At 36.4% G+C, this 67,603-nt stretch overlaps 8 protein-coding genes and 1 long non-coding RNA gene across 30 annotated transcripts; 1 reads left to right on the plus strand and 8 right to left on the minus strand.

Annotated features, from left to right (window-relative positions):
* Positions 1 to 308: 308 nt before the first annotated feature.
* On the minus strand, positions 309 to 2,414 carry LOC104770808 (serine/threonine-protein kinase STY13-like). Of its 11 annotated transcripts, none has more exons than XM_010495262.3 (8): positions 1,877 to 2,381; positions 1,678 to 1,740; positions 1,561 to 1,579; positions 1,399 to 1,465; positions 1,137 to 1,263; positions 972 to 1,000; positions 726 to 858; positions 309 to 655 (listed from the first exon to the last, which is right to left on the minus strand). In XM_010495262.3, the coding sequence occupies exons 1-8, from the start codon at positions 1,895 to 1,897 to the stop codon at positions 521 to 523; spliced, it is 594 nt and encodes a 197-aa protein (XP_010493564.2). In that variant the 5' UTR covers positions 1,898 to 2,381; the 3' UTR covers positions 309 to 520. The 11 variants fall into 11 exon arrangements, 9 of the variants coding, with proteins under 9 accessions (XP_010493564.2, XP_019097208.2, XP_087362712.1 ...); XM_019241663.2 differs by having other exon boundaries at positions 726 to 861; XR_015594016.1 differs by lacking the exon at positions 972 to 1,000.
* Positions 2,415 to 2,740: 326 nt separating this feature from the next.
* Positions 2,741 to 3,783, minus strand: LOC147918847 (uncharacterized). The gene is made up of 3 exons (XR_015594018.1): positions 3,615 to 3,783; positions 3,289 to 3,361; positions 2,741 to 3,193 (listed from the first exon to the last, which is right to left on the minus strand). It is a non-coding gene; the product is annotated as an uncharacterized LOC147918847 (long non-coding RNA).
* A 632-nt stretch (positions 3,784 to 4,415) lies between these two features.
* LOC104770812 (GDSL esterase/lipase At4g10955-like) lies at positions 4,416 to 6,667 on the plus strand. Its single transcript, XM_010495264.2, has 4 exons — positions 4,416 to 4,553; positions 4,721 to 4,831; positions 5,049 to 5,691; positions 6,231 to 6,667. Exons 2-4 carry the CDS (start codon positions 4,728 to 4,730, stop codon positions 6,585 to 6,587), a joined length of 1,104 nt encoding a protein of 367 aa, XP_010493566.1. The 5' UTR covers positions 4,416 to 4,553; positions 4,721 to 4,727; the 3' UTR covers positions 6,588 to 6,667.
* A 158-nt stretch (positions 6,668 to 6,825) lies between these two features.
* On the minus strand, positions 6,826 to 10,379 carry LOC104770813 (phosphatidylinositol 4-kinase gamma 3). 2 transcript variants are annotated; one of them, XM_010495265.3, is made up of 3 exons: positions 9,910 to 10,379; positions 7,493 to 9,146; positions 6,826 to 7,373 (listed from the first exon to the last, which is right to left on the minus strand). In XM_010495265.3, the coding sequence occupies exons 2-3, from the start codon at positions 8,831 to 8,833 to the stop codon at positions 7,002 to 7,004; spliced, it is 1,713 nt and encodes a 570-aa protein (XP_010493567.3). In that variant the 5' UTR covers positions 8,834 to 9,146; positions 9,910 to 10,379; the 3' UTR covers positions 6,826 to 7,001. The 2 variants fall into 2 exon arrangements, with proteins under 2 accessions (XP_010493567.3, XP_087361805.1); XM_087505679.1 differs by lacking the exon at positions 9,910 to 10,379 and adding an exon at positions 9,344 to 9,416.
* Positions 10,380 to 10,763: 384 nt separating this feature from the next.
* Positions 10,764 to 14,610, minus strand: LOC104770814 (uncharacterized). 2 transcript variants are annotated; one of them, XM_010495267.3, is made up of 6 exons: positions 14,415 to 14,610; positions 13,638 to 14,031; positions 12,880 to 13,077; positions 12,761 to 12,790; positions 11,548 to 12,654; positions 10,764 to 11,459 (listed from the first exon to the last, which is right to left on the minus strand). In XM_010495267.3, exons 2-6 carry the CDS (start codon positions 13,992 to 13,994, stop codon positions 10,902 to 10,904), a joined length of 2,250 nt encoding a protein of 749 aa, XP_010493569.2. In that variant the 5' UTR covers positions 13,995 to 14,031; positions 14,415 to 14,610; the 3' UTR covers positions 10,764 to 10,901. The 2 variants fall into 2 exon arrangements, with proteins under 2 accessions (XP_010493569.2, XP_010493570.2); XM_010495268.3 differs by having other exon boundaries at positions 13,612 to 14,031; positions 14,415 to 14,603.
* A 10,783-nt stretch (positions 14,611 to 25,393) lies between these two features.
* LOC147918848 (calcineurin B-like protein 4) lies at positions 25,394 to 30,508 on the minus strand. Of its 2 annotated transcripts, none has more exons than XM_087506207.1 (9): positions 30,166 to 30,508; positions 27,020 to 27,166; positions 26,811 to 26,893; positions 26,656 to 26,715; positions 26,448 to 26,556; positions 26,286 to 26,338; positions 26,087 to 26,167; positions 25,848 to 25,960; positions 25,394 to 25,699 (listed from the first exon to the last, which is right to left on the minus strand). In XM_087506207.1, the coding sequence occupies exons 2-9, from the start codon at positions 27,108 to 27,110 to the stop codon at positions 25,621 to 25,623; spliced, it is 669 nt and encodes a 222-aa protein (XP_087362333.1). In that variant the 5' UTR covers positions 27,111 to 27,166; positions 30,166 to 30,508; the 3' UTR covers positions 25,394 to 25,620. The 2 variants fall into 2 exon arrangements, with proteins under 2 accessions (XP_087362333.1, XP_087362334.1); XM_087506208.1 differs by having other exon boundaries at positions 26,656 to 26,728; positions 30,166 to 30,447.
* A 2,960-nt stretch (positions 30,509 to 33,468) lies between these two features.
* LOC104770816 (structural maintenance of chromosomes flexible hinge domain-containing protein GMI1-like) lies at positions 33,469 to 45,017 on the minus strand. 6 transcript variants are annotated; one of them, XM_087506657.1, is made up of 39 exons: positions 44,888 to 45,017; positions 44,218 to 44,550; positions 44,078 to 44,110; positions 43,904 to 43,990; positions 42,734 to 42,789; positions 42,576 to 42,659; positions 42,388 to 42,460; positions 42,247 to 42,302; positions 42,066 to 42,174; positions 41,914 to 41,982; positions 41,542 to 41,628; positions 41,401 to 41,451; positions 41,193 to 41,310; positions 40,766 to 40,821; positions 40,563 to 40,673; positions 40,322 to 40,400; positions 40,196 to 40,230; positions 40,046 to 40,121; positions 39,779 to 39,967; positions 39,416 to 39,574; positions 39,313 to 39,334; positions 39,103 to 39,217; positions 38,905 to 39,021; positions 38,467 to 38,796; positions 38,289 to 38,395; positions 38,013 to 38,187; positions 37,755 to 37,863; positions 37,358 to 37,452; positions 37,180 to 37,278; positions 36,971 to 37,037; positions 36,798 to 36,883; positions 36,382 to 36,663; positions 36,063 to 36,290; positions 35,804 to 35,918; positions 35,343 to 35,559; positions 35,214 to 35,247; positions 34,435 to 34,568; positions 34,012 to 34,335; positions 33,469 to 33,822 (listed from the first exon to the last, which is right to left on the minus strand). In XM_087506657.1, the coding sequence occupies exons 2-39, from the start codon at positions 44,548 to 44,550 to the stop codon at positions 33,600 to 33,602; spliced, it is 4,740 nt and encodes a 1,579-aa protein (XP_087362783.1). In that variant the 5' UTR covers positions 44,888 to 45,017; the 3' UTR covers positions 33,469 to 33,599. The 6 variants fall into 6 exon arrangements, 4 of the variants coding, with proteins under 4 accessions (XP_087362783.1, XP_087362782.1, XP_019097222.2 ...); XM_087506656.1 differs by lacking the exons at positions 33,469 to 33,822; positions 34,012 to 34,335; positions 34,435 to 34,568; ... (2 more) ...; positions 44,218 to 44,550; positions 44,888 to 45,017 and adding exons at positions 43,136 to 43,249; positions 43,322 to 43,640 and having other exon boundaries at positions 35,079 to 35,247; XR_015594115.1 differs by lacking the exons at positions 33,469 to 33,822; positions 34,012 to 34,335; positions 34,435 to 34,568; ... (2 more) ...; positions 44,218 to 44,550; positions 44,888 to 45,017 and adding an exon at positions 43,322 to 43,666 and having other exon boundaries at positions 35,079 to 35,247; positions 36,971 to 37,006.
* Positions 45,018 to 45,190: 173 nt separating this feature from the next.
* LOC109131186 (structural maintenance of chromosomes flexible hinge domain-containing protein GMI1) lies at positions 45,191 to 56,817 on the minus strand. 4 transcript variants are annotated; one of them, XM_087505020.1, is made up of 39 exons: positions 56,613 to 56,817; positions 56,227 to 56,276; positions 55,188 to 55,523; positions 55,063 to 55,095; positions 54,889 to 54,975; positions 54,448 to 54,503; positions 54,291 to 54,374; positions 54,055 to 54,127; positions 53,872 to 53,927; positions 53,671 to 53,779; positions 53,507 to 53,575; positions 52,930 to 53,016; positions 52,590 to 52,640; positions 52,305 to 52,425; positions 51,919 to 51,974; positions 51,713 to 51,841; positions 51,516 to 51,594; positions 51,396 to 51,430; positions 51,240 to 51,321; positions 50,977 to 51,159; positions 50,594 to 50,752; positions 50,476 to 50,497; positions 50,288 to 50,402; positions 50,063 to 50,179; positions 49,517 to 49,861; positions 49,256 to 49,359; positions 48,935 to 49,112; positions 48,650 to 48,758; positions 48,211 to 48,305; positions 48,031 to 48,129; positions 47,806 to 47,872; positions 47,629 to 47,714; positions 47,252 to 47,533; positions 46,915 to 47,127; positions 46,653 to 46,767; positions 46,309 to 46,525; positions 46,060 to 46,224; positions 45,652 to 45,972; positions 45,191 to 45,529 (listed from the first exon to the last, which is right to left on the minus strand). In XM_087505020.1, the coding sequence occupies exons 3-39, from the start codon at positions 55,521 to 55,523 to the stop codon at positions 45,331 to 45,333; spliced, it is 4,734 nt and encodes a 1,577-aa protein (XP_087361146.1). In that variant the 5' UTR covers positions 56,227 to 56,276; positions 56,613 to 56,817; the 3' UTR covers positions 45,191 to 45,330. The 4 variants fall into 4 exon arrangements, with proteins under 4 accessions (XP_087361146.1, XP_087361145.1, XP_087361148.1 ...); XM_087505019.1 differs by having other exon boundaries at positions 56,227 to 56,321; XM_087505022.1 differs by lacking the exon at positions 50,476 to 50,497 and having other exon boundaries at positions 50,288 to 50,414; positions 50,590 to 50,752.
* Positions 56,818 to 57,347: 530 nt separating this feature from the next.
* On the minus strand, positions 57,348 to 59,897 carry LOC104772526 (membrane protein of ER body 2-like). Its single transcript, XM_087504563.1, has 6 exons — positions 59,562 to 59,897; positions 58,818 to 59,420; positions 58,664 to 58,717; positions 58,306 to 58,485; positions 58,120 to 58,181; positions 57,348 to 58,023 (listed from the first exon to the last, which is right to left on the minus strand). Exons 1-6 carry the CDS (start codon positions 59,788 to 59,790, stop codon positions 57,559 to 57,561), a joined length of 1,593 nt encoding a protein of 530 aa, XP_087360689.1. The 5' UTR covers positions 59,791 to 59,897; the 3' UTR covers positions 57,348 to 57,558.
* Positions 59,898 to 67,603: the final 7,706 nt, after the last annotated feature.

Here is a 67,603-nt window from a genome sequence, read left to right on the forward strand (position 1 = left end):
AGAACATCAAGTATTATGATACAGAGGGAGTATTAATTACAACCACCAAAGCGGTGTCTCATTTACCAATAGCAAGCGAAATGAATACCGTGTAACGAGAGCTCGTGTGTGTCCAGTAATGAACCTTTCTTCAGCTATTCAAAAGGAAGGCGACGAGGTTTACGAAATCGAGGATTCCGAAACCACAAAAGACGAAGGCATCCTTACGATATTCAGTGTACATAGTTTTGTTTTCTTTATTTTTTTTTTAATATATAAAGCTTTTTAATATATATTTATGAAAAATATTAAGGGGTACACAAACTCTGTATACTAAGAAATATAAATTATTAAATCTGCAAAAGGATATAACCATATTTATTCTCATAAAGAGTACATACCATGTTAATTCACAATATGGTAAAAAAAGAGGGGTACAATGCTTTTCAAGCCAACGAATTTCTTGGACACCTAGTCGAGCTTCGAATGTCCTCGGTTAATGATACCATTGGCGTGTAAGCAGTCCAAGGCGCGGGAAATGTCAAGGGCAAAGGACAAAAGCAAGAGGGAGATGGAGCACCTGAGGACGGATGGTGGCAAGATATTTACGGAGGGACAACCTTGGGAGCAGCTCAGTCACTATCACCATGAGAGGGTCTTTGCAGGCTCCAATAAACTGCCAGAAATTCCCATTTCTTTTTGCGTTTAGAAAGAAAGAAAGAAATAGAAGAAACAGAGAGAGAGACCTTGACAAGATTAGGGTGTTGAACTCGGGACATCATATTGACTTCGCGGATGAAATGGCTGTCGAGGGAAGATTTCTCATCAGGTTTGGTGCCGCGGTGGACAACTTTGATAGCAACAATCTCGCTACCATACCTACTGGTTGGGAAAATTTATTAAAATTAATTAAATTGGAAGCAACTGAAGCAACTGAAGAAGAAGAAGAAGAAGATGATCGAGACACTACTTTGAAGCTCAAATTCATTTACCATAATTCTGTGACTACGAAAATAGCTCTCTGCGTGTGATGGCAAAGAAAGACCGTGCATGTGACACAAAGCAATAAACAGGAAAGATTGCATAATGTTCTTGAAAAGATAATTCAAAGATATGAGGAAAACGAGGAAACAAGATCAGCCCAGTGAAATTAAAACCTGTGAGAGTTGTGAGGGTGTTCGCTCTCCTTCAAATTCTTCCTTAGCAATAAGGGCCCAGCTGCCTTCACCATGTCGCTTCACAGCAGTAATGATCTCCTCATCCTCCTCAGATGACCATTTTTTTCTTCTCTTCCGAGGAGCCATACAAGCAAAAGAAAAACAGAACACAAATTATGAATGAAATTTATTTGTCTAAAAAAGCATACACAAGGCACAGTATCATCATAACTCAAAAACCAGCTCGAATTTTGGTTTTTACTGAAGCTTCTTAATCCCAGGGAAAGAGGGAAGTATCGAGATGAGAGCATCATTGTATCCTACAGGCTCTGTTCCATATGAGTAAACGAGAAAATAAAAAATCATTACACGAAGAAGACTTGGAATTGGCCACCGAGTTGTTCAATGTAGCACAGAATTTGACCTTCTTTCACTTGGTCTTTCTGTCAGATTAAACAAAAGCAAACAAGAGAGTAGTAATCAGTGGTTTTTTTTACCCCATAAAATCAAAACACTCTCTTTTGTTCAAGAAGATTGGTACCTCTTTACATGACGAAGGCATGCGTTTACCCTTTATAGTTTTGGATCTCCTGTAGAACGCTACCTGCGCATTACCACACCATTTAGATTGGGGACAACTTTCTGATTGAAACTCACATCTCCTTTTTTCATTTTTAACGGAGAAATAGCTTCCAATGAAAGCTCTGATATATTGCGTTTATGTTGTGTGGGTCTCTTACTTTTGGAGATTGGAGAATCATCAAACCCTGATCAGCAGCTGAGGATGCTGGTCTTGTGATAGCCAATGAAGTAGAAGGAGTTGATCCATTCGTAATGGGTTTGCCTCAAATTCACGTCTTGAGCAGAGAGATAGAGAGATTCAAAGAGTCTTTCCTCACAGATCAAGATTCAAAAAAATCAAAGAGCTGATGAAGAAGAAGAAGAAGAAGAAAGAAGAGAAATGAAAAATAGAAACAATTGAGAGAATAACAAATAGAAGCTTTTTTTTTTTGTTCTCAGTGATTTTGCCGGTGGATCTAAACCAAAAAAATAAAAATAAAAATAAGAGCAACTTTAGAAGAAAACGATCAACCATAAGAAAACAGTAACAATCAACCATAAGAAAACGAAATTCACGCCAAATAAAAACTAGATCTACAAATTGTTCTTTAGAGAGAAAGTGAACATTGAGCTCAGAGAATAATTGTCTAGCTCTGATAAATTTCTTTCTTTTGCCATGATTTTAGTCGAAAAAGATGAATCAAATTAGAAGGAATCAATCTTATATTCTTTTGCCAACCCAAATTTAAAAGAATCCAAAAAAAATTAGGAATGGATCCTTCAAGATTTTTGTGTTTTTTATTCTTAAAAATCAAAGACAGTTTTAAATGTAAATGGCATAAACCGTAATAAAATACACAACTCTGGCTTAGAAGTAATTTGCAAACTTTTATGTGTTATTTTAGTAAATCGACAATCTCAACGTGTTAGTATAGTAATAAACCTACTTTTATGTAATATTCTAAGTAATTTCTCTTTTAAAATGGTCAACATGGAAGGGTATTTTAAAAAAAGGTATGGAAAAAGGGGCATTTTTGAGAATATTGATTTAATGAATATTAATAAATTTATGTGATAAAGTATTTAAGAATAACACATTTGTTTTTTCCTCCTCACTGTCATCTTCAGGAACCTCAATACCTGCTTTTTCCATCTCTAGCTTCTGCCTTCGTAAATCATCTTTTTTCTTCTTTAGCTTCTGCTTTAATGAAATCCTTTTTTTCCTTCTCTAGCTTTCGCTTCAGCAGATCGACAGTGGTCAAAGCAGACTTGTATGGGTCCAACCTATCTCTCCTCGCCTTCTTTAGGTTGGAGTTTGTTATTTTCTTCGCTCTAGCTTTTTGACCCTTGCTAAGACCTGGAAACCATTTCCTTTCTGTCTCATCTGCTAAGTAGAATCTTGCAGGGATGAACTCTATCAGCTTATCAAAAAATCTAGTATATTCATGAGTCTTGAAATCCGTTTCACAATCAAGATTCTCCTTTTTCTTTGCCATCTATAACAATTGCCAAGATCAATCACAATCAGATTTTTTTTTTTTAAATGCCCTTTAAGAAAAATGACAACAGTTGGGTGGGGATCAAAACTTACATCAGTCCCACGAGTATTAGTCATTGCTCTCCACAGAGGAGATTAGCCAAAAAGTCGTAAACCTCAAGACAAACTGCAGCAATAACACAGTAGATATTAATCATTGCGAGTGAACACAAACAACATAATAAGTCTATTCCTGATTCTGAATCGTAGAAACAAATACAAGTTCAAGTTTCAATAAGCATATCAATTTAAGGATTCATCATAACCTTAGTCTTGAACAATTCTGACTCCAGAAGAAGTAGATAACTTAATAAAGAATAAGAACAAACCCATATGTAAAGGATAAGAATTTACGGAAGAAAACAGAAGAGAAAACTCACCGGTAGCGACGATGGCGAATCAACGGCGTTGAGAGAGAAGCAGAGAAATAGAGACGGAGAGAGGTTTGGTGAAAGAGCAGTGGTTAGGGGTTTGAATGGCTTTGTTATTTCCCAATTTCGTTAAGGGTATTTATATAAATGCCCCCAACGTTTCGGTTTAATGGGATTCGATTGAAATAAATAAAATGAAATATTTAAGAATAACACATTTGGCTTTTTTTTCAAAAACATAATGGAATATAGTTTTTTTTATTGTCTACATTTATTATTGATTGCAAATTATGAGAACAATTACATATGATTCTACCATGGGCAAATTCCTTCCGACTCTATTAGATTCACAGCAAACGGCAATAATTGCGCATCACTGGAGATTGTTTGTAAATTTGCCTCTATTAATCTGCATAATTAATAAATCGCATTATCCGAGACTCGAACTCAGACTTCCTGGTATAGAAGCATTAATGAATCCTAGACCAACCACTGGGTCAAGGAGGCTTCCACTAATGAAATATAGTTATAAATAATAAATTTAAATGAGACTAAATAGCTAAATGTATCTCGGCGACACATCAGCTTTTAATTTTTCAAGAGTGTGTTTCTCTATTAATATACAGGAGATTTTGTATTATTTTAGAAAAATATCTTATAGTTTTAGAAAATAAATATAATAATAATATTTTTAAAGAAAAAAATATCATTTAGCGGTAATTGAGAATATGTAAATAAAGTAATTGTTGATACACTTTTGCACGTTTCAATGTTTAAGAGATGGTCCCATTAATGTCTTCAGATCCTCAAAAAAAAACAATAAATAATACCCACAAATTAGAAGATGGCCATCTCTTCTCTACAAAACCTTTATAATTATAGTACTTCTTTCATCAAATTCATATCTTCTTTATTCTGATAGATCCTTCTGAGAATACAAAAAAACGGGTATTTTTTCTCTCTTAATTGATTTTCCGTTGTCTAATTCCTTTTTAGCATTGCTACACCAATTTTTACCATTATTGTTGGTCCTATTTTTTCTTGCATTCGTCAAAGAAAATGATTGATGATGATCAATTCAAGAACAATTGATAAATCTTCACAATTTGTTTTAGATAAAACATGGAAGAAGAAGAAGACGAGGTTATGGTGAAAGAGGGGCTAATGGCTTCTCAAAGAGAGATCTTCAGCATTTCTGGTCCAATCCATTTAACTTCCATTGATTGGTATTATATTTTCTTTTTCATCTCTTTCATTTCCAACCACATAATCATCTTCCTCAACAAACTCATCATCACTAATCAGCTTTTTTTTTTGCTAATTCAACGGTTTAGCCATAGTCAACTCTATTATAATTCTCTAATTTTTCATTTCTTCTAGAACAAGTTGTATTAAAATATTACATTCAAACCCAAAAAAAAGTCAACGTGTGTATTTTGATAGGAATAATTCTTACCATAGAACCTCGGTGGCATCATGTTTGGTACAAGCAGTGTACACACTGGAACGAGACAGACAACAAAACAGGATTGGTCTAAAGTCACAAGCCAACCACTGGTGGGAGTTTTTCAACTTCACTTTAGCCGAAACCCTAATCGACGACTCAGATGGATCCATATACGGGGCCGTTTTCGAATACAAACACTTCTTCTCTTACAATTACCATAACACCCATCATTCGAAACCACCTCCTCGTCACGTGATCGCATTCCGTGGCACGATCATGAAACGGCACTCTCGGTCACGTGACCTTAAGCTTGACCTGCGCTGCGTCCGGGACTGCCTCCAAGACAGCACTAGGTTCGTGCATGCGATTCAGGTGATTCAAAGTGCGGTGGCAAAAACTGGTAATGCAGCCGTGTGGCTAGCCGGACATTCTCTTGGAGCAGCTGTGGCGTTGCTTGCCGGGAAGATCATGACTAGGTCTGGTTTCCCTCTTGAGAGTTACTTATTTAATCCTCCGTTCTCGTCGATTCCGATTGAGAAGCTAGTGAAGAGTGAGAAGCTTAAACATGGAGTTCGATTCGCCGGAAGTCTTGTCAAAGCCGGAGTAGCAATCGCCGTCAAGGGTCGCCACCATAACAAGGTAACGTATATTTCTCTTTTTAGTAGTTTCACAAAGATTTTATTTTGTAAAACTATTAACTAAGATTTTTAAACAATATTTTTGGGTCTAGACTAATAAGATTATTAGTTCTACACTCATATTAAAAACTTTTTGGTATAATATCCATCATACATGTCTGCTTTTTTGGTATGATGTTTTTGGTAAAAAATCTGGAAAATATATAATTGACTTTTAGATTTTGTATCTAAAAAAATATAGTATCTAATAGTGGATCTACATAAAAAAAAAATCAATTCAACTAACAATAAGTATTACAGTAGAAATTATATATGATCACATTTTTAATAAATTCAAATTGGTATAACATTTCGAATATAAACATAAAATGAAGCAAAATAAACTTCCAAAGCATCGTGCATAACTATAAATTACTATTAAAAAAAAAATACAAAAACGACACAATTAAAATGAAATGAAAAGATTAACTGTTTCTTTACTTTATCTTTTGAGGTTCTAATCTCTATCAATAGATAATTAATGATGTGTATTATTTACAGGGTCAAGAAGATGATTCGTTTATGAAGTTAGCATCATGGATACCATATTTGTATGTGAACCCGTCAGATCCAATATGCTCAGAATACATTAGTTACTTCAAGCATAGAAACAAAATGTTTGAGATTGGAGCCGGTAAAATCGAAAGAATTGCTACCAGGAACTCACTTAGGAGTCTGTTGTCAGGCGGAGGAGGAGGTTCGTCTTCGGATTCTTGTTCATCAGAGCCTCTTCATCTTTTACCATCGGCGTATATGACTATAAACACTAGCCACTCGCCTAATTTTAAGAGAGCTCATGGGATTCATCAATGGTGGGATCCGATGTTTAATGGTGAATATGTTTTGCATCAATTTTAATCACTGACTTCTACAAATGCTTTTGTAACCAGAGTCAGAACTATATACATTTATTTTATAGCTTGCATGTTTTTGTCGAATCAAGTATTTTACCACGTCAATAATAGTCTCGATGATGATCACTTTAATCATGCGAGTATGCAACTATTATCATATTTAGATTTCCCTGACTTGCCTTCGTACAGAACAGAGATTTCAGAATCATAACGTTCCCTAACTCAACAAGACTAGGATTCTATATAATAACCAAATCATCATATTCATTACCAAACCCACTGTTTCCAAAAGCTAAGGGTTAGATTAGTTCAAAGACAGTGGCACTTATTTATTGTTATGGACACTGGATATACACCTGTTGAACAATCACAAAACATAGATTGGAGCAAAGGAGCGATAGAGATAGCTTCAGTTCCACTAATACTGCTCGAGCCGGTTGTCCATAATGGCAGAGACGGTGCTGATAAACTCCTCTTCTGTTGTCTCTGGGGAACCTATGGCTTCTGCATCGTGTATGATTTGTTCGATCACAGATTCTTTCTTGAGTGTTTCTCTGCACATTATGCTTCCGATGGTAAAAGGGGTGAGACCTTTTGCAGAACCTTTCTTGAGAAGCATGGTTGAAATGCGAAGGACACGAGCGCATGAAGGCGGAATCTCCCAACCATGGAATCTCAGAAGTTCAATGTCTTGCTCAGAGTCCAAAGATTTGATGTATTCCAATGTTTGTGAAGAGTATGGCTGTTTTGCTTGAGGCCAGTATAGCCATTCGAATGTGCAATCTTCAAACTGCACAAGGACAAATAAGATGTTTTTAGCTGAAATATTCACAGCTTGTTTAGTTTAAAAATTTGGAAAACAAAGAGTGAATATCAATATCCTTGTTTGAGTAAAGTAGAATTGTTTACCTTATTGGGAAAGCAATAACCATGGTCGATTGGAGTAAGCACCATCTGTCCATCATTTTCGTCTCGGCTAACCAAAATGTTGCCAGCGTGGCGATCTGCATTAGCCAGCCTTATGTCTAGAACCGATATCTTGTGAACCTGATCGACAGGAAATACTCCGTATCCCATATCTTCACAACTTCCCACATTGCTCACAAACATCTGCAGTGAACCAATCTTCGTGTTCTCGGGAGAGAAATTGTAACCATTGGGATGGTTGAAATCTTTGTGCAAACATTTGACCATTGCTGTCGGCGGAACTCCAGCGAAACCAGTTTCGTCATGAGGAAAAGTTCGTGGTCCATTCATGGGATAGTCCAAAATGTAGGCTGCTACTTCTCTGATAGCTCCTTCACCGACCTGTGTGCCTTTCTTTAGTCCCTCGCCATCAACTGAAACAGGCTGTCCGTGCGGATTGTTCACAGCCATTGGTTCCTCATCAATGGGCTTGAAGACAGAGACATACTTGTGGCCAGATGGATCTTGCATAAAATAAGCTCCTCCGGATCCATCAGATGATTGAATCGGGCCATTTCCCTTCTCCAAGCCTTCTAAAGTGGAGCTGATAAGCTCTTTGAGCAATAGAGGCAGCTTAATTTCAGGATTAACAATAACAGGCTCCACGAAGAACTCTTTAGGCTTTGCTTGTGGTGATATGTTTCCTCTGCTACCATCCACATTGTGCTTTTGATTTACATCTTCAATAAACACCTCAAAATCCTTCCCGACTGGTTTTGCTCTGACTTTAACAGATTTTCTAATTAGCAAGTGAATCACATTCTCTCCCTTTTTACAGAGATCAGTGATGAGTCTCTGGTCATCTAGCTCCTCACCATCTAATGTGAGTTCATGATCCCTGGGGATTCCGAGATCGTTTTCTTTTAAAGCAATTTGCTGCTTCACATAACCAACATTTCTACTCCTCTCAACAACGAGCTCAAACTCCTTCCCACCAACAGTTCTTACAGAAATGGCTTGGAGATCTGAAATTTTAACAACCAAATGCAACAACTTCCCATCAGCAAGACTATAATCTCGAATTTGGGAATCATTTCGAGATAGCTCTCTACCATCATACAGAAGCCTCTGCTTCTTCACGAAAAACCCCTTGATACTCTGAATCCTTAGCTTCACAGATGCTATTGAATCTGACTCCATGACCCGCTTCGGGATCACAGATCCAGCAATAGTCAGGAAAACCAAGATTGGGTCGTCTAAGTTCGAACCAAACCGTCCAATAATACCTGGAAAGTTGATAAGTTCCTCCAGGGCTGGACTCAACGCTACACTAGCAACTGACATTCCAACTGTACACTACTATTCCTAAATCCTGAAGAACCGGATTCCTGGGAATGAAGAGAGCTCAACAGGAATAAAGGGTGAAATCCCAGGAATCAACCCTTATCTTCTCCCGTGAGCTTTTGAAAAGACCAAGTTCCTGCACGGATTCAGGAACTCTGGAACAGAAAGGCCTTGTAACTCACATCTTGCCGAGCAATATTTTCCAAGTATTCATATTGAAGCTAAAACAATCCCAAAACCACCTAGGATTAGGCTCTCATTCAACTCGTGGAAGCTGAAAAGTATCTTTCTACTCGCATCAATTGCAACGAACCTGAATAAGAACAATGATCACAAGGATTAGACATGGAACAGCAATAACTTAATTGATATCCTAAGGGGAATTCATAATTCAGTAATTCAAGAACATCAATCACCATTTTCTAATTCACAAGAGATTATCACAGATGTCAAATATTCAGATCAAACACAAAAACATTTATAAAAAAAAAACAATAAAAAAACGCCAACCTCTTTGAATGGATGATGATTTGTGATGATGAACATACCTCAAAGTTTGATCTAAGCGAACTATATAAACTCTAAAACCTTACATTCTCATCTATAAATAAAATTAGAAAATCTTGATATCTAAATATAGCTTTTGAAAGCATAACCAAACAACGGCCACAAATTTAGTTTCAAGTCAACGTCTTAATCGGATTTTTATCATCTAAAACCCAAAAAACAATGCTGGTTGCCTAAGTTTTCAAACTTTATCCGATTTGACTAATCTTATTTTTAGGTCTGATAAAAAAGGAACTAAAAATTGAATCTAAACACTAAATCCAGCACAATACTCAAAACCTACAGTTTCAATCCATAAACACTAAAGAGAAGCCTCAGATCATCTTAACGAGCATCTCCAATTTTGAACCGCTACAGAAATCTCTATAACTCACAACAGATTTCGAATTCTTAACTTACATTTCACGATTACTCATGATCGGAGAAGATATCGGAAATATAAATCGAAATCAACCTATTCTACAGAGAGATCGAAAATTCCAAAAAAAAAAAAAAAAAAGTTGTCATACCTAAAGGAATCAAAATCCGCGAAGCGATGAATCAACTGAGCGATTCTTCTCGGTGAAATCGGAACTGGTGTGCAATTAAACTTACTCGCCAAGTTTCTGCGAATCCAAAAACCCTCTCTCCAATATATATTTTTTTTTCCCGAGAATTTTTTTTAGCGTTTCCCAGAAAAAGAAAGGACGAAGAAGAGAGAGAGAGAGAGAGAAACAGTGGTAAGTCTTCTTTGAACAGCGGCGAAGTTTGTGGGGATCTATTTATAGGGTTTGACCTCGCTGACTTTTAACGGAGGTTTTTATCCGACTATTAACGCCGTGAACTCTTCCCCAAGGCAGAATACCGTTTCCGTAACGGACGCATATGTTTACCGTTTCAGACCGACTCTACAGATTTTCAATCAAAGACTCTCTTTTTGCCTTTGGGGTGTATTTGTTTCTACTTTATTTCTTCCAACATTTAAAGAGAAAAATTATTTATCAAATTAAATTCTGAAGAACAAAATATTTATATAATTCCTAAAAAGTTAAAAGAAAAAGTATCATACAAAGTTGATTAAAAAATGTATGAGTGACATCAATCTCCTATCCAAAAGATTAAGGAAGTAAAGAATTAGGCGATTTTCAATTTATTGAAAAGATAATTAACATATATATATATATATATATATATATATATATATATATATATCAATTTATCGAAAAGAACATTAAAATATATTTTCATTATCTTTTGAATATGAAATAAATTGGTAGAGTTCTCAAAAAAAATAAAAAGGTATACGATTTAAATGTTCATCCTCAAAAATGTCACAAAATTTCAAAAATGTCCAAACAAATTCAACAAGAAACATTAACCCAAATTAGAAACAAATTAAATTTTAGTTATAACCTTATTCATGGGGAGATAATACCATTTATTCACGTAATAAAGAATTTAAAAAAAAAAAAAGAATGTGAAAAAAATAAATTAAAGCAACAATGTTTGTGAAAGTATCTTTTCACAAGTTCCTCTCTATAAACTCCCAAATCCTCTGTTCCATATATACCCGGTCCTTTCTCCTCCGTGGCATATGCCGTTCATCAGGAAATATTAACAACTCATACCGCTTACCAGCTTCAACAAGCGCGTTTACAAGCCTAGCAGTGTGTCTGAAATGCACATTCTCATCGATCATTCCATGTACTAACATCAGCTTCTGCTTATCAGTCAGGTTCTCGACATGATGCATTACCGCGCTTTTCAGGTATCCCTCTTCCTCCTCCGTGGGAAGTCCCATGTACTTTTCGGTGTAGAACGAGTCATAGCCATCCCATGATGTAACAGGAGCACCCGAGACAGCGCAGTTGAAGATCTCAGGGTATCGTGTCAAGAGTGTAGCTGATAGGTAACCACCGTAACTCCAACCGTACACCCCAATGTGGTCTGGTTTAGCTAGGCCTTGGTCGATTAGCCATTTGGCTCCGGTTACTTGATCTTCTGCATCAACATATCCGCAGTTATTCTTGATCCAAGATTCAAACTTTAGCCCACGTCTTGCAGTTCCTCTGTTATCAAGCTGCAAAGATTAGAGATAAATATATCAATTCTAAAGCCTCAATCTTTAGAGCGAACCTTCTTATTCAAGATACAAGAATTTTAAGAACCTTCCAAACTAAGATGCCTCTGCTTCTCAGGTACTGTGTCCTCATGTCGACTGTATTAATCCAAGAATCATGGACCAGCTGAACGCTAGGACCTCCGTAAACGCTGATCATTGTTTTATATGGAGGAGGACCAAATTTCGAACTGTCCGGTTTGTAAACCGCACCGTACAGCATTGTCTTTCCATCATTCGCTTGTATTTGAACAAACTCTGGAGGCTCAAGTTTAAGGTTTTTCAGTAGTTTAGGAGATGTCTGCTCGTAGAGAATCTTGAGTACGGTGCCGTCGCTCAAAGAGCAAAGAGTAACCCGCGGAGGCGAATCAACTGAATCATGAATGTCAACGAAGTTCTTCATCTGATGATCGAGCACAACTATATGTTTTCCTTTCCCATGTGTAAGCCTCGTCGGTTGACACTGAGATGCATCTCCAGCTTCCAGTTTTGTGCAGTAAAGATTAGTCTCATGTGGTCCATCAAGGGTCCCTGTGAAATACAGCAGACTCATCGGCTCATTTACACCTGCGATTTGCTCAACCATCCATTCACCACTAGTAATAGCTCCAAGGCATGTCCCATCAGAATCATAAAGATAAAAATGTCTGAAACCAGTCCTCTCGCTGGCCCAAATGAATCCTCCTGAACCTCTCAACGAAGGGACATTCTCCAAAGGGGTAAAACAGTCGTGTAAAGTCACCCATGCGTCAGATTCTTCAACCAACAGTATATTTCCTTGACCAGTGTTTATGTCAAACCTGATGATTTTAAGTCTACTCTGGGACCTATTCAGAACCTGAGCTGTGAGAACGTTTCCAGGCATCCAACTGACTCTACCAAGATACTCTTCCTCAGTGTTTGCTTTTCCTCCACACACAAGATCCATCCAAGTCGTCTTCCCGCCGCCAGCTGAAGAAACTACCCCGAGACGGACAGTGGAATTGAGAGCTCCTGCAAAAGGATAAGCATGATCTTCTTGCGCCTCTAAACCAACCGAGCCTTTTCCCTGATGCATTATTCTGAACAAAGGAATCTGTGAGGAGTCAACTTCTGTATATGCGATAAACTGGCTATCTAATGACCACCAATACCCATTCCTCCGATCCATCTCCTCCTGTAATAGGAAAAGTTTCAGAGATAACACACAATTTGCAACATAAACTGCCGATTTCTTCTGGAATACAAACAAAATGAGCAGTTTGAAGAGAAATTTAACTCACCTGAGCTATGTACTCAGCAAGACCATGAGTCTGCAGCAACAAAAGAAATCACAGTTATTCTCCCGAGAATGTTAATAATAAGACCAACCATAGCAGTCATGAAACAAAAATTTACTTACCAGAGTACTTCCATTGGCACCATTTGTTAGCTGTTGTGTCTGGTTTTTTAACAGACTGAGGACATGCAACTCTGAGTCTCTTACATATGCAAGAAATAAGCCATTGGGAGATAGACGAGGATCGATGACTGGAGAACTGGGAGAGCTTGGAACTATGAGCTCCGGGTCTGGTGATGAAGAAAGGTCCTTCATATACACCTAACCATGATTACAACACAAAACAAAACAGCAAAAGTAAAGCAAACTGAGTTAGGTTATCTCAAGATTTTACAAAAGAGAATGTTACACGTAAGAAAGATCACTAATGCAGCTGATAAGATTCAGACTATGAGTTATGAAGATCAGGAACAAACCCTCTTGCATATCTTTGTATCAACGATTGCAACCAAGAATCAATGACTTAAGCTTAACCAAGAGCCCCACATAGTTTGGAGATTTGTTGAAAAGATTTTCTAACAGATTGCAATCAAGAATCAATGACTAAAGCCTAACCAAGAGCCCCACATAGTTTAGAGATTTGTTGAAAAGATTTTCTAACTCTCCTAAAAGCCAAAGGGCCAGAGACCTCTAATATGTTCTCCATCCCATCCCCACCTATTATATCTTCCATCACATTCTACTGCCTATCTAAAGCTAGCTAAATCCATCTCTTTACTAAAAAGTGACACACAATTCCAATAAAATTATTGAAATGTTTCAGGATTCCTAACGAAAAAAGGTAAGATTGATTACAGAAGCAAGGGATGAACAGAACAAACCCCAGCAGGTAAAGGAACCATAATGAATCTCATCTTTGAGTTAGTCTTGACCCATTCATACCGAGTTACACCTAATCCACGCTCCCTTAACCTCTCCCTTCTGAGTTTCTCTTCCGGTGAAATATTGCTCTCATCAACACCACCATCAGGAGGACTAAACACCAAACAAGATTCACCCCTACTCACATCAAAACCATACAGCCTCCTATTCAAATTCTCTTCAGGGCTAAACAAGTAAGTGATCAAAGAGTCATCAGGACTAAAGCTGACACCAGTTGGTGCTACATAGCCAGGTAAAGGTGACTGAACAATATCTTCAACCGCGAAAGGAACGTCCTTATCAGACATATCCGCCATAAAGGGAGAATCTTTTGATTCGATCTACGTCAACAGTCTGCAAAATATAACCATGAAAAATCTTCAGAACAGATTGAGAAATTTCAAAACACAAAGCTTCAAGAGCTTTCTTGAATCACAAAACAAAATCTGACAATGTATACCAAACCGTTGCACTACATTTTGATACATAAACAAACAAACAAACAAAAAAAGAGTCAACTGTATACCGATGCTAATATATGGTTCTGCAAATCAAATCGAAATACACAAAGACATCAATGGGTACTATAATGATCAATCTGCACCAAACGATCAAATACATGCCGCATGAACGGAGAATATAAATATATAATCTTCGATTGACAATTTGAGATAGAGATAAGTGAAAGCTGAAGGAGGAAGAAGGAGATTAGAGAGTTGAAGTTGAGGTGGGCTTACATTCTCAGAGAGATTGCGAGAGATGATGAAGTGAGTGCGGATAAGGGTATAAACTTAGACAAATCGAAAGGAACTGATTCAGCTATCTGGCCGTGTCATAGAGAGAAGGTTTTATGTTCGGTGAGGGAGGATGGATGACTCACAAATTCAGCAAGGTTTTGATTTGTATTTTTTTTTTTTTTTCCCTACGATTATTACTTGTTGTTATTCAATAAAAATTTAATAAAGTTTATTTTTATTAGTTTATTCAGTTGCTAATTATAGATCGATGAAAAAAAACTAATTATTAATCATCAGGTGTAGATTTTACATTTTAAGATTTAGGCCTTGATTGTTCCAGTTTTTAAAATTAGATTTTTGATTTAGTTTTTCAAAAACTCATATTTTACCCAATCAAGATTTTTGAGAAATTAGATTCCCTTAAAAATAGAGAATCTGGTTTTTGGAGTTTCTAATCAATTTTCTCTAAGAATCCATAACCAAAATTTTGAGTTTTTTTCCTTTTCTCAAGCATTTTTTTTTTAGTTTTTTTTCCACCTACAAAATCTAAAAACTAAAAACCAAAATCCAAAATCTAAAAACAAAAAACTATCTAACATTTGAATATTAACTATGACCACAAATTTATGTAAATTTGCATATATATATATATATATATATATATATTTATACAGAACCATAATTTTTACAATGCTTTGTTGTTACAATGCATTATTTTTTTTCAAATAATGTTTTGTTGTTACAATGGTCATTAAGGTTTGGTGCTAAGTAAAGAGTTTAATATGCAAAAATAAAGATAAATGAGCTCACAAGGCCCAAAAAAAGAAAATAGCCTACTATAAAAGGAAAAGAAATGTTGTAAAAATCACAAACCTTAAAACGCTACGCTTTACAACCTTCGGCTCATCTTCTTCGGCTCGTCTTCTCCGACATCAACTTCCGATCTCGCTCTCTCTGCTCAGGCGTTCGAAAATGGTTAACTTCCAACACATTGCAATCCAGGATCCAGGTAAATTTGCATATATGTTACTACTAAAACTTTCACATAGTGTGAATTCTAATCTAGTTCCAAATAAGATAAGGTATTTTCTCATATATAGAATGAAAAGTTTTTACTGAGAATTTTCGAGAAATCTCTTTTGATATATTTCTTTTCAAAAATGTCGCTTCATCTATATATTTTAAAAAGTATTATTTATTAATGCATCAATTAATTTACTCATTTATGTAATATTTTATTATTATTAGAAATAATAATTTAAACTAAAAATAAACCAAAAACTAAATGAAAACAAATACAACCAATAAGAATATCAAAATAAAATATAAATAGAGATTACATAAATATAGAATTAGATATTTATATCATAACATATAATAATTATGTAAATATTTGTAAAAGACTAGAAATACACTCCAATTATTCGAGAATAAACCTCTGCAATCATTCGAGATCCGCCATCAGAATCTGTATCAATAAACAGCTCCCCCCCCAATCCACCATATCAAGATTTTGAACACCATTTGCACATCCTCGTTCATTGACATTGTAACACCCCAATATTAGAGTGTAGGCCATTTTAAAATTTCAGCCAATTAAGGCCCAAAAAGAGCAAACTGACAAAACGACAAGGGTTTCGCATCACGTTGATATGTTTGTGTACATGTGTATACTCACATGCATCACCGTCTTTGTTTGGCGAGAGAAGGGAATTTGTAAACCCTAAGCCTCTCTCAACGTCAGAGCTCACCATCATCACCGTCTTCCTCTAGGTTGTTATCTTTTTTTTTTTTGAATTTAATGTTAAATTATATTAAAAAAAAAAAAATACTTTGTTATAACTAGTGCATCGTTTGCAAAAAATTCTTGATTGAAATTAGATAGTAGATCAAAAACCAACTTTAAAAAAAAATTAAAGACGAGACTGCAGCCAAATTTGAAAAGCCTCCTCGTATCTTCTATCACTCAGTCGACCAATGGCTAAGAACTGATCACGAATCTGTCTGTCCATCCAGCCAACCAAGTTTGTCACAGTTTTTGGTGGATCGCCATGCCTCCTCCCATTTCGTTCTCACCAGATCGTATACACCATAGCTTGAAACACATAGCGAACAAGGAACCCCTCGCCACGAGAGAGATGAGATTGAGAGATATGAGCAATTAAATCAGACCAGACAGTAGTGTAGGCAGACTTGAACACCCCCTTCGCCAGATCAGACCACACAGCCGATACGAAAGAACAGGAGAAAAATAGATGATCACGAGTTTCTAGTGCAGAGCTGCAGAACAGACATGTCCCTGCAGCACCCACATTCCACACCACCATGCGAGCACCCGTTGAAAGACGATCTTGGACAGCGAGCCATACACAAAAGGAGAATTTTAGTGTGCAATGAGGAAACCAAACCCCCTTATGCCATGTTACCGTACTAGCTATGGTTCGAATGTGGTTCCATGTATCCTTAGTGGAAAACTTTGCTCGAAATTCATCATGCTTCCCTCTCCATAAGCTCTTATCTCCCACTCCCGAACGACCCTCTCGCATTGAGAACAGGGCATGTTCCACTTCGTTTAGCTGGTCTCCACGGTGCCGCCTTCGACGACGTTGATCCTAGCCCTGGGCATTCGGGTTCGGGTTTTCGGGTTTTCGGGTTTTTGGGTTTAGACATATAGAACCCGTTCGGGTTTTCTATACTTTCGGGTTCGGGTAATACCTGTTCGGGTTCGGGTTATTCGGGTATACCCGAACTCAATCGAACCATGAACAAAAAAAAAAAAAAAAAAAAAAAACTAAATTTTACTTTTTTATAAATTTTAGAAAACTTGTATATATATAAATATTTAACATTTCTTTTTGAGACAGAGAAACTGAAGTGGCAAAATGGTTAATGATGTACCTGTAAATGTTCAAGGTTGTGGGTTCAAATCCCCTAAAATACATATTTTTACATTTAATTCGAGTTAGTTCGGGTGGGCATTCGGGTTCGGGTAATACCCGAACCCGATCGGGTATCCGAACCTCAGAGGTATTGAACCCGATCGGGTTTTATACAATACCCGAACCCGAACCGAACCATCCACTTCGGGTCGGGTTCGGGTTCGGGTTTCGGGTCCGGGTAATATGCCCAGGGCTAGTTGATCCCATGCGAACGCCAAAGTACACTGCCGAGGTATCCCCATATCAATTATCCCTCTTTCACCCACAACCTCCAAGAGTCGACCAATATTCGACCACCGATCATACCAGAAATATGTGGTTTCGCCATTGCCCACTTCCACCTTACAGAAATCTCTCGCCACCCACGATATTTCAGCAACTTTTTCCAGACCCACGACCCCACACTCGTAGTCTCTTGAACCAACCAAAAGGAGTTTTGCTTCAACAAGTTATTCTGCACCCAAAGCACCCACAAAGAGTTGCCTTTAGAGACCACTCTCCATATTAACTTCAGATAGCTTACAACATTTGTTTCATGGAGAGATCATAGCCCGAGACCCCCTTCTGTCTTAGGTTTACAAACCGCATCCCACGAAACTTTAGCCCTTTGAGGATTCATGTCTGGTCCCGACCAGAGAAATCCCGAACACATTGAATCAATCACCTCAAGGCATTTTTTAGGCTGACAAAAGGCGCCTAACCAAAAGTTGCACACACTCCAAAGAACAGAGGAAATCATGTTGAAACGACCTGCATAGGAGAGATGACGTGCTGTCCAGGACCCTATGCGCTTGCGAAGTTGCTCAATAAGAGGAGAACAGTCTGCGAGTGAAAGCTGCTTTGTAACGAGAGGTAGACCCAAATATCAAACCGGTAAGCGACCAACCTCAAACGGGAGAGTATGTGGTTGTGGAACCAAAACTCCAGCCAAATAAACTGTGGACTTCTCCATACTTATCTTCAGGCCTGAAATCTTAGCAAAGTCGGTAAACACATCAATAATGCCCTTGATAGACCTCACCTTACCATCCGTAAGCACCATGAGATCATCCGCAAAACTCAAGTGAGTAAGCCCAAGTTGTCGACACCATGGGTGGTAACCAAACAACCTCTCCCCCGCAGCCTTATCAAGCATTTTGTATAGGACATCCATACAAATAACAAAGAGGTATGGCGACAAGGAGCAACCTTGGCGAAGACCTCGAGAGCTTTGGAAAAAACCAGCCAGTTCACAATTTACTTGCACTGAAAAAGAAGTTGTAGTGACACATAACAGTAACCAGTGAATGAATAACGGCGGGAACTGCATAGCTGAGAGGACTTTCGACAAGAAGGACCACTGAACAGAATCAAAGGCTTTGGAGATGTCAATTTTTATTGCACAACGACTTGAGATGGACTCCTTATGATAATCCTTAACCAATTCCGTGGCCAACAACACATTTTCAATCAGCAATCGATCTTGAACAAACGCAGACTGGTTACCAGAGATAAAATTTGGAAGGATACGCTTCAGCCTATTAGCGAGAACTTTGGAGATCACCTTATAAATGACATTACAACAAGAGATGGGCCTGTAATCCTTCATTTGCCTTGCATCCAAATATTTGGGAATGAGAGCAAGAATTGTAGCATTAATGCCCTTTGGTAAGAATCCTTTTGCAAAAAAAGATTGAACCGCTAAGACAAATTCCCTGCCAATTATCGACCATGTAGCCTTGTAGAATTCCATTGTGTATCCATCCGGACCAGGAGACTCAACAGAAGGCATAGAAAACAAAACTTTCATGATTTCCTCCCGCGAGACTTCGCGAGTGAGAGCAGTTTGTTCTGAAACAGAGCAACGGTAAGGCATCAGACGCTCCAACTCATCCACCATGACGCCCTCAAAGTCATGAGGAATAAACTGTAAAAACTCCCGAAAGTGACGCTCAGCCTCTGCTTTAATGTCGTCCCCCATCACTACCTGACCATCGGGACATTGTATTTCTCTAATATTGTTCTGCGCTTCCCTCACTTTGGCAGCTTTATGAAAAGTTTTATTATTCCTATCCCCCACCTGCAACCAATGCAGTTTTGATGTTTGCTTAAGAAACTTTTCCTCCAGACTTGCCAAGAAATCCCATCTTCTATAAGCCACATGCTCCTCCTCCATGGCTTGTGACGAAGGCTGTAATAGGTTTGCTTGCTGCTTTTGGCATAATACACTCAACGCCTCTTTAGTCTTCCAAACGAGATTCCCCATACGCGACTTAGCCAGGCTGCGGAGGCGAGGCTTAAGCCCTTTGAGTTTCTTAGAAAATCTGAATAAAGTGGAAGTAGATAAAAACATAGGTTCTGTTTCAGCCCAATAGTCCCCCACTGATGGCATAAACTCCTCCATTTCTGTCAACACATTCACAAATTTAAAAGGGCGACGCTTAGGGACAGGCCGAGCATCACCATGTACCATAAGCCGACAGTGCAGGTGATCCGAACATCCCCCGGCTTCAAATACATTATAACTCTACGAGAAAACATTTCCCCACGCAACGTTCACCATCACTCGATCCAATGTTTTAAGTATGAGATTATTTTCCCTGTTATTACACCAGGTAAAAAGAGGCCCGTGAGAAGTCAGATCAACTAACGAACAAGAATTAACCACTGCCTGGAAATCCCGCATCCCCACCGTAACCATTGGACTATCATCCACACGAGAATGTTCAGCAATATCTAGTGTTTCATTAAAATCCCCCAGCAGAACCCACGGTTTATTACGAAACAAAGGGGATGCATAATGGTCACGTATCTCCTGCCATAGCTGTTTACGAGCCTCCACCGTGTGCAAAGCATATACAAAGGAACAGAAAAACTCCTCCTCCTGGTTTTCCAACTTAACAGAACATGTAATGAGCTGCTCGCTTTTAAAAAAAGGATCAACCCTGACATTATCCCTCCAGAGCACCCAAATGCGCCCCCTACTATTATATTCATAATTCGTCATAACTGACCAACCTGGGAACAACCTTCTCCCTAACCTCCTCGCATTAACCTCCCTAACTCTTGTCTCCAAGAGACAACCAAACTGAAACTGACTCACTGCAACCCACTCTTTGATAACGGAATGTTTAGACTTCTTATTTAAACCACGAACTAACCATGAGAACCCGGGCATTAATTTCTTGATGAGTTCTTCCGACTCTGATTCCTAGGCGGATCTTTAGTCGAAGGAGCAGGACGAGTAGAAACTATTTTATGAGTCGATTTGGTGCCTCGAGGAAGGTAAGTGCGCAAAGGAACCTCCTCCTGCGAGCCTTGTTGCTTAGCAACGTTCCCCCGAATCACTGGAGGAGGTGGATCCCCCGAACAATTCGACACAATGTCATCAACCACAGGTAGCTCAGAATTTTCCTCCTGAACAGCCCCTAAAGCCGAGAAATAACTTTTTAGAAGTGAGCCTCCCCCTGACATGGGAGCTGCGTTTGACTTGCCAGGACTTCCACGAGTCGACTTAGGAGTGATCCAGGCTTCCCCCTGTTTCAAAACCTCCTCCGAAGCAGCATCTCCCTGAGAGACACGCCCTTCCTGAACCTGCATCGATGTTTCTACTCCACATCAACCCCTGGATCAGTAACAGGAGGCTCACTACGTTGGTCCACGTTCAAAACAGTAGCGACTGGTGCTTCCTCACCCACCGTCGCCTTCTCAGCTGATAAGCATGTTGCACTAAGGTGACCCCATTTTAGACAGCAACCACACCTTGGAGGAAGCCGCGGATAGCTGTACCTAACCACAGTATCCAACTCCCCATCTTCCTCCCCTGCCAACCGAAACTCCTTTGGCAAATCCTTTGTCAGGTCCACTTTGATCAACATCTGAGCTTTGACAAAGCTATCGCACGCTTCTGTGGCCGGGTGCAACCGAACAGGCTTACCTACTGTATTGGACAAGAACTCCAATCCCTTGTCTGTGAACATAGTAGGCGGAATGTTAGTCATCTTAACCCACAGGGGTACAGACTTCAGAGCCGGCTGAGCCTGCTCTGCAAATGGAGTCCACTGAGATACCATCATGGGAATATCCATGATATTCCACATCCCTCTGTTGAGAACCCTTTGCCGCATACCTCCATGGCGAATACGAAACTTGACAGTGGATTCGTTAACCGCGAAAACATCAATCAAATTCGACCGGTCCCCCAAACGCCAAATCTTATTCACATCATGTGAATCTTTCCAACATGCGAAGCCTTCAAATTGAGAAACTTCCCAATAGCAAAATCTTCCCAAAGAGGTTTAGCACCCTCAAAAACCTCTCTCGGGACAATGAATTTCGCTTGACCATCCACCTCCGAGACCAGGAACTTATGTTGTGTAAAAACCCTTTTCTGAGCAACTTGCAGGAATGATCGCTTCACCATCAATGCAGGGACCGACGATGAAACCTCTTTTAAACCCTCCTGAGAAGGACTTTCCCCCGACGAAACCTCTCCCAAAACCTCCCCAGATCCTCCCTTCTCCGTTATCCCCTTCTCCCCTACATCAGATCCCTTGATCCTCACCAGAACCACCTCATCACGGCCTGGAGAAGCCGCCGACGGCAGCATTCTTGGCCAAAAAGCAATAAAACCCTAATCGCCTGTTTTTTCGCCCTTGCCACGTCAGCAGAGCAAAATAATGTTCCTCTAAACCTCCCCAAAAAAATACCCCTCAGGTTTGTTGTCATTGTTGAGAGAGAGAGGAAGAGGTCACGATAGACTTGTCGTTAGCCACCGTCCATCACCACCGTTGGGGAGCAAGCCATCGTATATCACTGGATTTGTTACCATGTATTAGCCGCTGTCACTGGAGACGTCAGTCACTATTATCGGAGCAGTGGCAGCCATTGCCGAAGCCATTAGAGGTAGGGAAACCTAGATCTCCTTTGTAACTTGTGCAAGAAGATTGCTGGCTTTATCTTATGATTGTTGCTTGGTTTTGTTGAATATTATTGAGCCATGAGGATTGCACATCACAGTGAGCTTGAACTGTCACGTCGAACCGTCGAGGAGAATTGCTGAGAGTGAACGGCATGAGAGGTAAGCGGCTAAGCTAACACTCGTGCATGTTGTTGTGTTGATTATTGAACCGGGAGCATAAACCAACTAAACCGGAAATAGTTTGTGTAACTAAGGTCCATTACCGAACTCAATTATGTGAGTACGTGGAAAGCGTGGTGTTGTGCGATCATGTATAATTGGGGATAATTATATTGGTTTGGTTTAATTATTAAACTGCGGTTGATCGATTTAATTAAGGAGCACAAAGTCAAGCATAGAAATGTTATACCGGGGTATGTGTTTGTATTTGGTTTAATTGAATAATCATGGGTTATTTAATGGATTGTTGTCATCTGAATCATTGCAGAGCGAGAGTGTTGCTAAAGCAGGATCCTGTTGTTGCTATTTCTAAACCAAGGATTAAATTCAATGGCTAAGGTGAGGGTGGTATTTGCGGATATGCAGTAACCTCTTTCCTTATGTACTCTTTGATAGTTGCTGAATATAGACTCAAGAATTGTTTGTTAATTGAATGTGTTTGTGTGGATTTGTATGCATGATAAAGTAGGTTGTTAGTAACATGATATATGTGAAGCACATTAGCTACATGATATGGTGTTATGGATTAACTTATATATTATATTATAAATACAATTATGAACATACATGAGAATGAGAAAGGAAAAGATACTTGAGGATGTTGGACTGTAATGGACCGATGGGTTCATTGCAGCTCATAAACCGCTGACGAGCAGTACGGCAAGAATCGAGCTATGGGCCGTGATTTTCCAGGAATGGGGTTTGTAAGCCAGAAAAAGTGATAATGGCCAAACCTATAAGGAAAGTAAAACTTATTAAGTAATGTAAAGAAATATAAATGTTTAAATGTGGTAGTTGCCACAAAAGTGCATAAAATAAGATAAAAATTATTGAGGAGAAATAAGATGTTTGTTTGTTGTTTGTTTGATAAACATTCTGAATCTATGCTACGTAATGGTTGATGATTATATTCGGAACGTGTTTATTGTATGTCCAATGGGCAGAGTTTGATCTCCTCACTGAGTAAACTTATTTACTCACCCCCTTATTTCCCTTTTTCCCAGGTTAGTAAGTTCAAGGGTGTTGCAGTCTGAAGTTTGTTCGTTGGTGAATTTTAAAGAAAGAAACATTTTTGGCCAAACCGGATGGATTACACGTTGTCCCGTCTTCTATGACGGTATGGGTGTTACAGACATACACTCCAATTACTTGTGCGTCACATGGTCCATCCAAAAACCAAAACAAATGAACCTGTAGAAGAAAAAGTAATCTACCTTGAAAAGAGAATCGCTCAGAAGAGAGATCAATCAAAGAATGAGATTTTAGCGTGAACAAAACGAGCAACACTGTTTGTTGTGTAGTGTGCTGACCAATATAGGCCCAAAACTGACTCTTGGTTTTTTTTTTTTAAGTAGGCCCAGAACAGACTCTTAGTTTTTTTTAAGTAGGCGCAAAACTGACTTTTGGTTTTTTTTTTTGTGACTCTGGTTTTTTGCTCGCAAAAAAATCCACTTGGTATTTAAAGTCAAAAAGTTTAACCTGTACTGACCTCTTTAACTAATCGCATGGTCCGCATGCGACTCCATTGGTTTGGTTTTGACTTTTGACCTTTACATGAGAACAGAATCAAACAAGAAAAACTTAAAGTTTGCGGAGAATGATATTTTTTTGGCGATGCAAGTAATAGAATCTATATATGTAAAATTGGTTTTTTTCTCTTCTCATTCCTCCACCTCATCACTTCTTATTTTCAATTTTAACAAATGAATCCACATCATCAAAGTAAAATAAAATCTAAAGTTAATGCATCAATTAATTCACTCGTTTTTATAATATTTTTATTATTATTAAGAACGAATAATTTAAACTAAATATAAACCAAAAACTAAATGAAAAAAATACAACCAATAATAATATCAAAATAAAATATGAATAGACATTACATAATATAGAATTAGATATTTATATCATAACATATAATAATTGAGTAAATATTTGTAAAAGACTAGAAATAGAAAAAAAAAAACTAAGGCTATTATATATTTAATATAACAAAAATTACTTTCAAGAGTTACAGTTGTATAAAGATAAAGAAAATAAGTGTCTTTAAAAAAAACACACAAAAATAGGACGTAAAGAAGTTCTGGACTCATGAATATCATCCTCCAGAATTTGTAATCTCTCATATTCCCCAAACCATCTTCAAGGTTTACCGTCACATAATAAACCTACGCAATGATAATATATGGTTCTATAAATCAAATTGAAATAAATCAAAGAGTCAAACTCCATCTTGATCATTCAGCACCAAACGATCAAATACATGCCGAATGAACGGAGAATATAATCTTTCCAATTGACAATTTGAGATAGAGATAAGTGAGAGGTGAAGGAGGAAGAAGTAGATTAGAGAGTTGAAGTTGGGGTGGTGTAGAAATTAGGTTTCTCACAATGAATTTGTTTGAAGGGGGAAACAAATTTAATAAAGAACTCTCTCTCAAAATCGGATTAAATCTGGAAAGGAAAAGGGAATTGAAATCTCTTGGGAAACAAGTTACGATTTTACTCAAGAGCTATGAAAAACTAATGTTATTGTATTAATTGATGGATGCCTTACAAGGAGGGGGATACCCCTCTATTTATATGCTGGCCTAGATTACAAAATATATCTACTTTCTTAATGATTTAAATTGAAATTAGGAAAATTTATTTTTCTGATGTCAGGTCGGTCTCGCAAGACGACCTGGAAGTCGGCTGATTGCTCTTGTTGGGCCGGTCGACTTCATCAGGCCCTCACTCGAAGGCCCATCTCGCTGTTCTAAGCGAATTCCCAATTTACCTAACCGGTTTGCCTTTGGCTTAGATCGGTATGTCGGGGGTTTTGAAGAGTATTTTATACTAAATGTATAAAACTTTACTTCAAATGTGAACTGGAAGAATCACTTGGAGCAATTCTATATGTGAATTGGAAGAATCACTTGTTCCACATAAAACGTAGTCGGTAGTACTAAATCTAGCATAGTATGCATATACACAAGGCAAGTCCAAGATCCTTACCAAGACCTGCCTAAACAGCCATTTTCAAATTCTAGCTTATATATATCTTATCATCTTATCTAAGATTTTGTACAAAAATGTGAAATGTAAAATGAAAAAACAGTGACGAAGGAGACAAGGATGGCCTTTTATCTTCCTTGCATGGATTATCTTAGAAATATAGGTTTTGCAACTCCAATTCTTCGTCTTCACAAGATGAAACAAAACTTGGAAAAGTTCCCTTTATGTCCCTACAGTTTTTACCAAGAATTGTATATGATCAATCATTTTGATTTTCATCAAATAGGTCGGTTTGGTTCAACGTTGGTCATGATCGTTGAAACATATGAGATTAGACTCTTAACCATTATAAATTAGTAAGAGTTAATATAAACTCACTTTAGATATGGCAAAGTCATGTTCTTGATGAGCGACGGATTCAAGGATACAAAATCTGTCCATTCATCTATATCAATTCTTCCGTCGTTTTTACTGTCTGCTTGAACAAAAGCCTGCAAAACATATACCACCATTTCCTTATAGATTATTTATCATTCAAGATTATATTTTTCAATATTATATTTAGAATCTAAGATGATTATAAACATATTTGCAACGGTGTGGAAGTGATGGGTTACCTTATCCACCATTACTTCGATCATATCTTCGGAAACAACTAGCTCAGATTCATGAAGTAGCGCAATAACCATCTCTTTCAACTAAACAAAACACAATTTTGGTCATTATGGTATACATGTTAGATCAAGACGACACACAAAGTTAGTATGGGGTCAAAACTGTTTAAGCTGGCGGGTACCGAAAAATAAATGGACTCACTTCTTCTCGCTCGATGAATCCAGTTTGTCGTAAATCGTATAATTTAAAAGCAACTGAAAATTCATGATAAAATTCAGTTTCAGATAACTTAATAAGAAAATAATAGAGTACTTAAAACATAGAATGAATGTGAAGAACTATTCTTGGGGTTAGAAGAATTACATTTGATTTTTTCATGGACCGGTGCGCTTGGATGAAAAACACCTAAAGACCGGACAAATTCCCCGAACTCGATCACTCCATTTCGCTTCACATCAAATACATCAAATATCTGCGTATATATAACATATTGTAAAACAGAACTTTATATAAAATATACACATATGTTTTCTATAGTCTAGGTAGATAAATAACGTAATGTACAACATACCCGATCAGCGAAGAGATTCCTCCGGTTCCTATTTCTGAACAAAGCCAGCTGAAACTCTTCCTGCAACATCACACTTTTAAACTTTAATTAAGCCATATAGATTGCCTAATTGCAGTTTATGTATGATCACTTTTAGAACGAAAGAATAATTAAACCTTATGAATAAGACCGTCATCGATAATTGAGCTGCTTAGCTTCTTGAACAGTTCATACAAAGCTTCCACTTCTGCTACCGTAACTATTGTCCCTCCCAATATTAAAAGTAAAATACAATTAGAGTTTTGTTTTTCCAAATTCTAGAACACTTTTTATAACATTTTTGAAATTATGATACTAAGAAGCTTTAAAGATTAAAAAAACTGACATGGTGTAACGGAGGCAAGAAGGTCGGGATCCTCATATCCCGGCGGGCGCATTGCATTCTTCTTCTTCTTCTTCGAGACAGAGCAGCCCATACAACCACACCTTCCTTCTCTCAACTGTTAGTATAGTAGTCTTTGCTTTTCTCACTCTACAGCCACACATAAATAATCGATATAGTTATACTTTCATTTTCGCTGGTTCTTCTACCAAAAAAAAAAAAAACAAAAACAAAAAGTCCAAGAACAAACCAATTAAAACTGAGTGCAATTAACTATAGTGTAAATGGCTTATTTTGCCACGTTATTGACTTTTCTTGGCAGACTCTACACGAATTGGTTCTTTTTTTTTTTTTTTTTTTTTTTTTTGACAAACTCAACACGAGGTTACCGTTCGTAACGAAATTCAGAATTTACGTCGAAAACGAAATAAAGAATATATCACGGGGTTTACATGTACACGCCATAGTAAACACTAGCGTATGCCCAAGTTTATGTATGTCTGTGTATATGTATTATTAGAATATCATTAAAACCATCGTGAATTCGTGATAATATCTAGCAGAATTTATCAAATCTGAAAACTTTTTAGAGTCTGACAAAAAAAACTGATATTTAAAGGTTTGATAAAGACGTTTGTGCAAATTTATTTTAGTAATATACAAAAGAAGTCGACGGCTATATACGGACGATTATGTCATTGGTTTATAGTTTAAAAAGTAATAAAATGCACAAGATGTAGTTGGCCAAGTTACCCATTATAATAAAGATAGTTGTACTGTAGCTTTCACAACAGCTACATTAGGCTCTCCCCATACATTATTCATTCACCGAAATAGCCAAAAACTAGAACGAAAACAGCCTTTGCCTTGTTTAATCTATAATTTAGTAATGATTCAAATAAACAAAATGATAACCAAAAGTCATATAACTATATAAGTCGTAGAAGATGCTAGGCAACTCGCCGTAATAGCCAAGATAATCAATGACGTATGTCTAAGGTGTACAGATAAGAGAGAGATTTGTTTAGTCCTACTTATTATATTCCTAATAACAGAGATAACTTATCAAAGTCTACTATGATATATGTATATGTATAGATAACGCATAAATCCAAATACCGGATCAAATCTTAATCGATGTTGCTCCACGTATACGTGTGCATGAATCAGTCAATGTTGTTCTAGTAAATAGCTATTTTTTAAATAAATCTGCACCTATATTTGTCCAACACGATCACAAGAACACATTCAAGCGACCAAAAGCGTTTAAAGATCTCTAGAGGTAGCAAAATGGATTTTTGACGAATATGAATAGAGAAGAGTTCCAATCTGAGCGGACCCCGTTTATGCAATAATACAAAGTGATACTTTATTGAAAATCACGAGTATGAGACAACTTTTTGTTGCTTTATTCAATAATTGTAGGAAATTGTATGCGTTTCATCAAAATGTTAAAACGAAAGTGGCTTAGAGCCTTGTTTTAAAAATCGCTAGGTCCATCCTTACCGTTTCGATTAATGACTAATTCACACCTATCATTGATTATCTAATTATACTTGTGTAATTTAATTATAATCCGTCTACTCCGAATACTTCCCACTTGATGAATATACTAATTAGTTTTGGAGCCAAATATAGATCAACCTTTTTTCTGTTATTGAGACATTTAAATTAAGAATTTGTGATGTTTTACAATAACCAATGCACAAATTTTTAATAAAAATCATAAAATTTTATTTTAAAATTATGTTTTTATGTGTTTACCGTAATATTAAAGATAATACTATAGTTTTATATTTTATTTGATTTTTTCTTTTAACGTAAATAGAATTATATATATATTTAGTCTTATATATATATTTAATTAATTATATAAAATAATCTTAAAACTGGTTCCCGATTAATCCCTATTTAATCTTCGATTTTCTTGCTATGCGCTAGGCCTACCTCAACCACCCGACTAAAACAGAGGTTTAGAGTATATTTATGATTTTTTTTTCTTTTTAAAGTATATTTATGATTTTTTTTTTCTTTTTAGAGTAGATTTATGATTTATCCAAGTGAAGTCGTTTTTTTTATATATAACCATATACACAAAAGCCGGTCCGCGATCCATATGCAAGCAAAGCTTGGACCTGGAACCTCAAATCTAGTAATTATTTTCAAGGCTAAAATAACAAAAGAACCATCCATTAGTAACATACAGTATATAACTATATATGCCTAAATGGAGGTGGTGGTGTAGACTGTAGACTGTGTAAGAGATTTTCTATCACAATTTTTTTAATGTAAATAATTAATTAAAAAGAAAAAATTCGGACAATTTTGTGGGCCAAATTTTGTTTTCCTTGCTGTGGAGCCACCAAATGATCATGACCGGTTTTCATCTCGTTGTTTACAAAAAGGTTCAAGATTTTATTGCTTAAACCAAACCGGCCATGCAACAAAAAAAATGACATTTGGGGATTAATTAATTATAGGATTCTCAAGTATTTTAAATAGTCAATGATAAACAACTTGCAACTTGCAAGTATTGACTTGAAAACCAATTTTGTCATCTCCTTAACTCCTTTGACCGTAAAACACAAAAGTGTTTATCAAATCCCAAACGCAAAACTCAAAGCATGTTAAAATGGCAAAAATCTTCCGACTAGTTTTATACACCCACCCACCAAAGCTAATAAGAAGATATCCTGTGGTACAAAAGCTTGACCGCATAGTTCTACCCTCTTTAAAATGATTGTACTAACTAAACCGAATATGATCCCAATTTGGTAATCTGAAACGAACTGAAACCAAAATAAAACCACTTCCATTTGGAATATAAATGGAAACTAGACACTCAATATAGCCGGTTTGGTTTGGTTGTTTTTTAAATAAAAAAAACATTTAACCGAATTACGCTAAATCTTGTAAGTTGTTGTAACTAGATTCCTTAAGAACAGGACATATTTTGAACCTTTTATTGAAGAAAAACTCAAGAGGGGATAATCTTTTATTATGTCACCAAACAAAAAGCCATTGGAAAGATAAGAAAGATTGTCCCAGCAATTTGGCAAGATATAGCAAGAAAGCTGCATTTGGGCAGAGGGTGGGGATCGAAGAAACAAAGATAAAAATAGAATAAATAAAAAAAAAGCAGGACTAACCTGAGAAATGTGTGAATCTCTCGGTCTCTGTCTCTGTTCTTGATTGTATACGCCTCTTCACTTCTCTCAAATCTTGAATAATAATAATAATAGTTATGTGTGTGGGGGTAGGAAGGATGATGAAATTGAAAAGGGGCAAAATGAGAGCTTATTAAATAGAGAAGACGAGCTTCCCAACATCGGTTTGGTTTTGTGTCCATCCATGCGCTGATACGCAGATGGATCGCGATGTTATGTCGGTTTCTCTATATTTTGTTTTTTTAGTAATTTTTTTTTCTATAACTAGTATAGTATAATGTTGTTATTGTTGTAGTACGAATATAAATTATTGTTGTTGTGAATTATAAATTATTGTTTCCTCAACCTTTCCGTTTATGACAAAAAATTTAACTATTTTTGAAGCCCCACGAGTCCTCCTTACCACACTTTTTATTTTCTTATTGACAGATAATCAGATGACAGAAACAATTTTCTTATTTTACAGAAACAATTTTTTTTATAACATAAACAGAAATGTTGTTATTTTAAAATATGTCATCTGAAGTTTTAATAATTTTCTGAAGCACCATATTGTTATTATATTGTTATTATATATTGTTATTATAATATACTAGATGAGGAGCCGCCCGATGTGCGGGCTTAAAATTTAATAAATTATATTAAAATTTGTTGTACGTTATTTATAAATTTTATTTTTGTTACAATAAACTGATTTATATCCATTTACAAATTTTTTTTATATGTTACCATTAAAAGTATATTTTTTTTACAGCTAAATATACTCTATGTTTCAAATATATTCACATACCTATAAAATGTCTGTATGAACACATTAAGCCAACTATTTTATTTTCACTTCTGCATAGTTTTTTAATTACTAAAATTGTTAGCTCAAAAAATGTTTTGAAAAAAAAATATATTACATAATATACTAATCAATTATGTATTATCACAATAGTGTATGACCACTACAGAGAAAACTTCGACTCTGCCCCTATCTTTTATGTAGAGAACCTTACATCCAACCTCCTCCACCATGGAGAGAACCTTGGCTCTGCCTTCCTCACCTGGGGAGATAACCTTGCGTCAAACCTCCTCCACCTTCCTCCATTGGGGAGATAACCTTGTTTTCAACCTTCTACACCATAGATAGAACCTCGGCTCTGCCCTCCTCCTGTGTAAAGAGAACATGTTCACGTCTTTTTGTTATCTCAAAATGGCTTGCTCCGACAACCAATGAAAGTAAAAATCTTTTTCTAACGTGACAAAATTTTTTTGATAGTAACTAATGTTAAATTTCCCAATGTATTCGTGGAAGTGTCTTTAACACACTATGATGTAGTCTCTGTCTCTGTAACGCCTCAACCGCCACCTTGCTTAGTGAGCCCATGTCCACTCTCAGTCTATGGGCTCACCTTCCTAAGTGAGCCCTACACCTATTTCTGGCTCGTGGACCCACCCATATTTGATGGCCGGTTTGTTACGTCTGGGAGGTCATCCATTTATTCATGTGGTTTGTCCTCACTTGCACAGTTCCGACAATCATTTCCAGGAAGGTCACCTATCATGAAATTTTCTCAGGACCCTTGACCAAAAAAATAAGTGCATTTTGGTGACATATGTAGCCAAAATCAATTTCTTATAAACCTTTCCACAAATCAGGGTGTCACAGTCTTTGAGCTCCTATGGATCTATCAACAATGATTTATGTTTTTTCAATCTATTTATCTATTTATTGTAAGCTTGTGTTTGATTAGCCTATTTTTTGGGTCAGCATATTAATCTTACTTATTTCCAACTGAAAAAGGAGAAAGTAAGAGAAAATTTTGGTTTAAAAATATAACAAAAATTTACCTTCTCATTAAAAAAAAATCTCAACTAAACAAAGTTGAAAGCAGTGTTTTTGAATAACTTAAAACTAAAAATAATTAAATAATATTATAATATATATTTATATAATCTTCTTATAATTATTTAATAAAACTTTGTATTTTTTTATAAATTCTGTAAGATAATTATCTTTTTACATTATTAATATTTTTTAAACAAAATATTTTATTTTTATGATAATTAAATTCTTCTTATTAAATATTAACTTTTACACATGTCAAAATCTGAGATGGATAACTTGACACATGTCAAAATCCTTTTAATGACTAATTTTCAAAACCCAACTTTATATAATAAGATATATATATATATATAATATCAAAAAGCTTTACAAATGATTGATAATTACTTTATACATGTCTTTTTGTAATAGTTATTATGTTTTTGAATTATAGAAAATAACTAATATGTTTATGTAACCAATGGTAGGAAAATTAAAATAACTTTGTGAACTATAATATGTAAATTCAGATGTCTTACATTCTTCGACTTAAATCGTTTCATAACAATCAAAACATCAATAAAATAATTTAGAGGATTTTGAATTTGCTATGAGTCTACTATTATAGACTTATAGTAACCACATTCTACAATAGACACAGCTTTTATAAACTTGTCAACTCATACCCGTCCTACAATGAGAGCTTTGGCTCGAATTCACATCCCTACTCTTGCCTAACATTTCTGATTAAACTACATGTGCCTAACCTTTATAGCTTTTTTCATGGTCGACTTTTCTTTGTTTTTCTTAACCATATAGTTTTATTTTTTGTCTCAGTTTAAGTAGAGAATATTGTTTGAATGGTGCCGGTCAGAACGAACAAAATCCGTCAGAGGTTTAATCTATCTACTTTAAAAATAAGGCGAACAATAAATCGTGCAGAATAACTTTATTTATACATAAAACGATTAGCAGTTGATTCACGGTAGTTTTTTTTTATTTTCTTTGGACTGTACCATTGCAAATTGTACTTGATGTGGTAAATAAAAAATAGTCTAATCTACATACAGATTTGTCCGTCCTAACCAATATCACCATTCATCCTATATATATCATTTAAAGTCGACCCATCTTTTCACTAATCAAAAAAAGAAAAAATCACGTTGTAAAATTGATAAATCGTCCCCTATTTCATATATACGTCTCTTCCCTTTTTTATTTACCATCAATCTTTCTTTTCTTGTCGGTTGGATTGATGGGTTTGTTATGATGTAAAACCGAGCAATACAAAGTTGGGTTTGCTATAATGATCGTTTCTTTTTTTTAACATGGTTTTGCTATCATCATGGTTATAAAAGAAATATTCTATCTATGTGGCTATTTTCTTATACATACGTTTGTTTCGGTTCTGAATATCTGTATATTAAAAAGATCATAGCAGCAAAATATTATAAAACAAAATCAGAAAATAATTTTGAAAAAGAATTGGTGAACATAAATAAATCTTCAGAACAAAAGTGACTACTTATTATAATCACCAAAAAAAAAACCGATTAACCAACAGGTAACATCACTGTTTGAATCGTTTTAGGTTCAGTTTAACTCATAACTCATGGGGCAGAGTCTGGATTAGCTCTAAAGAGTTCGTTGCATTGTGATAAGCTTCATTTGTTTTCTTCATTTTTTTGTCTAACTTACTCAATGAGCACTTCTCCTCCTCTATCTTCTTCGCTGCCATTCTCACTCTGTCTCTTGCTGCTTCCAATTTTCTCAGCTTCTCTTCTTCATTCTCTGTTACTGTGATCGGGAAATGAATTTCCGGTTTGCTGATCCAAAAACCAAAGATCATATCAACAGCAGTTACATATCAAGGCTTAGAATAAAACTCAAAAGCTAGACAAAAAGAAGAAACGAAGATAAATTTGGAAATTTATAAGCTCCCTGTCAAGTTTTGAGCATTACAGTTTAAATGCAAAAACTGAAATGGATATAAGGATCAAGAGAAAGTCATGTACCTGCACCCGGAATATATGAATCCGTTTCCTTTTGCGATAAAACCATCTAAAGAAACTGCACCACCACCATTGATGTGTGGAAGAGCTGCTTCAACTTGCTTTTGAGTCTCATATACCTGTAAATTCCCAAAGAGATGGTAGAACAACGTCTCTCTAAGCCCGTATCCTGAGTATGTTTGTATACAGAGCTCCACTGGATCCAAATCAATCATGTTCACGGCATAGCCTTTGAAACCCGGTATGGGATCTCCATCGGACAGCTTCGGGTCATCCATGGCTAATTTCTTCTGAGGATCGTTTTCCAAAAGCCCATCCTTCCAAGGTCTGCATGGTTGGTATCCAAAAGTTGAAAAGATCACCAAAAAACTTTTATGATTCATTCAGAAACGATTTTAAGCAGCTATCCAAAAGTTGAAAGAATACCTAATTGCATCAAGACATAGAACATGAAACCGATGATTGGTTATAGATCTTCCAAGTCTAACAGCTTCAGATTGAAGCCTGCGATACTCAGCACTACTCGAGCCACATTGTGCCGATTTGCATACCAAAGAGAGTAGGGCTGGGCAAAATAACCGATAACCAAATAACCGACCGAAACCGAACCGAAAAAACTAAATCGAACCGAACCGAAATTCTTCAAATACCCGAATGGTTAGTAAAAATCTATATCCAAACTAACCGAAACCGAACCGAACCGAACCGACAATTAAATGGTTAACCGAAATATCCGAAAACCTAGAAGATATCAAATATTATATACTTAATATTATGCAAAACTATAAAATAAACTTAAAATATAAATTATTTCTAGATTCAAAACAATTAAATATTTTAAATAATCAATATATGTAAATGTTATTATTTTGAATTTACAAAGTTAAATACTATTTTGTAAAATTGAATCAATATTTTTCCCTTTTTTGTATTTTTGTTATTGTATATTTGGTTAATTTTGGTTATATTCGGTTAGTTTTGGTTATATTTGGTTTATTTGGTTAATGTTAATATAATTTATGTTAGTTATGGTTATTTATTTAAATAAACAAACCGAAACCGAACCGAAAGAAACCGAACCGAACTAAACCGAAATTTCATAAATATCCAAATGGTTACTATATTACTATATCCAAAATAACCGAAACCGAATACAACCGAACCGAAACCGAATGGTTAACCGAATGCCCAGGCCTAAAAGAGAGCATCAAGTCTTCTCCCAAATATTCAGACAACACCCTGTCATACCATATAACTTCAGATACAAAAGTTTTGACCCAAGTGTAGAGTGTAGACACTATGATCAGTAAACTATGGCGATAAATTGATTTCACCTGCTAAGGGAGGTGGAGGCAACTGAACCAAGAATAGCTACAAGGCCAAACAATCCTTTCTTTGACAGAAGCAGTGACTGCGGAGGGGCACCCTTTCTGTACAAATAACAGAAAACCGATGCTGCAGTGTCAGGATGCTTCTCTTCGATTTGTTTCATCATTGATTCTTTTGTGGATAGGCATTCTGGGAACGTAGCACCGAGATGTTCCAGAGAAGCTGTGATAAAGGCAACATGAACAGGTAAGAATTGTCGGTTTGTGCTACCATTTGCCATTCTTTTGTCTCAGAAAATTATTGAAATTCTAATAACGATTTTGTGAAACTCTTAAATTAAGCTTTAAGTGTTTTCAGAATAAAAAGATGAGGGCAGTTCAGTAAACATCAATGCAACTTGAATCCCCCGATCATAGTTATCAAACTTTTGCAACTTCAGTCTGATCTAAACCAAGATAATAGTTACCTTGCAAGGTATTAAACTCTTCCTTAGCCTGGTTTACTTCAGCTTCCAAACATTTTAGACGCTCATCTACTTCCACTCTGTGTTCACTGTATCTAATGAGTTTTTCTTTTAAGCTCTGCAGGAAAAGGGGAGTATTTTCAAATTGAGATGTTAACTCGGAATACAAAAGTTAGATCATTCTAGATTTTTTTTTGCTTTTACTAAGGCATAAATGAAACGTAAAGATCAATATTTGTGGCTCAAATGGTGATGGCCATACCTCAGTGAACTGTGCCATATCCATCAGGCCAGTTTGGCTACCGAGAGTCGATGACGATGCCTTAATGTTCAAAACTCTAAACTGTGAACATGGAGTTTGTGCAGTTGGAGCCACCGATGAATTTGTGGTTGAAGCCATCTTTGATTGAGGTGTGAAACTCATCCTTGGATAAGGTGTAGAACACCCAATCTCATCTCTTTCAAATGTTTGAGCAGGCGTTAGCTGAATCTGTAAATTAAGAGGACATGTTCTCAACAACCTGCATTTTCTACTCATGGTAAAAACATATTGTAAGATAACCCAGTCCACAAATTTCTACCTTTAAGCTCATATGAATCTCGCGAAATCGAGAATGGAAAACCCTAAGAGAAAAGTCACCCTCGCTCTCAGGTAGGGGAAGTGTAGGAACTTTGCAGAACCCGTGAACAAATGCATATTTGACTTCACTCTCAACACTGCTTGAATCAGATTCAGTGCTCATGGTATGAAAATATCCAGAATTTTCATCATGATGGATACTAGTATCAATAACACCATCTGAATCCGTCACTTTGAACTTGAGGTTTGTAAGATTTGTACCAGCAGTACAGCAGTCGGGCAGCTGATCAAAACAATCAATTTCAGAATGAGAAAGGATTAAAAAACATGAGAAATGTGTAGGGACTGAAGATGAAAGACAGAACTCAGAACAGGAGAAACGCATTGAAACAATCAACCTATTTTACGGATACTTACCTTTGTTAAGAGCCTGAGCTCTCGTTTCTCAATTATAGACTCTTTCTTGAAGATCTCATCAATACCAGACATAACCGAGAGTGATACTACACAGAAAAAGCAAAAAAAATACATTAGACAATTAGAAGATATTTTTTGTTACATCTTACAAAAGAATGGTGGGCAGATGTTACTAGATTTCCCATAGCCGGCCGTTACTTGGAGAATTCCTGACAGATCAACGCAGCCAAAACTATCAACCTATGACATGATCAATGAGCTTAAAGAGTGAATAGAACATTTGTCAATACACAGTCACCAAACAGACCAATGAACTAGAAACTACGCTTATAATATGGTATCCTAGAGTGTTGGTTATTCTAAGAAAATAAGCTACTCGCACCTTTTGGTTTAAGCCCATCGAGTCTTTGATGCAATAGCCCTCAGTACAAATCTGAACATTAGTCCCTTCTGCAACATGGTTATTGTATCCATCAAACACCTGCATGAAAAATAATTGTACTCAGTGGAATGATTCACTACGTAACACTTAAAATGTATAGAACTTTTATTACATATACCTCCAAGATATAATTTTGAACAGTAGAATCTGGAAGCAAATTTTCCAAAGCCTCTGGATACATCTCAACAACACGCTTCATAGGCCCAGGTTTAACTGGAATATGAAAAGATTGTGAACTAAATAATCATTCTACACAAAAGTACTCTTACTAAATCAGGTTAGTTTGTATCTCAAAACACTTCCTACTGTTGTCAATTTTCTCAGTTCCATAAACAAAGTCAAATTTACAAAAAGGTCATTTAGTTGGAGTAACATTACTGATCGATACACTCCCAGATCTTATTTTGTTCCACGTTTAAGTGTATATTGATACTCCTTCCCGTATCTTACTACAAGATTTTGTAGCACAGACATATAAAGACTGCTACAATACAAAATTAGAGCATTAGGCTTACTTTTACAAGCAACTGAGACGGAAAATGGTTCGTCCTTTGAGCATATCATTAAGGTTGCATCATAATCTGGCCTGATCTGATCTAACCCATTAGTCTCAACGAGCATATTCTGCATTAGTTTCAGAAAATTAGACTTTGCCAGAAATTCAACAGCCATCAAAGGTCTTCTTCAGCAGCCACTAGGAGCCTAATTTGGTATCTAACCCTCTCTCGATAACAAAAATAGTCATAACATTAGTGCTTGAAGATGTTAAATACCTCGACTTTGAGAATTCCATCATCTACCAGGTTGGCCTCAATCATTTCAATCTTTCTTTCGAATCCGGGGCTGGCTTTCAGTTCAACTTCCAGAGTTGGAACAGAAGTGAATGGTATCTGATTTTCATATTCATCAAAGCAAGCGATAGAGCAAGGAGGAAGTGAAGAACCCACCCTGTAGACACACCATTATATTGATTAAATTTGAGATCGTAAGTGCAGGAATAAGAGAAAGGTCACATGTGTGTTCCGTTCTGAAGAATATAAAAGTCTTACTGAACATTATACTGCTCCGTGAACTCAAGATTAGAAGCAAGTTTCCAACTTCCCACCTTCGAAGACGGTTCAACAACCACCTTTTTCTTAGCAGTAATCGATTTTCCCTGAAAGGAAAGTGTTCGAAAATTTGGTTCGAGAAACTTAAATGGCAGATAAAGATTATAGCATCACTTACAATAGAGAAACAAAAGTTGTAAATGCCAGCTTTATTGAACATGTCGGGGTGCTTTGACTCAAGTGGAAAGATGTAGAGACCTTGAAACCCCTTAAAGGATGTAGGAAAACAGTGATCTGAATACAAAATTTTGGTATTCATATCCCTTGATTTTATATTCGTATCTTGAAATTCTACTTCCATGAGCATGTCTCCATCCATCTTCACAATATGTTTCTGATCCAACCTTTTCGACACTTTTGAAGATGTGAAGCTAGCAGGTCGAACAACTGCAACAATCTGTTTCGGGGGAGTTTCTCCAGCACGCACTGAATCACCAAATGATGATTCCTATGGCATGTTCATAAATAAAACGTTATCTGGAAGTTAATGATACTATAACAGCAAACCCTATTACTATATCAGACTCATTTTTAGTAAGAAAAGAAACGTTCCTACCCCATCAATGTTCAATGCTCTGCAATCTTTCTCATCCAGCAAATCAATTCTCGATGGATCCTTTTCCCGTTGCTTCCCAATTTTCCTATTCCACTCAATTTCATCTAAAGGTAGACACTGTTCAAAAACATCCTTTAGAGTGAAGTTAAGAGAGTATGCAAAGAAAAAGAATATGATTTAAGGGTTCAGCAGTTTGACCATTCCAGAGTCAATAATACTGATTGGAAAAGATGAAGAACTTCGTAGTTCCAATCTTGAAACTTCTTTAGTCATTGAAAGAATGCATCCCTCATCTTCAGAGTAATTGATTTGCCTAGATCAAATATTCAGATTCAGAATACAAGAATTGGAGATAGTGAACTCTTCTAGTATTCAGAACTAGTTAAATTGAAAAAAAAAAAAAATCACCTGCATATAATCCGGGCATCACCTGCTCATAAACCACATAGAGACAGATCAATTCAACATTGTTCTAGTATGTAGTTAAAATTATAGTTGAGAAGGTACTTACCGCCTGCTTCGTCGTCGAAACCTTCAACGAGAAAATAGTCAATTGTCGCATAGACATCATTCTTGTGAACCCCTCCACATGCACCTTTCAGAATCCTGATCTTCTGTCCACGCTTCCATGACATCCCTTTTCTCTTCATAATACTGTGCACCCTCACAGCTAGAATTCAAAAGCATTGCAGTTACAAATAATTTTATATAAGGAATAAAGAAAAGATGACAATATTATCACTACAGATATCATGAAGCTTTTACAGCAGATTTCTGGCTATTCATTGGAAATATTTGAAAATGGTTATACCAAACAATTATTTTTTATCTTAATGAAGGCATTAGGCATGCATGGTCGTTTGCAGCTGCATACCTTCACAATCAGGCGAAATGCGAAGAGCTTTGTTATTCAAGGAATCAAAAATAACGACTGCGTCGTCTTCCCCTGACGCCTCTTCTTCATCATAAGTCTTATGCATCTCAAGAACCCAAGTCTTATAATCCTGGTCCACTTGCCCAAGTACTAAAGATTTTCCTTCTCTATGTAGCACAAAACTGACATCTGTAAAAACATAGAATTAAATGTATTTGAGATACAAGAAAAAGAGCAAACTAAGATTTCAAATGGGTTTAAACTAACCGTTATCCTTCTCCTTTGATTTACTACCAAAGTTTTTCAGAGCCAAAGTGAAGGGGCTTTGACTTGCAAGATCGGTCTGCAAAAACATGTTTAATAATCATGTAAAATTGTACTAATAAGATTAACGAATCAAGGTTAATGTTAGCTCACTTTTGAAGGCGTTGGGCTAAAACCAGCATCCAAATCTGTAACCACCAAAGAGTGCACATGAAACATGCTCGGATAGAACAATTTCAAACAGATAAATATACAATTGACTAGTGCGAGGCATCATACCGACGAAGCATATCACTCTTTGACACGATTTCTGCAAAGTAGTGGCTCTGTCCCCCTTTTCCATAAACGGAATTGATGCCTACATAGTTATTGGAAACAGAAGCAAGGATTCACCCACAGTCATAACCTTTTTAAATCCTTGACGCACTAAAAATAGTCAAACATCATTCAAAACATTCTCTGGTAACAGAACTGTGAATACTCCAGGAAGAAAAACTAATGGTGAACAAAGAAGACCAACCCAAGATACTTCTGGGAGTAGACGACCAAGTCTTCGTACATAAAGACGACTTAAAGTTTTGAAGCTTTCCAGAATAATAGTACTGCTCTCTTTGTAAATACTCTCTTTTTCCTGTCACATACATAGTTCAGAACTTGAAGTGTTCAGTTTCAAGAAAGGTAAACCGATGGTCAAGTTCGCTTCTTAGGAAAGGATCGTCATACCCGTATGATTGGAAGATAAGCAAACTTGAGGCGAGCGTTTGCCTCCTGGAATGACCCTGTATGAAAAAAAATATTGTCAAGACTCCAAACGATATGATCAATATTCTGGATTCTAATTCAGCGTTCTACAGAAAAGTATATTAAACCCTAGTTTCAATATCTCCATGTAAGTTACATTAGCTTTGAGAATTCCGATATAAAGTATGTTACTCATCTGTTTCTATATCTCTATGTAAGTTAGACTCACAACTGCAATTTTGTTTACGAGGGCATAAACTTTTGTAAATCCAATCATATCTGTTCTTTTGAAAATATCTAATCATATTTTCAGATAGATAGCTCTGGCTGTTTGCTACCAAATACTGGAGCAAAAGCAGCCAGACCCTTAACTGAAATGAAGCATCTTGAACTGTTAAAGGGTTGATACCTTTTGTTTTTTCACCGTGAACGAATCGAATCTGAAACCAAAATTCTCGACCCTTGGAGTTTAGGTTGGTAGTGGCAACCTCTCCACCTACTGTCTCAGCTAAATCATATCCATTGACCTGGACAACGACCAAGGAAATTAGAAAAAGGTTGAAACTAAGAGCACTAATACTGCCTAACCCCAAACATCTTTAGAAATAATGACACACCTGAAACTCTACAGGCCTTTCAGTCCTCCCAGTTTTAGAGATTTCATCACACTACAGGTTGACAAAAAAAAATGAAACTTCCGACAAAGAAACACCATAAAAGGATCACCACATCTTGTATTAATATTAGCCAACGAAAACCTGAATGTAAGGAAAGTATATATCCTTAAGTCTGCACTGAAGTTGATCTATTTCTGGCATTTTACATTCGGATTCAAATATCTCAACCTGTAAATAAAACAGAATAGCAGTTTTAGATAAACAGATACATAATACAACTTGCTGATTCATGAAACCAGAGGAGCATAGATTAAGGTCACAAAGTGGACAGATTGTTATAGGATTCTAGAACAGCACAAAAAACTTTAACTTATGCACAATCTTGTCATTACAGCATAATTCTTTAATAAAAAGGTATCACTGCAGGATATGAATAAACAAACATGGAGAATATATTTGTGAACAGAGATAAACTCAAGAAATCCAAGTAGCAACATAACATAAGTCGTGTACCTTTGTGAAGCTTCCATGAGGTGATAACTTGAATTCCTCCTCTAGAGGATCCCTCATTCCACCATCAACCTTTCACATTTTTAAAATCCACCATTTAATGACATAGACTATGACAAGCAGTAAACGATGATATATTATGAATGTATTATCACCTTCCAGTTTTTTCCCAAGATAGAACGATTGTCAATCAAAGCTTCTCGATTGAGTTGCAAGGTGAATACTTTCTTAGACTGTTTCGTCTTTGAAGACACCAAAGTACGCCTAACCATAGAAGAGAGTTAAATGCACCCAAGGAAGGCAGACAATCATTCCTCAGATTAGTAAAATACTCACCTTCCTAAATGCATACAAGCATAAGGACCTCCATATCCAAACATCCCAAAGAATGGCTACATAGCAAAATAGAAAGACTCATGATAATTTATAAACTGCGAGCAAAAACTCTTCTAAGATTCTTGAGGCGGTGTTAAGTACCATAAGGTATGGTGGTTTGCCTCCAACAGCTTTGGATTTTTGTGACCTATGTAATGAAGCCCCTATTTTCCCCCTGCGCAGTGTTAAGAAAATGAAGACTACTTCAAGATCAAACTCGCGGTATGAACTTGAGTAAGGAAAATTTGATTGAACTGTGAAGTTACTTATATTGAACTCGATGTTCTCACCATTTATCAATAGAATTTGCGTCGCTACTGTCCATTCCAGGACCAGAATCAAAGATTGAAATTCGATCACCGAGAACATCGACACTGCAAAAGCAATTACATGAAATCAAAAGATAAAGTTCATTTGAAGTATATGACCTTTTACGACAAGAACAAACCTAATCAGTCTTCGATCTCCGGGCGAACAAGACCACACAGCTTGCAGAGAATTATCCTGTGATATAAGCCAGCAACATGAAAATTGGAGTTCATAAACAAGAAAACTAACACAGTCAAACCCAATCATATGATCCTAAAAATGTCAATCAAACTCTTATATCACAGGATGATCCAGACGACGTGGAGTTACATTTCACAAAGAAGCCAAGCAAAGATCACAACAATGAAATAACTAAACCAGCAAACTACTTTTATTCAGTTCACCAAACAACTACACCATAAAGAGAATTTGATTAACGAGAGAATCTCAGATCTAAACCCAAGCTGTTAACACAACTTCAGACTACTACAAACTCCATAGGAGTGATCCTGCACCAGACTAACACAAGAAAGACTCATACAATACTGCCAGCCTGAATATGAGATTGTCCTCATGCTGAGAATGAGGTGGCTTCTTGAGATTCGTCTTTGGAGCAGCCACAGTATACAAATTTATACTTGTAACAAACCCTCCCCTGCCAATTAGTAATCAGTACCTCCTAAGTGCATTAAAAGCTGCCGCTAATGACAACGGAATAAGTCTTCACCTCTTGGCTTATTCTCATCCATTCTCGAACACATAGTAACTCAAAAAGGCTATTTTGAGAGTCATTTCATCGAGCACCTGGAGGGTGTCTTTCATCTTGACACATGTCTTCAAGTTTTCAACCTTCTCAGGCACTATCTTCCCACACGAGTTTCAAAGACTGCTCCATTTCTCGTGCTGAGATTCGAAATCTTCTTTTGAAACTCCGAATCAGTACGCACCAACTCCTCCGAGATCCTTGACGGAGAAAGACGAACTCCAAGACCGATTTTAGAAAGACCCCAAGCCGGTTAACGAAAGAATAACGCTAAACCACGTCTAGAATACCAAATTACGGTAATTTCCTATTAAACCGTCAGCTCTCATCTAACGAACTTACCAGATTGTTGCTGAGTTGTCAAACTAGCTACAATCTACTACAAAACCCTTTACCCTAACTACAGTGATCCTGCACTAGACCTATAAAAGACTCACTTAAAAAAGTCTTTAAAGAACTTTGTATTAAGTCAATAAGAGCAAATTTTTTCACAGAACACATAAAATTGTAACAATATATTACATGCAATTTGACTGAGAAACTTACAATTAGATCCGCAAGAGCTGTCTCAAAGCTATAAGTTTGTGGTAGTTCTTTAAGCAAATCAGTATCAGGTGTTAAATCCCACATGTTCTGCAAAAAAACAAAGAACAGGAACATCACTAAACAAAGCTTAAGGAGACAATTATACATAGCAAAAACTATGTAGTAAAAACTAACCTCATACATATTAGACCCCTCTCCAGACCCATCCTGATCCAGAGATCAATCAAGGCACATAGTTATATCATAATTAGCAAAATCAACACACTAAAAAAACAGAGAAAGTAGCATAATGAAAATATTAAAAAGTAACCCACATCTAGACGTATGATATTGCACAAATCGGGCTTAAACTTTGAAAATCGAACGGTCTCTTTAATCTTTTCACCGTTAAACTCGAGATAAGATTTAGCAGCCATATTCCAATCAACCCGCTTCCTCTTCTTACCGGACAAAACACAGTTTTTCCGGGTTTTGTCATATTCATCTTTCACCAGGTTAACAAAATTCTTTTTAGGCTCAGGGTTAGTAAGTGTGAGTGTCACACTAGTGCTGTTTGGCAAAAGAACCTTGAGCCTGTAAAACTTATCTCCTCCACCATCATCATCATCTGGAAACAATCTTCTCTCGGTCGGTCTCTTCTTACTCATCTGAAATTCAAAGCACATGATTCAGAAGAGAAGATACCCATTAAAAAAAAAAAACATGGATACGAAGCATGCATGGATTCGAGGTTTTTTTTACATTTTATTGTAAATTTTTTAAAAAAGTTTTGTGGTTTGGTAACTTTAGAAAGCAAGTACCTAAAGCTACAACATATACATCTACTAATACAAGTGCATGTAAACACCACACTTAGTAAAAAAATCTATGTAGATCGATTTGCATATAACAAGCCAAAACCGGAGAGACAACTGTTTATAGACTTTATTACAACCTTGAGATGAACAACTCTTAAGTTTTGGCAGTGAAATCAACTTCAGATACCTTAGATTTTGCAGACTGAATTAGCTTTGAGTAACCCTCCAAACGCTAGAGAGAGACAGATGAGAAGACGAAGAAGAAGAAGAAGAGTGTTGGGAAGGGGAAGAGTCAAGGAGTGAGATGAGAAATGAAGAGTCGGCAAATTTTATAATGAATATGTTTACAATAAAATACTATTGGTTATTTTATTTGGGGCTCCATTACCCAAGACGGAAGATGAATTATATACGTGTTTAGGTACTTTATCATCATCATTAGGGGATTTATACTTTTCTCTACTCACAGAAGTACGCATAGCTTTTGATATTTTCGGCAAAAAACATCAAACCTTTTTTATATTACCAAAATATCAAGAACGTTTAAGTAAACTACCGAATTGTTCCAGTCATTTGCTAGTATTTACAAAAGTACGACATTAAGAAAACTTTTTAAAAGTAAAAAAAACCCTAAGAGTCTGCCGTAGCTGTTAAACATTCGTACTTCTCCGTTGCCTTCTTCAACTTTTTCACCAACCTACGCTTCTTACTATTCTCCTCGGCGATCTCCTTCTCAGCCTTTCTCTTTTTGCCTCTTGCTATTTCCATTCGCACCAATGCCTTCTCTTGCTTCTCCGTTACGGTTATTGGAAAATGAACTTCCGGTGTACTGACACAGCACAAGACACAAAATAAACCAAAGATCACCAACACTCCCAATAACCAAAGACAAATAACAAAAGAAAGCAAAGATCTGCAAGGTTTAAAGGATAAAAAAGAAAGTGCATGTACCAGCAACCAGAGTATATGAAACCGTTTTCTCTGGCGATCACACCATCTAGAGACACAGCGTCTCCATTGATGTGAGGAAGAGCTGCTTCAAGATCCTCTGCGGTCTCATATACCTGCAACTCTCCAAAAATCCCATAGAATAGCGTCTCCCTAAGCCCATGACCCGAGTTTGATTGTATATCCAGCTCCTCTGAATTTAAGTGTATCATGTTCACACCGTAGCCTTTGAAACCGGGAATAGGATCTCCATTCGGCAGGTAAGGGCTATCCATGGCTAATCTCTTCTGAGGATCATTCTTCACAACTCCATTCCTCCAAGGTCTGCATGTTTTGAGCCGGAAAACATTTGACTAAGCTATAGATTAACAAGAAATCCAAAATTCAAACGGAGAGTACAAAAATATGTACCTGGTTGCATCAAGACAAATAACAAGAAACCGATTGGTGATAGTTCGTCCGTGGCTAGCTGCTTCAGATTGAAGCTTGCGATACTCATCGCTTTTCTGTCCAAATTGTGATGATTTGCACACCAATGAAAGCATTGTGTCTTTCCCCAAATATTCAGACAAAACCCTGTCAGTCATACCAAATAAGTTACGAAATTGAAGATTTTCCCCAAGCGTAGACACTATGAATATGATCAGAAAAAATCTGTACCTGCTAAGGGAGGTGGAGGCAACTGAACCGAGAAGCGCTACAACGCCAAACATTCCTTTGTTTGACAGAAAAAAAGACTGTGGAGGTGGAGCCTCTCTGTACAGACAGCAGAAAACCGATGCTGCAGTGTCATGATGCTTCTCTTCGATTTGTTTCATCATAGATTCTTTTGTGGATAGGCATTCTGGGAACGATGCACCAAGAGGTTCCAGAGAAGCTGAGAAGAAATTCACATGAACATGGATAGTTCATAAAAAGAATGCAAAATAAAATAAAATAGCAGCAATGCAGCTTTAAACCCCGTCAGAGTTATCAAAACATCGGCAAATCAAGATACTAGTTACCTTGCAGCGCACTCAACTCTTGCTCAGCATGTTCATGTTCAGCCTGCAAACTTTCTAGGTGCTTATCTACTTCAAATCGGTATTCTTCGTATGTATTGATTTTTTCTTTTAAGCTCTACAGGAAGAAAGGAATATTTTCAATGTGGCTGAGATAAACTAGGAATACAAAAGCTAGATCATTCTAGATATTGTTTGTCTTTCACTAAGGCATAAATGAAAGAGAAATATCAATATTTTCCCACTTAAATAGTGATGACCATACCTCAGCGTACTGTGCCATATCCATCAGGCTAGTTTGGCTACTGAGAGCCAATGAAGATGACCTAATGGCCAACACTCCAATCTGTGAACATGGAGTCAGCCCTGGATTTGTGATTAAAGGGATTCCTGATTCAGGTGGTGTAGTCGTCCTTGGATAAGGTGTTGAATACCCAGTCCCTTCTCTTTCATATGAGGAAGCAGATGTTACCTGAGTCTGAAAATCAAATACAGGAAAATCAATATGAAAAAGCGATTTAACATAAACATGAACTGAAAATTATACCCATAGTAGAAACATATTGCAATATATACAAAATTCACCAGTTACTAGTTAGTACCTTTAAGCTCAAATGCAGCTCAGGGTATCGCGAATGGAACACCCTGAAAGCAAAGACACCCTCGTTCTCTGGGAGGGAAAGAGAAGGAACTCTGCAGGATCCATGGACAAAGGCATATCTGATTTCGCTCTCAACGCTACTTGAATCAGATTCAATGCTCATTGTATGGAACCACCCAGATTTTTCGTCATGATGGATGCTAGCATCCAAAGAACCCTCTGAATCCGTCACTTGGAAGATGAGGTTCACGAGATTTGAACCAGCAGCACAGCATTCGGGCAGCTGATCAAAACAAACAATTTCAGGAATAGAGTTAGTAAAGAGACAAAAGCTTGTTGGCAAGGAACAAAACCAAATTGTGCCAAAAGAATATTTACCTCTTTTACAAGTCTTAGCTCTCGTTCCTCAATTTGAGACTCTTTCCTGAAGATAACTTCATTACCATATATTACGGACAGTGATACTGTAGAGAAACAAAGACACTTGACAATCAGCAAATCATCAAAAGAAAAGAATGACACCAGAAAAATATTAACTTGAAGAGACCACGTAACCAGATTTCCCATAGCCTTCTGTGACTTTAAGAAGGCCAGAGAGATCAATGCAGCCACGGCCATCAACCTATCAGATGATCAAAGAAGAGTAAATTAAAACCAAAACGCAAACCAAACTGCGTCATCCATATAGTGTTACAATGGTGAGAGCATGGTATACTACAAAAATTCACTCAACAAGTCATACAAAGACTCCTTTGCTTTACTAGAATAAACTTCTCACACCTTACGGTTGACGCCCATCCAGTCTTCGATACGGTACCCATCAATATGTATCAGAACATCGGTCCCCTCTGCAACATGGTTATTATATCCATCGAACATCTGCATGAAAATTATGGTCAACTTGATTAGAAGGAAAAACTAATTACTGCAGAACAACGTGCATAGGCCTATATTATATACCTCAAGGATAAAATCTTCAACAGTAGAACCGGGAAGCAAATTATCCAAAGCCTTGGAATTATTCACAGCAACTCGTTCCGGAGGCCCGGGATTAACTGAAATAAGAAAGTTTCGTTAAGGAAAACAATTTATACATATTAGAAATACTATTGGTTCATTTTGCATGTCCTTATAATGTCAGTTTGATAAATAGATACAAATCATCGAGTATACTCCCTAATTACATAACCATCAGAGATCTTCAATTTTTTGGAGTTCTATAAAGAGTGAAGAAATTACAGAAAGCTCCCTAACTTAAAGTAACAACTGAACGATACACTCAGGCTCCGGCTCTGAGTTTGTTTTGGGTGCGCAAGTACAACTTCGACGAGCCTTTTGTAATTTTAGATATGAGCTTCTGCAAATAGACACATATAGATAGACCAATACTAAAGCTTACCTTTACAAGCAACCGAGACAGAAAAAGGCTTGTCCATTGCGCGTATCTCTAAGGTTGCTTCGTAAGTTGGCCTGATCTGGTCTAACTCACCAGTCTCAACGAGCATATTCTGCATTAGACTCAGAAAATCACGAAATGATCTAGACTACCCAAAAAGATAACCACTGTGAAACGCTAAACTGCCTACACTATGGACTGTATTTCATTATTATCTGTGTCCTCAGTTAACATTAACCAAACTATGATCATACCATCAGTGCTTAAAGCATGGAAGAAGCAAGATACCTCAATTTTAAGAATTGATCCACTATCTATCAGGTCGGCCTCAATTTGATCAATCTTGAGTAGGAATCTAGGGTTAGCTTCCAGTTCAACTTCCAGGCTTGGAACAGTAGTGAACGGGATCCGGTTTTTGTACTCATCAAAGCAAGTGATACGGAATGGTGGAAGAGAAGAACCCACCCTGTAGAAACACCATTATATTGATGAAATTTGACAATCCAAGATTTAAAGTGAGGGAAAATGAGAACGGTTTGAGATATATATATATATATATATATATATATATATATATATGCCTTTTTTTAAAATGATTAGGAGTCTTACTGAACATTGCATGGAAGGGATTCCAAATTATCGTCAAGTTCCCACCTTGCTACCTTTGAAGAAGGCCTAACAACCACCGTTTTGTTGCACTTAATCGAATTTCCCTGAAGGTAAAGCGTTTGGGCAATTACATTATATGATTACTTGAAAATAAACTGGCAGATAAAACTGCAAGGTAGAAGTCTATCAGTTTAAATTTATCAAACAATCCTTTTATATATAATTTCAGATACAAAAAGAAGAGTGTCAAAAGTTACTTACAATGGAGAAAGAAAATTTGTAAGTGCCAGCTTTCTTGAAAAGGTTCGGTAACTTGGACCCAAGTGAAAAAATGTAGAGACCACTAATCCCTTTACGAGATGTAGGACACAAGCGCTGCGAATACACAGGTTTGACATTCTTATCACTCGGTTTCATATTTGTGTCTAGCAATTTTACTACCATGACCATTTCTTCATCCATCTTAACAATATGTTTCTGTTCCAACTTCAACTGGTCCAACTTCTTGGACGGTGTTGAAGACGTGAAGCATGCAGGTCGGACAACTGCTACAATCTGTTTTGGGGGAGCTCGCCCAGCACGCACGGAATCACCAACTGGTAATTCCTGTAACATATTGATACATAAAATGTTACTCTACGTGATAAGCTTGTACGAAAGGAAAAGGTGCTTAGTTTTGTGGGAAAAAAAAATGGAGACAAAAGTGCTTATTTCTCATTTATACATTTTTGCACGCTAAGGCAGTTGGCATCAAACTCTATTACTAGAACTGACTTTAGTTTATACTAAATAATGAAACGTTCATACCCCATCAATGCCCAATTCTCTGCAATCTCTCTCATCCAGCAAATCAATTTTTGACGGTGCCTTTTCCTGTTGCTTCTCAAGTTTTCTATTCCATTCGTTTGCATCTACAGGTAGGCACTGTACAAAAACATTCAGATTGAAAATTATTTGCTGTATGCAGAAGAGGAGAATAAAAATATACACATTAAAAAGTTAAGAACATGGGTAATAGTTTAGTGATTTTACCTTTCCAGAGTCGATTATAGTGACTGGTAAAGATAAAGACCTCCCAATTTCCAGTTTCGAAATTCCATCGATGATTGACAGCTTGCATCCCTCACTCTCAGGGCGATCGATAAGCCTAACATTAACGCTATATGATACAGAACTAGCCTTGAATATACAGAACTAGTCAAATGATAAAAACAAATCACCTGCATAAAATCCGAGTATCCCCTGCGCAGAAGACACATAAAAACGACAGCTCAGCTGCAGCGACTACAGAAGACTATTCAGTTTGTAGTTTAAAAGATGGTGTAGATGGGTACTAACCGCCTGCTTCGTCCTCAAACCCTTCTATTAGAAAATAGTCAATGGTGGCATACACATTGTTATTGTGAACCCCAGCACAAGCTCCTCTCAGAATCTTTATATTCTGACCACGTTTCCATGACATTCCTTTTCTCGTAACTACCTTGTGCACCCTCACAGCTACAGCTCAAAAGCATTGGAGGTATGAGCACCCAATTCATAGAAGGAGATAAAGATGAAATATATGGAAAAATGCATCTAGCGAAATCCTCTAGTGTCTTTCTACTACAACATCAACGTTAGTAAAAAAATTTGGATATATGGAAAAAATAGAAAACATGCATTGTAAGGCAATAGCTTTTCAAACAAAGTTCATTTAACTTCCATGAAAAGCTAATACATACCATCACGCGAAATGACAAGGGCCTTTTTATCCAGTGATCCAACAATGAGGACAGCTTCATCTTCACCCGATGCAGCTTCTTCATCATGGGTATCATGCATCTTCAGAACCCAATCTCTAAAATTATCGTCAACTTGCGCGTAGCTGACATTCTTTCCTTCTTTAAAAATCTCAAAGCTGACATCTGTAAAAACAAGAATTCGTTATGATATAACCACAAAATATGAGGGGAAATCCATGATTGCAAAAGGATTTTAAACTGACCATCATCCTTCTCTTTCTCCGTCGGTTTATTACCAAAGTTTCTTAGAGCTACTGAGAAAGGATTTTGGCTCGCAAGGTCGGTCTGTACAAAGCTTATTCAGTGATCAGATGATAATAGATATGTTAAAATAATACTATAAATTAGTGTTTACTCACTTTGGACGGCGTAGGGCTAAAACCAGCATCCAAATCTGCAACCACAAAGAGTGCACATTCATAAATAAATAAATTAATTAAAAGAAAAATAACACAACTGAAAATGTAAGCACTTTATACCAACAAAGCATTTTACTCTTCGGGAGCCTTTCTGCAAAGTAGACGCTCTATTTCCTCTCACCATAAACGGTATTGAATCCTACACGTATTTATTGATAAAACAAAAAGTTAAATTCTTGTTTACAAGCATATTCAGCGAACTTTCAAAGTACTGCACACCATAATTTGTATGATAATGGTGACAAGATAAGACTAACCCAACGGACTTCTGGAAGTAGACGACCAAGCCTTCTTACTGAAACACGACCAAAAGTTTGGAAGCTTTCAGAAACTTTGCATCCTTCCTCTTCTAAACTCTCCAAAATTTTCTCAAAGCTTTCTTTTCCCTGCAAAACTTCTAAAGTGTTCAGTTCTGGACGGTAACCAAAGGTAATGTTTGCTTCTTTAGGAAGGAATGTTATACCTGGACGATTGGAAAATAAACAAACTTCAGGCGAGCGTTTGCCTTTTGGGTTGTCCCTGGAAAAACAAATATACAGTCAGAAGCCAAATAAAGAGATAATTCTTGGGATTGCTATTGCTATTTCAACGTTCTCCATACAAAAATGATTTGGACTCTCTAAGAATTCCAGTTTAAGAAGATTAAATATGTGTTGGCTAACCACAAAACAACCATCACTGCATTTTTAATATAGGGAGCTTGAGCAATTTCTCAAATTCACCCAAAACAAAAATACATCTTCATTTTCATGACATTACTTTCAAATAACTTGCTACCAGATACTGAGGCAAAAGCAGCCAGGAGCTTAACTCATAGGAAACATCGTGATCAGAAGAGGGGTTTTTTACCTTTTCTTTTCCCACCGGAGAGAGTGAATCGAATCTCAAATGAATATACTTGACCCGTGGAGTGTAGGTTGGTAATGGCAACCTCTCCACCTGTTATCTCAGCTAAATCTTCCCCATTGACCTGAAAAAATCATAGAGGACCCGGAAAAGAGTATAGCCAAGAACACTTTCAGTAATATATCTTGGAAATTGGAATAGTAATAACAAACCTGAAACATAATGATAATCTTAGTAAACATTAAACGAGATTCAAAAACTGATTAGCTAATGATGATAATAACAAACCTGAAACTCTACAGGCCTTTCAGTTCTCCCAGTTTTGGAGAGTTCATCACACTACAGGTTGATAAAGAAAATTAAAACAGTCACATTTTATCAGAGCTAAAAAAAGACTCAACAAAAAAACAGTCAATAGGCAGAACTAACAGAAAACATATATTAGCAATCAGAAACTCATGCATTTTTCCATATTTATATCCCATTTTCAGGCATCACTTGACCCTAGTAGACAATAACGTACTCTGGTGAAGGTTAGCATGCTTTAAGAACTATTAAAGCCATCAACAAAACTCCAAGCAATAAACATGGATTATGACCTATTGTATAATCAATAGACAAAGAATACCTGGATGTAAGGAAAGTAGATATCCTTAAGCCTGCACTGGAGTTGATATATTTTGGAGATGTCAAATTCTGATTCAAATATCTCAACCTAGAAAGAACAAAGACCAGCAGTCTCAGATAAACAGTTGATAACATATCATAGCTAAGGTTTATGAGAAGAAATTTGAAATTATGAAGTTCAAACTGTCATTGGAGTTGAGAACAACACCATGCGGTTTCCGCACAATCTCTAGATTCTAGAACACACATAATACTTCCAGTCTTCCACTATAATCCACGATGAACATTATAATTTGATAAATGACTACCATTGAACTAGATGAGTAAACAAATTAACAACACCACCTCAATTTAAAGCGATAAAACTCAAGATATCAAACTCGTTCAGAAACAAGAAAGTTTTCCCACAGAAAGTTAACTCCTCACAGGAAAACAAAAGATACTCAATTTTCACAGCATTTCTGACAATAGAAAATATGTTCAACTATACTTTGTTCTGCATCTCTGACAGTACATAGGAGATTATTTTTCACGTCATATGGGGGAACAAAGGAAGAAATTGTTGAACAAGGGGGTACCTTTGTAAAGCTTCCATGAGGCGATAACTTAATTTCCTCCTCCGATGGGTCCCTCATGCCACCATCAGTCTATACAAGAAATTCAGAATTCATTGTTTATGAAACATTGATGACAACAAGAAAAAGAATTATGAGCTAAACAGAAAGATGATGAATTATATTACCTTCCAGTTTTTTCCCAAAATAGACCGATTGTCAATCAAGGCTTCTTTCTTAAACTGAAAAGTGAATACTTTCTTGGACTCTTTTGTCTTAGAAGACACCAAAGTACGCCTGACAGAGAAGAGAGTTAGACACAACAAGAGATTGCAGACAACCATAGGTTGACCTTAACAGTTTTGGGTAAATAGAAGCTGAAATCGCACCTTCCCAAGAACATAGAAGCATAAGGACCTCCATATCCGAACATCCCAAAGTATGGCTACATAGAAAAAGAATGAATCTCTCTTCAAAAACAGTAAAATAACAGACAGGTGTTGATACAGAATGAACAGTCCAAAGAGAAACATAAAAGAGGAAAAAATGAATCTATGCGACTAATGAATTACCTTAAGGTATGGTGGGTCGCCTCCAATAGCATCGGTTTTTTGAGATCTATGTAATGACGCCCCAATCTTACCCCTGCACAATTTGAAACAAATTTGAGTAAAGAACATTTGACTGCAATATCAAGCTTAATACGTAAAATATGTTAAGTTGTCTGTTCTATAGAACAATTTTCTCAGTTCATAATCATAATCCACGTTCTGTGAGCATTTGAATATAATTGAAGAAACAATCTCACCATTTGTCAATAGAATTTTCCTCACTACTGTCCATTCCTTTCCCGGTATCAAAGACTGTAATCCGGTCAGCAGAAATATCCACACTGGAAAATAATCACATGAGTTGAAGGATTACACTCAATGGTTGTCATCAAACTTCCTAATATAAGAACATACCTAATCAGTTTCCGAGCTCCTTCACGATAAGGCCACACAGCTTGCAAGGAGTTGTCCTGTTAATTTAGCAACAGAAAAATTAGGATTCCATATCTGAAATAAAGGAGAAACTTAACAGATACAAACCCCAATCTCATCAACAGATCCAGAGAATTAATGTCAAAATCATGTGAGTAATTGAGAATAAGTTAATCTATTTGGAAACACAATGTGAATCCCTAGAAACCATAAATTTTGGTTGCAAACAGGAAGAGGAGGAAATAATTATATTTTTTGTTTCTTTGGGCACTATCCAAAGAGCTAGACCACATCCAAAAGAACTAAAATCGAAGTCAAACAATGTGTGCCAGTCTACACAATAAGGATAAAGTAATGTGCATCGGTTTACAATAACGCACAATATCCACTTTTCCATTTAGGTAATTTTACTAAAACACTTACTATCAGATCCGCGAGAGCTGTCTCAAAGCTATAATTTTCAGGTAGTTCTTTAAGCAGATCAGTATCAGGTGTCAGGTCCCACAAGTTCTGCAAAAACAAGTGTGAACCATCACAAACCAACCTAAGGAGACAGTGAGATAGCAAGCATATATGTTTCAGAATAGTAATACTGACCTCATACATGGTGGAAGCTATACCAGAACCGTCCTGATCCAGACATAGAAATTGAGTCAGAAAATATCGCAAAACAAATTTGAAATCATTTTGTAAAAGACTGGAACGAAAAGAGAACAACTCACATCAAGGCGTATTATATGACAAATGTTCGGCTTAAAGGCAGCAAAACGAACAATGCCATTCATCTTCTCGCCATTTGACTCAAGAGAAAACTTTCCGCCTGAGTTCCAATCAACCCTCGTCCTCTTAGACAGCAAAACACAGTCTTTCCTAGCATTTTCGTACTCCATCTTCACGAGGTTGACAAAGTTTTGCATAGACATCTTTGGATCTGGGTTACTAAGTGTGAGTTTCACACTAGTACCGTTAGGTAGAAGAACCTTGAAGCTGTAAAAGATATCTTCATCTTCATCGTCAGATAAAATCAATGATCTCTTCACTGTTCGCCTGCTACTCATCTGAAATGCAAAGACAGAAACAACATGAAACTGAATAACTTTAAATTGAAATCAGGATTACAGTGGAAGCTAAACATGGAAATCATTGATTACAAAGAACATTAATGGAATCAGTGACACAGCTATCGAATGGTATTGTATGAAAGATGGCTAAAGAGTGGTTTTTAGATCATCATTGAACGACTTACTATAAAGAACCTACACGAATCACAAGAAAGACTACTGCATCAAAAGAAAAAACTCTTTCTTCATTGCGGAAGGCATTCACCGATTTAAGTTGTGAATCTCAATATCAGTCTAATACTTGTTCTACACTTCTACTAAACATAAACACATGTACACACAATCTTGCACAGAACATATAAATGTAACGGGCCAAATCTGGAAACGCATTGGCTTCTTAAAAAAAGAAAAGCAGCAAATTAAGTAAGAGAGTCTCGAAAAGGAAGAAGAAAAAGACAACACTGCAAAGATATTGAAGAAGACAGGGTAAAAAAAAATTGGGTATTTTGCAAAACAGAGACTTTATTTCAACCAATTTTTAGGGTTTAGTAGTCAATCAATTCTCGATCAAGCTTCGATTTTTGAGAAAAAGTTAAAACCCAGCAGCAACAACACACAAAGAGCCAAAGAGAGAGAGAGAGAGAGAGAGAGAGAGAGAGAGAGAGAGAGAGAGAGAGAGAGAGAGAGAGAAAGAGAGTACCGTAGGTTCGCCGACTGATTCCTCTCAGACAAAACCCAGGAAACAAAAATCTGAGAGAAGAAGGATAAGTGTGGATCAGAACGAAGAAGCGGATCCTGCCAGTTGTTTGTAGTTAATAGAGATCACAGAGCCGAGAAAGTGTAAATAACTAAACAAATTTGATAACTTGGTAAAGTGATTAACTTACCCAAAAATAAAAAAGTTCAATTTTTTCTTAAGAGAAACGAGAAAAGTTAGGATTTTTTTTAACAATAAGAAGAATCAGAACACATTTCTCTAAGTCAAGCGGAGAAATAAGGAAAAAAAATGTAACCAAGGAGAAAAAAATCAACTCTTTTGAGAAGAAACAATGGAAGTGATGGAGGAAGGGTGATGAAATACTTTACCTTTGAGTGACTCTCTCTCTCTGTTATCAAAACCCAGAAGAAGAAGGGGAAACCAAAAAAAAAAAAGTGTTCTTTTTTTGGAAGAAACGACAGAGAGAAGAAAGAAGAAGAGACAGTGTAGAGAAGAAGAAGAGACTGTGTGTCAATGTGTGTGTGTGTGTGTAGAGAGAGAGAAAAATAGAGAGTGTGTGAAAGCTTCGGGCGCAAGTAGTTCCTTTATCACGCCAGCATTATAGTACTTTTTCTTTCTTTTTTTTTTTTTTGTCGTCACATCAAATTACCCAAAACATTTGTAGTACATTTATATCTTAGTCTTTAGCATTCAATTGGAGTATTTGTTTTTGAGTAAATATTGGGAGTGTAATCGTTCTTTATTACTGACATGATTGATATATGTGGACTGTTTGTAATGTGGTTTGGGATCAAAATAATATCTTTACCTTTTTATTTTTGTATACACCACAAAACATGCATTAAGGGAATCTAGTTGTTAACCGAAGTTTTTAATGGAACCAAAAGGTTCAAGTATATAACTAGCTGGTTCCAAACAAGTATTTCAAAGTTGTGCTATATGGTTTACATTTACAACTTTTATCAGTCTATTAAGGGGGAAGTTGAAACCGGCAGGTCAATGATTTTTATACTATTCAATATGGCTAACAATATAACTTGTCAAATCTCTCGGTTACTAAAATAATATATTCTGTAACTAAACTCAAAAGAGATAATCCAATATCAAAGAAAAAAAAACTCAAAGCACGTTTATTCCAATAAAGCATTAATTAATTGGTTTTAACATTTAACTCTTTACAAAGTTCACTTTGCATATGGGGGAGTCTCCTTCCTCCTACCAAAAAAAAGTTCACTTTGCATGAACCAAAAGAAAGGAAAAGAGATTTTAGTAAGTGTTTAGAACAAAAATATACGATAGTAGTCTGACCGGTCTTTAAAAGGAAGTAAACCGGTACCCTTCCGGTTTAATTCCATCAAATGGTGAAGTTATATTGACCTGGTCTAAACTAATCCAACTGAGCTTTCCGATATATTGTCCCATAATATCTCCAACAACGTATGATATTCCGGAAGAGGCAACCACAACAGACGTATAATAAACCGCAGATTTGAGATAAGCTTTAATCGATTCACGTGAGTTTGGCGGTTTTCGGACATAGACCTTGATTAAACCGAGCAAAATCACGCAAACCAGAGAAACCGAGAAAACCGAGATGAGCTTGTAGTTCTTGATTCCGGTTTCGTAGAAGGAGAATGCATAAACTAATGGTGGAATTATGCCGAAGAAAATGTAAGACATGACCGCTACTAAGATATGTATCCGGAAATTATCACGTCTCCCTAACAATTCCTTGTAACGATCTTTCTCTTGATCTGAACTGTTCCTTAAATCTTGAAGCTGCAATAAAAACCAGAACCGGTTAGATCAAGAAACCGTATAAGCATTTTTTTTTGCATTCGAAAACGTTTTTAAGGGGTTCGAGTAAATACTTACGTTTTGAGCGAGGACGATGAGCCCACCAGCCAAATTTGCGACAGCAAGAGCCAATATATTGACTGAAACAATAGAACTTTAAATCATTATTTGTTTGTTATAAACAGAACTAGTCGTATGATTAGTTGATAAACTAAATTTGCATTTATTTGCTAATTAAAAAGTAAACGAAGAATGGTGACTTACTGGTGGAGGAACCAGAGGCAGCGGCCGAGGATACAACGCCGAGGCTGGTGATGGTCTCAGTGAGACCGCCGTAGATAGTGCTCTTTAACAACTCAACGGCGAATCTTTCTCCGTCCGGTTGAGTTTGTGGCAGTGATTGTGTTGTGTTAATACTATTTCTCACCTCTAAATTTACTTCAACTGCATATATTTGCAAATTTTCTTAGGATACAAGACAAATATGTATTGCTGGATTAATCAATACTCAATGTTTTTTTCATTAGACCGTTCTTGATTTCCCAAATTGGAATCAACTTGTCTAGTCCGGTTTAGTTGAGAGGACGAAGTTAATTTATTAATAATTTAACGATAACATTACCTGGTTCCTCAACCGGTTTTGCCCTGATATAATCAAATTGTAAGAACCTTGTTCCTGAAATTGGATTAAAAAAAACCGGGGTCATCAAATTGATAAAACCAAGCAAACCCCCAAAAAAGTGATTTAGAACCGGTTTAGAAAAAGTTTAATTCACCTAACCGGATGAAGTACTTAAGACAAGCCAAGCAAGTGAAGATGATTCCCTCCTCTTTAGCATCTTGAACATCATCTTCAATACGAGTCTCAGGGAGGACATGAACTTTAACCGGTGGCTCCATCACTTCAACGTCGCTTGGTTCGTCAGTTTCATCAACCGGTACATTGAGTTTTAGATCCGTCGACAAATCAACGTGCTTCCCACGTTTCCTTTTCTTGAGAATCACTTTTCTAGTGATACATGAGCTACAACATGGACAGTAAAGCTCATAGTTTTCTTGTGTCGCAAGCAAGTTGTCTAGGTTTGACTTTTCTTCTGAATCCGATGATGATATCTCGCTCTTTTCTTCTTCTTGTCCTTCTATCTCAGCATTTTCTCTGTTCTGTTGCATTTCGTTCTCTACATTTGCTAAGTTTATGGAGCTCGACTTTAACCAATCTAAACCGTTTTCTTCATTTGAACCTGATTCTTCGTTTGAACCGGAATCTTCGTTTGACTCGGTTTCATTATTTGAACCGGTTTCGCTGACAGTAGTCTCAAGTACTATTGGATCTGAACTGGAACATACTGATGATGTGCTTTCACGAACAGACTTGTTTCCTACGAGAGCAATTAAGAGAAAAGTAAACTAGAGATTGATCTACCGGTTATGAAAGAATGAGTCCGGTTAAAGAATTGGACATAAAAGATCAAGAAAAATAAAAACATGTAAGTGACAAGTTGACTAATAATTGTATGTACCTTGAGATCTATCATCTTCCTCTTCGACTTCCACCTCTATCTCGGCGGTAATCTTGACTGGCGCCGTTGCTACCGCCTTGAATCGAAATTCTCCGGGGAGAACATTATCTTTACCAAATCTATAAGTCTCAAGAAGATCCACCAATAATTCTGCATTTATAATTTCACTCTCTCCGTCCTTCAATCCAAACCAGCTTGCATTGACTGGTGGTCGGTTTGGCTTTTGCATTTCAACACCAATTGTAATCAAAAGGCGTTGCCAAAGATTTCGAGATATGAAGGAGATTACAGATTTGTGACTCTCTTTCAAAAAGAAAACAGAGTTGTGCCTTTTTATTCTCTAGAATCATATTATCTTTACATGTATGACATATAAATAATACCCACGAGGGAAGCACGAGGTGTTAAATTATTTTTTCGTAATTTCTAACGATTAACTTCAAAAATTGCTCCACATTACAATTGGATTTTTGGTAATAAGGGAAGGTGTCAATTGTCATAGACTAATACTGTAGTTAAGTTACTTAAGTAGCACTCTATTTTGCAACCTTTTAATACTCCATATGAGTAATAAGTATTAGCAGTAATACTACGAATCACTTTAAAAGCTTACATAGTTTCTTTATGAAAATGATAGTGTTTGTACTAAGTTAACTTATTTCTTCGTTTCACTGAAAAGTAATTAGTCAACCAACAATAAATAGAGTTCCACAACATTTCATTACCTAATCATTTAATACACGAGTCACACAAGTTGATTCTTACACAATAAGGGGTTGTTATTGAATAATGGATTTTAAAAGAATTTGATGTATTTTGGAATCCAGCGTTATTCAATTAGGTATTTGAAAAAGTACGTTAAAATCTAATGTTATTAGATTATGTATTTATTTGATGGATTTTAGAATTCTAAACACTGTTATTCAATGTCCATTGGATTTGGTGTCATTTTAGATTTCAACATATTTCACTCCAAAAAGATGAACAAACACAATCCCACATATTTCTCAAGTATTTCAATCTCTCTATCTTTCTCTCTTTTTTCAAAATTGATTCAGGAGATTAATCTAAGAATTAAGAAATAAAATATAGCTCTGGCCAAAACACCACTGTGATCTTTCATTTTGGGACTTGACACAGTTTGCAGATCCTCAGATCTGATTCTGCCTATCAAATTCACTGTTTACACAATTTTATTAGTTTTTCTTCCTTTTTTGGTTTTTTTTTTCTGAATAAAGTTCAGGATTAAAAACTCTTCTATCTCTGGTTTCATTTTGATTGAAGATGTTAGTTTCTCTTGTTTTTGTTTCATCTGATTGAAGAACAAGGGAGAAATCACATAAAAAGGAAACCCTAAAAGATTGATATTCCATCTCAGATCCAAAAAATCAAAACTCATAACAACTGAATCAAACAACAAGAATCTCCAGCGGAGATCCACCACCATAAATCAAGAAGAAACCCTAATCAGATCTCCAACTCAGATCGACAAATACCAAAAAATATTGCCAGGACATGTTTTTGTTTCATTTGATATAATTATGGGTAATTTATTTTATTTTTATTTAACTTCAAAAATAAATCCACTAGTAATGACTTTCAAATCCATTAGTAATGTCATTCAAATCCACTAATAATGAAAACACACGTTAAATGAATTAGAAAACTTTTGAATTCTAAAATCCACTAGTAATTGAAATCTATTAAAATCCTTCATTCAATAACACCCCATAAAAGAAAACTTGAAATTTCTTTTATTTATATTATAGTTTTAGAATAAAATATAATTTATATGATTGTTTTTAAAAGTTTTTCTACATAAAATATTATGCAATAAAATCATATGCTAAATATGATACCTTGAAAAAACACTTATTTTGTACTCACTCCGTTTCACAAAGAGTGTCATTTTGGAGAAAAATTTTTGTTTTACAAAGAATGTCATTTTACATTTCCAATGAGTGTTTTAATGCGAAATTCTCTTTTTTACCCCTAAACCCAAAGCTATTTTCATTGAATTTAGATCATTAATCACTTATTAAATAGGGGCAAATATGTATAATTCAAACTTTTCTTAATTTGTGTGAAATGTGTCAGAATGACACTCTTTGTGAAACAGAGGGAGTAAGTTTTATATTGTTAATTTTGTAATTTTATTTATGAGAAATGGTTATGTTTGTTGTTTGTTTTAATTTTAATTTTTGAACATGTTTGGTGAAAGTGGTTTAATATGATCCGTGCTTAGGTAAGATTTTATTTTCAACTGCATAATAAGATCTCAGAAATTACGATTAAGTGTGATAAATTGCCAAAAATTTATTCCTTTTTACGCTTAACAATATATTTTTATGCCTAATAGTATATATTTTGTAAAATATATAGAATACTAAAGATTTTATTTTGGAAATTGTATAAATCATTGGAATATTCTCTTTAAAATTTTTTTTTGGGATATTTTTAAGTGTATTCATATAGCCCACAATTTGACCAAATTAATCTCTAACTTTTTTTGTAACTAACGTATATTTAATCTATAACCTTTTTTGTAACCAACTTATAAAAATTATATAGTCTACCAAAAAAGTTGTGTATTTCCGTTTTATTATATAGGGGATTAAGAAAATCATAGATAATACAACTCATTATGACAAGAAAACATTACAAGTTAGTTGGGAAATAAAATAAAACTAGGAGAGTTACCCGCACGCTTGTGCGGGCAAGAACTAAATAGAAAAGAAAAACTAATTTAATTCTTCATAATGTTGAATCAAATTTTTCTTATATTTTAAAAACCTGTTTAATTTTTTTTAATTTTTATAGTAGTTCGTATGTTCAAATATATATATTTTTAAAAGTTTCATATTAAATATTATTATTTTCACTTTTTAAAATAATAAAATGAATAGTTAATAAAATGTTTATAGTATTACTCTACATATGCAAAATATAAATTGAAATTTTAAAGTCTATTTTTAAAGTTTAATTGAAAATTTAAAGGCTATTTTCAAAGTTTAAGCCCAAATACAATTGTTACGGTCAATTTTAAATGAGCCAAATACAATTGTTACGGTCAATTTTAATTACCTTGATATAATAATTTGGGATAATATAATATGTAATTTCGTTTAGACTATTAAAATAATATTTTAAGCAACCCATAAATGTACTTCTATTTAGACCATTGTATTTGGTACTATAAACATTCAAAATTATACTAAAGTTTGCATATACAAAAAGTTAATTACGCCACATTATCTTTATTTCTGAGTCCATTCTTTATGACTGAGTCCTTGGGCTCTCACTTTGATGCTCCATCACATGGTTTATGTAATAACGTCCAGCAAACTCAGACTTGTAAATATATAAAGTGTATGAAACAAAATTATTTTAACATCATACATAATCATATATAAAGTGTATAAAGTTATTTTTACATAATCAAATCTTACATAGCCTGGTGATTCTCCAGTCCTTCGAACTGTGGTTTTATAAACATTTGCAGTTTAAAATTAATATATTGGTTACCTTATGATGATTATATCAGAACTATTTTATGTTACACACCTTCATATTCTCCGAGTTTCACAAACCGCATTACACAAAAAAAGGTTTGGATTTGTATATGAGATGGCACCCGTTTGATTGTCATCTAGACATGAATTCAGAAGTGTAGTTGTTTTTGACACGACATTTCACAGTTTCATTCCTACATGTTTATCAAATTAATAAAAAATCTTAATAGAGACAACTTTAAAACGTAACTGTCCTAAAGGTAGAGTAAATGTCTTTTACCTGCCATTCAACAACGTGAGAACATCATTACTATTATTGGCACTCTCAGGTCTTCTTTTATCTTCCACATCTACTATACACTCACAGACAACTAATTTGGGAAAAAAGACAGAATTTAGCTTTCCAAAGTGTTGCAAATCTATATTTGGTAAAAGTTTAATTCATACTTTTCTAAGGGAGGGACCAATACGCAAAGTTACAAAAAATCCTATAAAGATTCTAGATTCCCGAACACAAAGTTACAATTAACTATACTCACATATTGTACCATATCAATATTAAATTAATTAACGAAACATTTACCGAAAGAGATGGGATGATTTATTTTTCCATGATATATATCATCCAAATACTCGAATTAAAAGTAATTCTTTGGACTCAATTGTTGGACCAGCGTCATAGTGGTATCGTCCGTGAATTTAATTTGATAAGGATGATGAGTATTCCTCTCATTCATGGTTGGATTGATTACTTTAAAATTTCTAATATCATACCATTCAACATCGTCGATATACATCTGGAGTTTAGCGAGTGTATTTGGTAAAAAAGTAGTTTTGATTGTGTTACTCTTCACAGTTTAATAACAATTGTGTAGGAAGTCGTATATATAAGAATTGTTAAAAAATGAACTTTAAGTAAGAATGATGTTCAATTAACGATACTAACCTCTACATCCACAAGAAGCAGTACTCTTTTTGTAAAGAACTCGCTGATACTCCAAGAATGTAAGACCTTGGCGTGTATACGCCAATTAGTTCTTTCGGGAAGAAGATCAATTAGACCTTGACCTTGGCGCTAATCGAATCTCATGATTTTCTCCAATTAGGGTTTTTCCTGTTTCTTCTCTGTTATCGAAAACGAAAAGGGGATTCCAGATTTGTAAGAATACAAACAGTCACGATTAAACGTTGCCTCTTAATCGTTTTAGTGTCTCACCTTTTGTTTGACTATTAAATATTTTTTAATATTTATTATTATATATATAATTACAGATTAAAGATAAAGTTTGTAGTTAATAGTTATGATGTAAAATTATATATACATTTTATGACACAGCTAACAATTATATGTTTATAAACAACATTGTTGAAACCAAATAAAATATAATCATGTGAATTTTTTTAATAAAATGTTCTTAGACCATCTACAATGTATTTATCTTTTATTTTATAATATAAAATAAGTCAAAATTAGAAAATGGTTTTTTCCAATGTGAAAGTCTATATCTGACTATTAAATAGAGGTAGTGTTAAAGATATTAAAAATTACTTTATTTAAGAGAAGAAATATAATTCAAGTCTAAATATCCAAAACAATTATCCAACTACAAACCATAATTATACAGTCTCAAATACCTCTTTGAAAACAACATTAAGTGTTTTATTCTGGCATTTCCCATATTTATCTGTAATTAATACCTTTAAGCATTTTCTGGTTGTGACTCGAGAGAAGGCAACATAAAGCTGTCCATGTGTGAAAACCGGTTTCGGTAGAAACAATCCAACATGTTCTAGCGTCTGACCTTGACTTTTGTTTATAGTAATTGCAAACTCCACGGTAACAGAAAACTTTCGTCACCTCATACGAAAGGGAAACTTTGCATCAGGTGGACTAACATACATCCTAGAGATAAGTACTTTATCACCAACCTTTTTTCCTGTCACGACTCTTGCTTCGATTATATGATTGGTCATCTGAGTAATAATTAACCTCGTACCGTTACTCAAACCTCCCTTAGGGTCTATATTCCTTAGCAACATGACATGTGCTCCTATTTTCAACGTTAAAGCATGGCTTGACAATCCAGAAACTTGTATATTGTTTAGGAAATCCTAAGTGTAGATCATATTATCATGAGCACTTTTATCTGACGTTTCAATACTATCAAAGTTAAGATATCGTCTCTCCTCACCTGTAAATAAAAAAATAAAGAAGGAATTTTAGATATGTGATATCTTGTTTTTTGTTGGGTTTTAAGCCTTGTTTTTGGTTAGTTTTGTTGCATAATCTTGTCATTTCTAGGTTGTTTTAGGAGCATATGCATATAGTGTGCTACCTCTCAGGTTCTTAGAGTAATATCATCACATTTGGAGCATTTGGACTTCTTTTGATGCAAAGAAGCAAAGAAGAGTGAACTGGAGAAGAGGCACTTGATCACCACCATCAGCGGCCATGACCATCGGCCAAACGGTGGCCGAGTGAAGCAAGCGGTCAAGACCAGCAGCCAAACACAAGCCGATGGAACAGGAGACGCACTTGATCGCCACCATCAGCGGCCACCTCCCGCGGCCAAACCTTTTCCGCGTGAAGCCAGCGGCCACCTCCCGCGGCCAAACCATGCCTGCGTGAAGCCATCGGCCACCTCCCATCAGCCAAACCTTGCCCGCATGAAGCAAGCGGTCAAGACCAGCAGCCAAACAAAAGCCGAAGGAGACGCACTTGATCGCCACCATCAGCGGCCCTCCCGCGGCCAAACCTTTTCCGCGTGAAGCCAGCGGCCACCTCCCGCGGCCAAACCATGCTTGCGTGAAGCCATCGGCCACCTCCCATCAGCCAAACCTTGCCCGCGTGAAGCAAGCTGATGTGATCGCATTACGCGACCTCAGCCAAGAAGACCAAGACACGCTGGACGCGACCGAGACGCCTGACCAAGACGCATCGGACGCGGCCAGGGCAACCTCTTCAGACGTGGCCAAGGCTCCAACGATCCTTCCCGGAGCCACCACACGTTCCAAGAGCTCAGCAAAGGCGGCCAAACAGCGGCTCAACCTATTTGTCCGAACCTACGTCCGACACCAGCCACCCAACGAAGACTCCGAAGGCTCAGTCCGCTTAGTCTTCACTCTTACCCAAGAGTGAAGACGGTCAAGTCGTTAAGCGAGGAAGTGTACTCTTTTTCCTCACTCCGGGTTTGTCCCAATGGGTTTACCGGAGGAGGTTTTAACGAGGCATGGAGCTAAACGCAAAACGCCTAAAGGCTAAGTTGCTTCACGCGCAAGGCCAAGGCGGTTATCTCTCTTTCCCTCTTATTTTTGGTTTAATTTTGAACTTGAGAATATTCTCTTTTGATCCTATGTTTGTGAACGTTGAAGAGTGTTTGTGGCTAAGCGTGTTAGTCAAAAGGTGGCGATGTGTTCTCTTTGTAAAGGGGACACGTCAAAAGGACGATGTGCGGATCAAGATGAATCCGCGTGTCCTTAAGATCCTATCTAGACCTAGCTATTTAAACTCTCCTTAAGCCCTTGTTCCTCCTTAGACTTGTATGAAAATAAAACTTTTTCCTCAAGAGAGATTCTTGAAACTTGTCTCACTCTTCTCTTTCTTCAATCCGGGATTGAACCTAGAGAAAACCCTAACAAGTCGCGAACCGGGTTCGCCCTTGTTAGCGACCGTATCAAGAGGAGAGCCAAACCTCTTGTGTCGTCAATCGATCCATCCGTATTTTCCCTCACCACGTTTCTATCTGTCCTCTTTCATCTTTCTCGAGTCCCCTCGAATCACCTCAAGTCATTCCCGCTATCATTTCCCTCGAAGACGTCCACCCGCTCGTCCCGCATCCGTACTGTCCGATTGAACCGTTCGCGGCTTCCCGAAGTATCTCCCGAACGGCTCGTTTGAATTCCTTCAAACTCCATTTCCCTCGTTTGATTCTCTCCTAGATCCGAAGCCCAGAACCTCGGCCGTGAACAGCTTCACCGACTGAAAGTTGGCCGAGAGCTCAAGCCGCGTCCGTACCGCGATCGTACCGTGACCGTGTCCTCGGGTCACATCAGCTTGGTATCAGAGCTTCAAAGCTCCTACGAGGTTGTTTCTTTCCAGAACTCTCTGTTCCTTTAAAGTTTCAATCTTTGAGTTTAAAGCTTGCATCTTTTAGCTCCATGGGACTCGCTTGTTCTTTTTGGTTTAATTTGGTGCATGCTTAGGATTGTCTTTCGTCCGCTTAGGTTGTTAGAATTCGCATTTGTTCTTCGTGTTCATATCTCTGTTCCTTTGTGTTCTTGCGAGCTCACTTTTAGATCCATAAAGCTAGTTTCGCGATTAGTTTTTGTGTTTCCGGTCTTAGGCATAAAGCAATTCTTGTCGCGTAGCACTTTTACTTTTGCTTTTGCTTTATTTGTTTTAGTCATAGGATTGCATGTGTCATAGCTGTCCTCAATCATTGTTAGTGAAACGAATCTTTGTGTGGTCCTCTTGAGCGTGTGAGACTCACGTGTGGTATTCTTTTTGCGAGGTTTAAATTCAAACCTATA

The sequence above is a fragment of the Camelina sativa genome, chromosome 20 (assembly GCF_030686135.1).
Source record: "Camelina sativa cultivar CO46 ecotype springtype chromosome 20, ASM3068613v1".
NCBI lineage: Eukaryota > Viridiplantae > Streptophyta > Magnoliopsida > Brassicales > Brassicaceae > Camelina > Camelina sativa.

Excerpts from the sequence above, each read along its gene's own strand:
- LOC104770808 (XM_019241663.2), bottom strand. The coding sequence starts at position 1,897 with ATGATTCTCCAATCTCCAAAA. Across the intron at positions 1,001-1,136 it reads CACCCTCACAACTCTCACAG|AGAGCTATTTTCGTAGTCAC; the intron begins GTTTTAATTTCA and ends CATCACACGCAG. Across the intron at positions 656-725 it reads AACACCCTAATCTTGTCAAG|TTTATTGGAGCCTGCAAAGA; the intron begins GTCTCTCTCTCT and ends AATTTCTGGCAG.
- LOC104770812 (XM_010495264.2), top strand. The coding sequence starts at position 4,728 with ATGGAAGAAGAAGAAGACGAGGTTATGGTGAAAGAGGGGCTAATGGCT. Across the intron at positions 4,832-5,048 it reads CATTTAACTTCCATTGATTG|GAATAATTCTTACCATAGAA; the intron begins GTATTATATTTT and ends GTATTTTGATAG. Across the intron at positions 5,692-6,230 it reads AGGGTCGCCACCATAACAAG|GGTCAAGAAGATGATTCGTT; the intron begins GTAACGTATATT and ends TATTATTTACAG.
- LOC104770813 (XM_010495265.3), bottom strand. The coding sequence starts at position 8,833 with ATGTCAGTTGCTAGTGTAGCGTTGAGTCCAGCCCTGGAGGAACTTATC. Across the intron at positions 7,374-7,492 it reads GTTATTGCTTTCCCAATAAG|TTTGAAGATTGCACATTCGA; the intron begins GTAAACAATTCT and ends GTCCTTGTGCAG.
- LOC104770814 (XM_010495267.3), bottom strand. The coding sequence starts at position 13,994 with ATGGCGGATATGTCTGATAAGGACGTTCCTTTCGCGGTTGAAGATATT. Across the intron at positions 12,655-12,760 it reads TTGCTGAGTACATAGCTCAG|GAGGAGATGGATCGGAGGAA; the intron begins GTGAGTTAAATT and ends TTCCTATTACAG. Across the intron at positions 11,460-11,547 it reads GAGGCATCTTAGTTTGGAAG|CTTGATAACAGAGGAACTGC; the intron begins GTTCTTAAAATT and ends TAATCTTTGCAG.
- LOC147918848 (XM_087506207.1), bottom strand. The coding sequence starts at position 27,110 with ATGGGCTGCTCTGTCTCGAAGAAGAAGAAGAAGAATGCAATGCGCCCG. Across the intron at positions 26,716-26,810 it reads ATGACGGTCTTATTCATAAG|GAAGAGTTTCAGCTGGCTTT; the intron begins GTTTAATTATTC and ends GTGATGTTGCAG. Across the intron at positions 26,557-26,655 it reads GGAATCTCTTCGCTGATCGG|ATATTTGATGTATTTGATGT; the intron begins GTATGTTGTACA and ends ATATATACGCAG.
- LOC104770816 (XM_087506657.1), bottom strand. The coding sequence starts at position 44,550 with ATGAGTAAGAAGAGACCGACCGAGAGAAGATTGTTTCCAGATGATGAT. Across the intron at positions 40,401-40,562 it reads TACTCCCAGAAGTATCTTGG|GCATCAATTCCGTTTATGGA; the intron begins GTTGGTCTTCTT and ends ATAACTATGTAG. Across the intron at positions 37,038-37,179 it reads CGATGGGCTTAAACCAAAAG|GTTGATAGTTTTGGCTGCGT; the intron begins GTGCGAGTAGCT and ends ATCATGTCATAG.
- LOC109131186 (XM_087505020.1), bottom strand. The coding sequence starts at position 55,523 with ATGAGTAGCAGGCGAACAGTGAAGAGATCATTGATTTTATCTGACGAT. Across the intron at positions 53,928-54,054 it reads GCGACCCACCATACCTTAAG|CCATACTTTGGGATGTTCGG; the intron begins GTAATTCATTAG and ends TTTTCTATGTAG. Across the intron at positions 47,873-48,030 it reads GGATGGGCGTCAACCGTAAG|GTTGATGGCCGTGGCTGCAT; the intron begins GTGTGAGAAGTT and ends ATCATCTGATAG.
- LOC104772526 (XM_087504563.1), bottom strand. The coding sequence starts at position 59,790 with ATGCAAAAGCCAAACCGACCACCAGTCAATGCAAGCTGGTTTGGATTG. Across the intron at positions 59,421-59,561 it reads GGAAGATGATAGATCTCAAG|GAAACAAGTCTGTTCGTGAA; the intron begins GTACATACAATT and ends TTGCTCTCGTAG. Across the intron at positions 58,486-58,663 it reads AAAACCGGTTGAGGAACCAG|TTGAAGTAAATTTAGAGGTG; the intron begins GTAATGTTATCG and ends AAATATATGCAG.